Source organism: Chrysemys picta, chromosome 5 (genome assembly GCF_011386835.1).
Source record: "Chrysemys picta bellii isolate R12L10 chromosome 5, ASM1138683v2, whole genome shotgun sequence".
In the NCBI taxonomy this organism is placed as follows: domain Eukaryota; kingdom Metazoa; phylum Chordata; order Testudines; family Emydidae; genus Chrysemys; species Chrysemys picta.
The window spans coordinates 92,802,941-92,875,029 of NC_088795.1; the positions used below are offsets into that span (position 1 = coordinate 92,802,941).

Genomic DNA, 72,089 nt, shown 5'->3' on the forward strand with positions numbered 1-72,089 from the left:
TGTTTAAACAGGAGACCTGATCCTGCTTCAATTTGAGACAGTGGCAAAGCTTGCATTGAATTCAAGAGGTGTAGAATTGTGTCTGTAGATGGATTTTATTCAAGATGTAACATGCTTCTCAAATCTCAATATAGATTGTTTATGGACTGTTATGAATATGAAGGCACCTGATTTAAAAAAAAAAAGTATTTCCTTCAGCAGTACTGTTGACTTTTAAATGGCTCTCCTTGCGAGAGATTATAACTTCACTTGGGTTAACTACTTGTGAAGTGTCTGTAGTGAACAATTTTTGTATGCAGCCCTTCGGTCATTTTGGTGGAACACAAACACAGTTCCATCATCCAGCAGTACCTGTTCAAGTCACATGACTGACCTTGCCAAGAGGAACATTTGCTGCTGAGAACAGCTGAAACTGAACAGAATGAAAACCAGGCAGAATGAAGCTACCCATCTCATCAGGGGAGCAACTAGAATCCAAATACCTTCATTTCCCTGCGACTGCTAGTGTGGGAAAGTGATTGCTAATGAAGTCTGAAATCATGTCAGAGAAGTGGAAGATTCTCTCAGTCGGCTCATATCCTTGAAAGTATTCATTAGCAAACACTATTTACCTTCTATGGTGGCAGGCAAAGTTCCTTGTCTACACTGGTTCTTTTTACTCCCCTAGAGAACCAAATTCAAACATTGCTGTAAGACTGTATGTTAAAATTATAGCAAAGATGCAACAAGATTTATGAATTATCAAAGTATCAAAGGATGGAGAGTGAAACACTGCACAGCTAAGGTACAGAATTCCTGTGAAGACAAAAACCTGGAATCAGACTCAGATTTCTTTAGATTATTAGAAAGAAAACTTTTAACTGAGTGAGCCAAGGAGATTTTGAAGTTTAATGATGAAAGATGACTGAAATCAATCTCAACAATATAGAGAAAAACACTTTCAACAAGCCAAATGTGTTGTATAAATCATAAATTAGCCAAGCAATTCACACAAGATGACCTGGGACCAAGTTCACTGGTGTTGTATGTAGGCACAATTTTGTTGAGATAAATAGAATTGCTCTCACTTACACCAGGAGGGAATTTGGCCCCTTGGTTATGATGTGATGCTTAACCAATTGTTTTTTGGAGGGTTCCCCCCCCCCCTCAGATGTGAGCTAGATTAATCTTTTAGATTATGGTGTCTATTTCATGCATATTAGCAAAATTTTAAAAATGCTGAAAAAATGCATTTTTTAGCAAAATAACAAATGCTGGTGAAAGTATTAGCATTGTCAGTTAAATGTATACATGTGACTTAAAATATCACACATCAGGACTGGCCAAACATTTGAAATGATGTTGCCATGGGCTGTTGGCAAATGTAAGCATCTCATTTCCTTGCAAATCTACATGCATTTGAAAAAAAAATCATAATAATATTCTCAGGCAGTAGAACCACAAAGACACTAACTAAACAAAGTTACATTTCACTCCCATAGCAACTATACAAAACAACTAAACACTGCCCAGTCAGGCGGGACACTTATTACCTTCCTGACAAAGTGTATGTTAGTTGCCTTTATTTTAACAACATCCCCAGTTTTCTTCAGACTTCTCAAGCTTGGAACTTAAAAATAAGGTAAAATGTATATTTCACACTTCTGTTTGCACAGGTGGCAATACCACATCATCACTGCTTCTTTTTGATATGTTTAGGTCTTGTTTCAACACAGGGTGGGATTTTATCATTTGGGGAGTCTTTTATGATGTGGTAATGCAAAATACTTGTTAGAGAAAAACCTAGTCATCAGATGTTGAGCTAAATAATGAAATAAACCACTATGAACTTTTTGGATGCCTATTTACTTTCAGCTGAAGGAGATAGTTTGTGTGGAAAGATTGCAAAGTATCTAACTATTAAAGAGTAAATATCCAAACTAGTAGAGCTGGTTGGAAATTTTCTGATGTAAAAATATTTTATTGGAAAAAGCTAATTAATCAAAAGTGAAATATTTTGTGACACTGTGTTAATTTTGAGTAAATTTTGTTTTGAAAATTATGGACTGGAGCGTTCTGATAAGGTCAAAATATTCTGTTCTGACATTTTCGGAATGTAACATTTTTGTTTTCCATTGTGAAATTACTTTCCTTTAAAAATGTATAATAGAATTAATATAATATAAAATGTAGAAATTAGAATAAAACATGTTGATGTTATTAAAACAAAACATTCTGACCTTAATTTTTAAAATTTCATTTTGTGGGAAATTTTGACATTTTTGGTTTTCATTTCATTGAAATTGTGTTACTTTCCATGAAATAGAAAATCAGCTCAGCTCTACAAACTAGACATCACTTGCTTTAGCAATCAATCACCAGGAGAGAATGGATTTGCAGATCGGGACCAAATTCTGTTCTCAGTTACATCACTGTAAACCTGGACTAACTCCATACAAGCTTATACATTTGTACCAGGGTAAATGAGAGTAGATATTAGCACATGGTTTCTTACAAAACCTACAGGAAGCTTTAGGTCTGAAGAGTTTTAACTCGTATGTAATTATAAGTTACACTATGTGTAACATCTTAAGGACTGGAATAGATTTCAAACTGAAACTAGGAGTTAGCCCTGCAGTTTGAAAATGCAACTCAAGACTCAGAGTTTATACAGAACCTTACACTTAATTAAATCACTGGTTGAGTTAATGATTATACTTGGCTTTTATGCAGCATTTTTCAGCTTCAAAGTAGCCTACAAAGTAATTAATTAAATTAATGTACCATTTAAGCTGATCAAAACCATAGAAACCATATCATTTGTATTAAAAGCAACATGTCTTAATATATCTACAGCTAGTGCAGAATGTGGCTGCCTGTCAGTTAGCCAAGAGAGACATATTTCAGCAGTTCTTCAACAGCTTCATTGGTGTCCTATTCACTTCTGGATATAGTTAAAGGTGTTGATTGTGTTTCTATTTAGCACTATGTGACTTGATCCCTGGCTATCCAAGAAACAACCTCTCTTCCCTGGAATCTGCCATGGCAGTTGAGGTCAGCTGGGGAGTTTACACTAACAATCCCTTACTTTCTGAAGCCTGAATTCAGAATTCTGTATCCCCTGAAATAACCAATCACATCACAGGCATCTACATTGACATTTTAGATTGAGCTGGGCCATCTCATTTATTTGGTTTCTTTATATTTTTCAGTTCTAGATGTTTCTTTTTCTATTTTTAGATCTGCAAAAGTATTCTGAGGTCTTGTAAAGTGACGTTAATAGCAACCACTCTAATTCCTGCTAGATGAGTGACCCAGCCAGAGAGTTAGACCAACCACAACCACCAGATCATGCTGGAGTCCAAGCCGTCTATCAGAAGCTGGTCTTGTTGACAAAGCACAACCTAAAAGTAACTATCCTTTACAGCAAGGATTTTTTTTTTAAGTGTTTAAGCGCTGGTTGGCAATTCATTTGGTTACATAAAGGAGGTTCTCTCTGAACAAAACCACATGTCCACATTGCAGCCCTAAGCTTAGGGCTTCAACCAGCTCTGTAATAACATACGTTACACCCAGCCCTGCAGTATTTTACTCTAGAGTAAGCTGAAAGTTTTTAGTTGTTTCCACTGTAGATCACTGTACATTTGCAGTATTTTATCATCAGAGGCCATAGCCCAGTCCCAAACAGTCTTTGTAGCAGATGTCCCATGAGTCATGGGCCATTTTCCATGAGTTTCCACTCACGAGGGCCAAAGGTGCTGCCTGTTCTTAAGGGGAAAGATTTACTTATTCAGCCGGGGAGACCTTGCCCCGGTCATTTCAGGATCCTATCTTTGAAGCATAGGAGGAGGCCAGCCACACAGAGAAGCACACACCAGAATACAGTGCAGAGGCAACTAGATTGAAGTTAATCTTTAAAAGGTCTGGAGGCAGCTAGAGAAAAAAGAGGGGTTGTAGTGTCTGAGGAAAAAGTGATTTTTAAGAGGACCTGGAGAGTAGAGGCTGAAAGGTTAGAGAAAGCAGAAAAAGTCTGTGCAGGCTGGATGGGTGGGGAGCATCATCTTCTGATTATGGTCTATAACAGGAGTGGCCAACCTGTGGCTCCGGAGCCACATGCGGCTCTTCAGAAGTTAATATGCGGCTGCTTGTATAGGCACCGACTCCAGGGCTGGAGCTACAGGCGCCAACTTTCCGGTGTGCCGTGGGTGCTCACTGCTCAACTCCTGGCTCTGCCACAGGCCCTGCCCTTACTCCTGAGCCTGCCATGCCCTCGCTCCTCCCCCCGACCCCCAGAGCCTCCTGCATGCCATGAAACAGCTGATTGGGAGGTGTGGGGAAGGAGGGGGAGGCGCTGATCGGCGGGGCTACTGGTGAGTGGGAGGTGTTGGGAGTGGGGTGTGGGAGATGTTGGGGGGTTGCTGATGTATTACTGTGGCTCTTTGGCAATGAACACTGGTAAATTCCAGCTCCTTCTCAGGCTCAAGTTGGCCACCCTGATCTATAACCTCCTCCTCTCCAGCCTCCTTGACACCGACAGGGCATTCTGCCATCAACAGAAAACATCTGCTATGATCTTTCTTGCTCATTGTCCTGATTATGTCACCCCAGTCTTTGAATGCCTCCGCTAGCTCCTTCTCCACCACCTGAAGTTGAAGCTTCTTGTCATCACTTTCCCAGCCCCTCACACCTTTGCCCCTCACTACTTATCCACCTGGGTTTTTATTGAGTCACCTCTGCCCCCTTTTCTCTGCCATTGAATCTTGACTGCTAAGAGGATTGTTTTATGTGGCACAGACTACAGTCAACTGTGCCACCAATATCTGTACTCTTGTGTTTATTACCATGGTCCAGAGAAGACAGCAAACAAAAAAGATGACAGTTTTACTTGACAGCAATATTATACATGCATTTAGCTAGAAAAGTTAATGTGCATTCTCACTCAATTAGCTTCCACTGATGCAATTACAGAATGGCCCTGGATGAGGAAGGCCAATTGAAGTATCACAAGAGTAGGCAGCATCCCACAATCCCTCACTTCTGCAGGAGAACCTGGTCTATGTGCAAGTGGAAGAATGAAATAGACAAGCTTGGCTTCCTGTGTTAATTTAGTAGTGACTATATTGGGAAGAGATCCACCAAGAGCATACATTTCCCTATTACACTGGGTTAGTTGCTCGGTTTCTCCTGAGCTAACACCCATCCCTCACTCTGCAGTGACAGGGAGGATGAAACAAGCATTCCACTGCACACTATTTATTACATATGTGGTAATACATTTGTTTATCCAAACACATCTTATCCAAAAAGCACTACTATCTGAAAATGTGCTGCGTCCCCAGCCATGAATCATTTCCACTGAAAAGTTCCTCATTTATCAGAAATGTCATTAATCTGAATAAATTCTATGTACACATTCTATTTTAATCTACAGTTGTATATATGGTAGTTTATAAATTATTTAGGGATTCTTCAGGATGGAAAGTATTATCCAAGTGGAAGATATTATTGTTAAGGTAGTATTACCTTAGGCCAAGTGATTAGCCAATATTTGGGGACTTCCAGGTTGTTTCTGTGGGGAGGAGAAATCTAAAAGTCTGGTAATACAAGGGGAAAAGTAAATGGGGATTTTCAGATTACTGATATTTTTTCTTTTCAGATACCTTCTTTTCATAAATACAACACACCTTTCAGTGATGGGGATTTACAGCCTGCAAAGATAGTTGACCATTACCTGACAGGAAAAGAACTTTACAAAGAGATCAAAAAGTACTATGGACTGTCAGGAGTGGACTTAGTGAGGCAAATATATTCTGAGCATTTGCTAGAAGGTTAGTGGTACTGAAATTTGTTTCTAAGCACCATAGTCTAATCTTATACCAGAGGGGTAGCCGTGTTAGTCTGAATCTGTAAAAAGCAACAGAGGGTCCTGTGGCACCTTTGAGACTAACAGAGGTTAGTCTCAAAGGTGCCACAGGACCCTCTGTTGCTTTTTATAGTCTAATCTTGATTCCAAACAAAGTCAATGAGAAAGGATCAGGCCCAAAGTGAGGAATAATAGGCAATCCAACAGAGGAATTGTCCTATCAGATCAGACCACTGGTCCATCAAATCCAGCATACTGTTTCCTACAGTGGTCAGCTCACATGCTTCAGAGAGAATGGGTAAGAAACCCCATTATGTAGGGAAATTTCTTCCCAAACCTAGGCAGTTAATCGTTGCTGTATCCACAAGTACAGGTATAAACTCACTGGGCTATTCTTGTGGTAACTTCTGATCCATTATGTTTTCTACTTAGCTCATGCCCTTTTTAGAAGTTGTCTGTAGAATTTAATTTAAACAACAATCTTCAGTGGTCACCCTTAAAAGCATTCTGGTTTTGTTTTAGATAATGAGATGTTACCATGTTATTTACAGTATTGTCTTTAATATTATCTTACACAGTAGACAAGATTTCAACGGCAACCATTGTAACAACAACAAAATCAACTGAACGAGGACAAGATAATACATTACAATATTGCATAGCTTTTCCCTCTGAGGCTTTGTACAGTTCACTTAATCTTTCTATTTCACTTTCCATAGCTGTAAAATTAGAGCTATTAGCTAATTTATGGGGGTGTTCTGAGGAACAAATGGTTAATTTTTAGGAAGGGTTTGGAGGATGAGAAGTGCTAACTTCTGTTTTATGTTCTTCAGTTTTGCACTTATTCTCTATAGAGTTATAGTATCTGATTATGATCTCATCTGTGCTGATTTTACACCAGTGTAACTCCACTGACATCTCTACAGAGTTACGCCTGGTTTACACCTAAGAATGCAAGATCAGAATAAATTGTTTTGTCTTTTTCATATAAATGTGTAAACAAACCAATGGAGCCAGATCCTGCATTGTTTGTGCATAAAACAGTCCCAGCAAAATCAACAGGAGTTTTGCATGCACAAGGAATATAATAGCATCATGCCCACTACTAACTTGAAGTTACTTAGTATATATTTTCCCTTTAGGGAACCAGTCCAATGCAGCAGTTTCACTCCCTAGCCAGAGGATGATTGATAACATCTTGGCCAGGAGAAGTATTCAACGGCTTGAAAAGAAAAAACAAACGGTCAAAACGATCAAGTAATAACATTTCTGCTTTGGTCAAGCTTTCTGTAAAGTTACTTATGACACTTTATATTATTGATATCCCCATGATTAATTCTCTATGATCTCTACAGACATCTTATGTAACTTTGATATACTAGATATTATCTATTTAGCCTAGTCTTTTCTTGAAAGGATGAAAAGAAATTGAGTTTCCCTTTTTGCAAGCAAGCACCATTTTGGAGGCCCAAAGAGAAATTTTAAACTTTCCCCACATAGCAAGTAAGTATAGAAATGGATCACATGTTAATCAGAAAAAATAGTTTGATCCCATAATAAACTTGTGTAGTCTGTTACTGGCATCCTGATTGAGGAGCTCTGAAGTCATTTAAGACAAAGTTTCGCTGCTCTTAATCTAGTTTTTACCCTTTGAAATATTCTCTGAAGGGGCTAGAAGACTAACAGCAGATTCCGACAGTATGTGTATTGTGTGCACTTTTTCATTTTAATCTCTTCCATCAGAATGTTTCTATTTTTGTATTGTGGGAGCAATGGCTTTTGATTAATAGTACTCTTGTCACAAATACTACCAAAGTAAAACTATACAACAGTCTAGAAACAGGGGAAAATAAAACAACCCAACAACACTGAATCCATTTGACACAGTGGAAGTATTCAGTCAAAAATCTAAGAAGGAATCAGAATGCAACCTTTTAAGAAAATGTCATCTGTTTTGGTTTTCCAGAAAGCTGAATGAAGAAAAAGTGTGTTTGGAGAAAATGCTCCAGGAGTTACAATTAGAAAAGAAATCCTTTAGGCATGGTATGGTATCACTCAATTTACATGACTGTAACCAGGTGGAGCCAGCAGCAACAAGGGCCGGGTTCAGTATCTAGGGGTTCCTTTTCAACAATACAACACAAAACCGGCTTGAGTCCCCACCCAATGACCTGGAACAATTACACACCACCCTATAAGAGGCAATACTTCCCCTCTTGCAAGCACAGATTCTGAGTGTAGCAAAAACTTTTAATAAAAGGAGGGAAGTAACTCAGAATTAATTTGGGAAAACACTGCAGCTAGGTTAGTCTGCTACTCTGAAACCTTTCATTATGCAAGGCACTGCATTTAGCCGTATGGAGTGGAAATCCATCAACCTCATGAAAAAACTCGTACAGATACAGACAGACATCATCTTCCTTTCCAAATGCAAGCAGATGGACATCATACCAAAAGGACTAAAGGTAAAAAATCCATTACAATCTACATATCACACAGACTATGCTGAGAGACTGTGTCACACACTCTCAAAGAAACTGCGAAATCACCTGATCAGCATCCTATACAGCAAACAGGGAAAGATTAAGAATGAGCTCTCAGAACTGGATACTCTCATAAGAAAAATTTGTTAGTCTCTAAGGTGCCACAAGTCCTCCTGTTCTTCTTTTTACTGCAGCTAGGGTTCATAAACTCAAACCATGAGCAAAAGACCCACCCCCAAGTAAGTTGGGCAGTGTCCTTTTCCCCTCAGGTTCTTAAGTCCAGCAACCCAAAAGTCCCATTAACGTGCCCATCCCTTCTCTGTACCCCACTCACAGTTGCTGTCCTTGGCCAGTGCAGCCCCAGAGTTCAGAGGTTCATCTGCAGAGTTCACCTCCCATCCTATGTGGGGGGGGGGTCAGGAGGCACCTTACACGCTCTGCTGCTCGGGCATTCACTTGTCACCCCAATGGCCAATTGTCACGCCTCTGCGGGGCTCTGCTCTGGACCTCTCCACCAGCCTCCCTGCTGGCTCCTTGCCGCACCTCTCTGCCAGCCACCCTGCTAGCCGCTTGCCACGCCTCTCCACCAGCCACCCTGCTGACTGCTTGTTGTGCCTCTCCACAGCCACCCTGCTGGCTGCTCACCAAGATGTCTTCAGGACCCCCCCCCCCACACCAATTAACACAGCACTCAGTGATTTCAGCTGTTAGTGTGGGAGGCAGAGCCTCACTGCTGGTGCACACTGGGCTGTCTCTTGCAATAGAGACACTGTCCGAAAGTAGTTCTAGTACTTAGACATATGTATCAGCGATTTCAGCTCTGCAACATGTAACAATACTCTCAATCAAATCTAAATTAGCTCTTTTATTATGCCAAGAAGAAAGAAAGGATCAAATGGTGTCTAGGACCATTAAACAGAGCCTACCCTCTCTCAACTCATTGGGTTTTGGAACCCATGTCCCCTGCCTAGTGAGTGCCATGTAGTTGAGGGTGAGTTCCTCCATCGGAGTATGCCAGGTACAGTTCTGCTGCTATTGGTTCACACAACAAGGATAACAACCCTTTATTACTCCTGCCCCAATAATAAGGAGACTGGGGATCCAACACAAGCCACAAATGATCATTTGGGCAAGCAATCCCATCATGCTGAGCACCTAGGCAGGGTGGGTGTGTCCATGCAAATGAGATCAGCTTCTGAAGTCTTCTTCCACAGCTCACCACTAGATGTCAGGGGAGAGCTCATTCAGACTCTGCTTACGTTACATTTATATAGAGCCTTTAATACCAAATATGATTACCCTGATCTAGATTTCTGAGTTAATAGGTTCCTTCTGTTGTATATTCTGCCTAAGTTCAAAACTTTTTCTGATTGCATTTTGATGTGCTAATATATGAGCTCCCTATGGTCCTGCTCCTGCAAACATTTATGCAGGTTGTCACAGTCCCAGAGAAACTACACCTCTGACCTCTTCCTGGCCTCATTGAGAGCACCCCTACTTAGGCCTCTGGCCACCACCTTTCTCTGGGAGGGAACTCGCATCCCTCTTCCTGCAGATGGGGATTTAGGTTGCAATTCCTTCTCTTCTTCATAGTGATCACTTTAGTGGGTTACTTCAGCACTGTTATCTCCTAAGAGCTATGACAGGGAGATGAGTCACTAGCCAGCTTTCACAAAGCATAGTACATTTATTTAGGACAAAGCATTACAGAGAAAACATATCGTGAAAACAATAAACAGTTTAGATGCATGCCTTTCCCACCTGGTGTCACCCATCTTCCACGTGGAGAACCTGGTAGGTTTCAAAGTCCTTCACACCTTTCCAACAGGGTTTTGACCTTGTGGATAATGTCGTGTGTCAGTTCTTGCATCAAGTGAAGGTCACCACTCCTCTGTAGTAGGCTGCCCACTTTATACAATGCTCAGTTCTTTATCTGTTGGGTTTACTGAACCAAGTCAAAACCAGGGGCAGTACTCTGCAAACTTGTTAACCTATCTAAAGATTTGCAGTAATCACCCTTATTCCCCTGCATGGGCATGCAGCAGGACTCACAGCTGGGCCCACTCTGATTATACATTTAGTCAAAGTTATTGCAATCAAGTTGTTAGTTTGTGTAGGGACTGGATGGCTCCAGGGATTTGTAATGGGTTAGAGAGCTTTCAGCTCTAGACTGCCAGTTGAAATCAAGAGCTGGTCAATAGTTTCCACATGTTGCTATCATCTCATGGCTGTGTGATAGTCGGGATGAAATAATTTGGTAGTCACACTCCAATTTCCCAGTAGACAAGTTTATACCCTTCAGGAAATCCTACTAGAAGCGATACTAACTGTCAGGCTTGTTTGCTGCTTCATTAGAGAGGCCAAAGACTGAAGAGCCTAGAGAGAAATCCTCTTGCATTGCAGAAATGGTTCCTTTGGGGCAGGCCTGAAGCATATTTGTCAACAGGGAAATTTGGATAGCTGCATAGTGCTGTACCTGTTCTATGAGTAAAGAACATTAGCCTTAAGGGCTGTTAAATTGTCACCTTTCACAAATATTGACTTCAAATTATTTTTTGTAAATCTCATGGTTGAATTTTATTTTATTATTATTATTTACACAGAATGCTGTAGAGATCTTATAGTCTGTGATGTCCATGTTTATGAAATTTCTGGAAAATGTGTATGGTTAATGGATCCTGCACAAGATTAAGCCCCCTCTACTAATTTATGTTGTGCTTTTAGATTTCAAAGTGTCTCCTCGAGACATGGAAAATAAACGTACTCTACAGAATCGAATCCACGCTACAATGGAGTGTTTGCCTGAACTAGAGGCCAGAGTCCAGAACCTCAGGTAGCTTTCTACTTGATTTTCTCCACTGACGTAAAATAAGAATTGGGGCAAACATGCAGTATTTCTAAGACTACATCTCCATGGAAAGCGTTACTTTACTAAGAACTTCCCTAAAAGTTGTTATGAGGGTTTCTGATTAATTATTAATTCAAGTTCCAAATTTATGGCCCAATACTGTGCACAATGGCTATCTCTGTGCATAGACCTTGGATTGAAGTAAACAGCCCTTCCCCAAGTCAAGCGGCTACAGGATCCGGGCTTGGGGCCATTTCTTTGTTATATGTTGCCTCTTGAAGAAATATTCGCTGTAAGCCTTTGCTCCATTTCATTTGAGAAATAACTGATGTTTGCTATATTGTGCATCTGCCTTCAGACTCTCTGGATCTGTGATTTCACATCATATCTTAGTTTTACCATTTCACCTCATAGTCATGTCACAATTGACTTAGTAGCTTAGGATATGCACATATTTCTCAAAATGATAAATCTCAGTTGTATTCTTTATATTATAACACATAAAATATACACTAAGTCACAATGTGTGTAAGACTGTAAATATGTGAAAAATGATAACATCAAGGCGAGAGATGTGGTATATGGCAGTATAACCCTAATCCAACCCTAATCTTCTATGATTCTATAATGAGGAACTATGGAATGAAATTTACAAAGAAAAATTTAGGCTGAATATTAGGAAGTTACCTTGGCAATGAGAGAATTAAAGTCTCAGAGAGATGGATAGTGAAATATATCAATTAGGCCATAGAATACTAAAGATGGTCAGGAATTATTCAAACAAAACGGTTTGTCAAAACTGTAACTAGTCAAAACCAATCCTTTTCCATGAAAAATCTCTCTACTGGAAATATTTTTAAAAAGTTTCTAAATTGTTGAAACTTTCTGTTTCAATATTAAAAATTCTGGTTTTCCAGTTCAAAATGACTTTTTGTATAGAATTTGTAGCTAATTATAGAGGAAAAAAAGTCAAAATCAAAATGAAACATTTTGAAGTTATTGAAATGAAACATGTCAATTGACCTAGACCAATTTTTGAGGGTTGAGGAGAATCAAACCCCCCACCCCCAAATTTTGACTTTTTGTTCCAATTCAGGAAAATTTTCATACGACAAGAGAACCATTGTCCACCCAGCTCTGTAGAATAGCCTCCCAAAAGAAGCCCCATTGTTTGGGACTGGACAAAATGCTAGAAAATGTATTGTGGTGACACATCCTAATTGGCAGGGGAATGGGCTTCCAATAGCTGGTAATAGATATTTTAGCCAGAACAAGTTTTTGGTTCTAGAGGGCAATTGGTTCTTTATTTAAAAAGACAGAAAGGGCCATTTAACATGAGTAGCAAGAACTTTTTTTTTTTTTTAACCTTTTTGATTATGCAAAATAAGCTTAAACGATGATATGTTACTGTACAGAGAGGAGCTTCATAGAGAAGATGAGAAGAAGCTAAGGCCTTACATTGGAGAGTCTTTGTCAGTTGCTGCTGAGCCCGATCAGCTACAAGATATGAAAATGGTTTGTGCTTTGAATTTCTTATAACTTTTTTCATACTGTTAGAAAACCCAGCCTTTGATTCCATTTGAGAAACTGAGGCTTGGTCTACACTACCCCCCCTAATTCGAACTAAGGTACGCAACTTCAGCTACGTGAATAACGTAGCTGAAGTTCGAAGTACCTTAGTTCGAATTAGTTCGAACTTACCTTGGTCCACACTCGGCAGGCAGGCTCCCCCGTCGACTCCGCGGTACTCCTCTCGCCGAGCTGGACTGGACGCGATAAGTCGAACCCAGAAGTTCGATTTCCAGCCGTCGAACTAGCGGGTAAGTGTAGCCAAGGCCTAAGAATTAGAGTTGGTCCTGAACCAAAATATTCATCTGAGCACTCCTGAATTTTGGAAAAGTTCATATCCAGATCTAAATTTTGTGGCTTTAGCTAATCGTTAGTAAGGCTGTTGCATGTGTCTTTAAGCCAAAACTGTAGAATGAATCTAACTGAAGGCTCTTATTGGCCTTCTAGATCAAACTTAGAAAAGACAGCTTTTGTTTATCTACAAAATGGTGTTATAATGGGTAAATTTAGAAGAATAATTAAATCATATAACACAAGAGCCTCTGAATTAAAACGATGTTTTCTAACAATGTGGTTAGCAATTTTACAAATAAGAAATATCCTGTCTCTAAGGTTCAAGAACTACTTGGTGAAATGGTGGAAAATCTGATGGATGACTACATAATACATGTGCCTCAAGACGTGTATCCTTGCACTGTAGAATATTCTTTAGAGCTAATCAAAGTAATACTCGGCATTCTACTGTCACTTTCAAAATTTCAGCAGATTACTTTCAAAGCCTATTGTATGTCCAATTGTGTTTTAATGGTAGCTTCCCGCACTGTTTTGGTTTCCTCTGGATTGTACAATTGAATATCAATCAAATGAGAACAATAATTGTAGGAAAAACTGCAGACCTATCTATCCAATGCAACATATTTCCTTAGTGGGAGATAGACCAAAGTCAAAACCTAATTCACATTGTTAATGTATTTTCATCATCTCAGAGGTTGTTTTCAATGTTTCTTCCCCCCATCCAAGAGCCAGCTTGCCCTGGCTTTGTAATCTGAATTTCACAAAATCAAGAGATAAAATATATCTGGAAGTCTTGATGAGCACATGATGATTAAAGAAGGGCCCAAACCAGAACCTCAAATCCAAATACCCCCAAAATTACATTAGTCAGTTAGGCCCCTACATTCATGTGATGTTTATTTGACACAAGTGAACAGACATTGGGCCAAAACCACAGTACAACCCCACTGTCTTCAATGGTGCAAATGTGGGCCGAATTTATCTCATTGTGGTGCCGGAACTGGCTATGTGAGCTCATAACTGGGTATACGGCAGTAAACTGAAACACACAATGCAATCAGAATTTTTGGAACCTCAGCAAAACATGGCTTTTGGCAGGTTGTAAACGTTTTATCATTTCTGCCTGCTTATTCCATGACAACTTCCAGACAACCAGAGTGTGAAAAGGATAAACGAGTCAAGATACTTGAGGAAATGTCATTTGAAAGAGCAGTTCAGCTCATCATGGAGCAGTTGGTTTTGGAGGTCAGTATTTTTGGATCATTTTGTGCCTAGCTCTCACCTATCTTATGTAAGCAAAGCAGCTTGTCTTTTAGTCAAGAATCTGCTTATTGAAGGGCTCACCTTTGGTCCTGGGGATGGGGAGGGCTGAAGAGAGTTTAGTAGAAATCGGCATTAAACTTTCACAAAATATACAAAGCTCTCTTTCTGTTCTGAGACAGTATGTTTATTTTCCACTGCCATAAATGCATACACAAATAATTCCTTCTTAGTCTGACTCTTCTATTTTATTGGCCTGTATTTTTTCCCCCTGTTTCTTAAATTTCCAGTTTTCATTACTGTGGTATCTGAAAACCAAATACAGTAGTTAAACTGAAATTGATGTCTATTCTTTAACCCCTGGTTGTTTTATAACTATTTTCACATTACCAAGTATATCACAAGCCTATAAACTAACCACTACAAAGGTCTTCTGCAAGGGTCTCTTGTATGCACCTGTATAGAAACATACAAAGAAGCAAAACCTTTAGTTTTGACTGTGTATATTCAGTATAAACCTATGTTTTTACACGCTAGCACATTAGGTAGGTCACTTTCATTAGTTATCTTTTTAACAAAAGCAGCAGCTGTTGCAGGTTCTGCAACTAGAAGAAAAGCAGTGAGGGCCAAATCCTGAACCCCACATTAAACTCAAGTGAAGGGGATTAAGGCAACAGGGTTCCATGGCAGTTGGGCTGGATGTAATCCTTGGATTCAGACCATTGAGGTGCAGGGATGGTACCTCTAAAAGTACATTGCATTAGCATGTCTTCTTACAAGAACATCAATATTACATGTATTAATTCATTCCACCTCAGATCTGGGAGGTAGGTGAGTATTTGATAGATGGTGTTAGTGACGGACAGCAATAGAACCCAGAACTCCTATATTCCAGAACTATTTATTTTTAAACTATTTCTTTATTTAGAAAGTTTTAACAGGCTTAGAAATCCTAGTCACATAAATATTATAGAGAAGAGTGAACTTTTGTACAGAGAAACATTATACAGTAATATAATCATTGGATCTTCCTATTTCACAGTATTACCATGTTAAACAGAGAGCATCTTTACACTGCCCACATCATTTCTAGTGATTTTATTAAATTACCAAGACTATGGACCTGATCTTGCTCCCACTGAAGCCAATGACAAACTTTCAATTGATTTCAGTGGGAGCAGCATTGAGTTCAAGACACTAACAAAAATGTGAGCTTCACCAAAATGCTGGTTTGGTTTAAAATATTATAGAATCACAAGTTAACATGCAATTATAGTCAGAAAGGCAATTCTTTAGAAAATATTTTGGATTCTATATTTATTCTATCTCAATTATTTTCATGTCAAATTTTGCAGAGTTTAAAAGTCAAAAGATTATTTTTTCTTAAGTGCAAACTCAACCTTGGATCTTTTTTGTCTCTTGCAAATGAAACCTGACTGCAGACAATTCCTTGTTTATTCTAGTGATGACTTGATAATAGAATGAAAGCTATTAAACTAAAGGATATCTTTTTAGATTCTCATTGTATCTCAGTTGAGTGCAGGCAAAATCAAATAGTTTTTCAAGGAAAATTGAGTGAGGGAAATAAAAGAGTGTCTTAATAGTATAGGTAAGAGAAGTTTTAATCTCTGCAATGAAATAATTATGTTGGAAGCCTATAAGAAGATATAATATTTTGTGCCAGCACTTTCATTATAAACTCCTAAAATCAGAAGTGTATAGCCTGAACACAAACTAAAACGCTTTTGTTGAAACTTGCTATAGAAAATCTCAACCAAGATTAAATGTTTAACAAACATTGGCAGTGTCATCTAGTGGTTAGAGTAAGGAATTGGTAAAGCCCTACCAAATGTGCGGCCGTAAAAGTATACAAAAGAACACAGCATTTCTCAAACTGGGGATCACAACCCGAAAGGAGGTTGCAAGCCTATTGTAGGGGGGTTGCGGTATTGCCACCCTTACTTCTGCGCTGCCTTCAGAACTGGGTGCCCGGCTGCCCAGCTCTGAAGGCAGCGCAGAAGTAAGGGCAGCTTGGTATGATCACATCCATAAATTTGCTATTTATGCCATGACCAACCCACGAAAAATGTATGATTTCTCCACGACTTAAGTAGACCTCTAGGAATTAGGAGTCGAGACTTCAGTTCTATTCCCAGAACTGAGACTGAGTTACTGTGTGCTATAAAGCTGATCACTTAAGTGCCTTGTGTCTCCATTTTCTATCTGTAAAATGAGAACCAAATGCTTAAGTGCCTTTGTAAAGTGCTTTGAGATCCTCAGATGAAAGGCTTTGTGTAAAGTGTCAAGTATTATTGTTATATCATCAAAATGTACTGGTGCTCTAGCAAAACAGAACCTCACTTGGTTTCCAATACCTGTACTGGCTCTGGAGTAGTAAGAACTTATTTTTGTCCATCAAGTAAGCAGCAAAGACACAGGGAACAATATACAGTATGTATTGAAGCATAAGCTTCCATGGGTGAATACCCACTTCGTCAGATGCGTCTGACAAAGTGGGTATTCACTCATGAAAGCTTATGCTCCAACACGTCTGTTAGTCTATAAGGTGCCACAGGACTCTTTGTTGCTTTTTACAGATCCAGACTAACACAGCTACCCCTCTGATACATAACATACAGTATGTTGATTATGAGACTATTCCTCTTACCAAGTTGGTTTTCAGGTCATAACTATATTTTACATAAAATAAAATAGTTTAATATAAATGTGTATATTGTTGAGAGGGACATCTCATTGTTTAAAAAAGGTTAAAATTGTGGCTGAACTTGGATTAAACCTGTCTTTGTACAATCCAGGAAGGACACTGCAAAATGAATGAATAAATAAAAATAGTTATAAAAATTATTCAGTTTGCTTAAGTCTGAATGCTGTATTAGGAAGATTGCTGTTAGCAGTGATAGTTGAGATGATGTCAGTACATGCACCCTCTTATTTTATCATTAGTATATTTTTTCATACAATCCTAAATGTTGCTGTCCTACGAAAATACACAGCACTGTCATCTATGCTGTTGTAGCACCCATAGTGCAAACATGGCCTCTGTTTGTTGGCAATTCTGTATATGTATCCTGGTTTTTCTGTCAGACACATCTTATGGCATGTACAGTAATAGCTTAATGCAGTATCTTGTTAAAAATAACTTTGTTTCATTCCGACGCACAAGCATTGCATTCACATACCATAGGTATTACCAGGTAATAACGTTTTGGCTTTTAAAATACTGTTTCTGAGTTTGTCATCCCACTCCAAAGCATGTAATTCTTCTGGATAAATATGTTTCTGATTTGTGATGGTATCCCTGGTGACAGTTGCTATAGTGCTTCCCAGGATTTCATTTCTGCTCATTCTTCAAAAGTAAATCTTTGGATATCTCTGTGGGAGGCTCTGAGTTCCACTAACCTCAGATTTTATTGACTTTACTATTCTGCCCCCACTCAGGAATAATCTTCCTATATATGTCATTATCATCTCTTTCATCTTGTTGCCATCTAGTTTATCCAAAATGCTTTTACCATAACAGTCTCTCTCTCTCCTGATCTAGGACCATATCACATGCCCGTTCAAATTCCTTTACTGGTCCCTGCTTGCTTTATCTCATGTTCAGGCTACTCTCCCTTAAAACACCATAAGGCCTTTCCAGTCAAGTCCCACCAAATACTGAATTTGAAATTTATTTAATCGATATTAAATAAAACATTTAAAAATACCAAGTAACCAACCAACAAAAAATGTGATATTAATTTCCTCAAGTGATCTGCTCTATGCCCCCTGCAACACCAGTTCACCGCTCACTGTGTATACAGATGGCAAGCAGGTGCTTGGGGCGGCCACTCCGGAGAGGGGCGGCAGGTCTAGCTATTCGGCGGCAATTCGGCGGACGGTCCCTCACTCCCGCTCGGAGCAAAGGACCTTCCGCCGAATTGCCACTGCAGATCGCAATCTCGGCTTTTTTCATTTTTTTTTTCTGGCTGCTTGGGGCGGCCAAAACCCTGGAGCCGGCCCTGTTCCCAACCCTCTTTACCTTTTCCTACTCAACAAGGTCTTTTCTAATTTTTGTTGTTGTGCTCTTGATCTAACTCCTGCAGCCCAATTGCTGATGGAACTACTGGTATAAGGTCTAACCACACAGAGCCAAGTCTGCCACACTTACTCATGTTGAGTATGAATAGTACCTTGCCCCATGACTTAGTCCCACTGAAATTAAAGTTGCAGAATCACTGCAACCGTGGCAGAATCTGGCCATAAGAGTTTGTAGGATCAGAGTCATGTTAACTCTCTAATCTATATAAAATGCCAATTACCAGCATTTTAGGGCCAGGACAGGATTCCTCTACTCACAGTGAATATACCATACTCCACAGAGTAGTCTTTTTATCTGAGTGTAATAGTCAATGCACCCCTGGTGCGCTATATAAATTATCCTCTTGTTCAGGGCAAGGTTTGAATATTTGAAGTGATTGAAAAAGAGACAAAAATTATTCCCATAATTTCACAACTGAATTTCTGAAACTGTTTAACCAAGAGCAAAGAACAAATCTACAGTACTATGAAAAAAGGGGCAGAGAAAGAACATTAAGGTTGGGATAGAAGTTAATGAAGATGAGGAAACTCTCAGTCATGGTTGGGCACAGCAGGAGAAGCCTATATGTGGAAAAGCTACGCAATAACAGTTTACAACTACTTTTGGGAAAGACACTGACTTTAGGCACAGCCCTGAGCAAGGGTGGTGCACAAATTGCACCACTTTAGGAGCAGCCCTGGGAGGCATTGTGCCTCAACTGATTCACTATATCTCCCCTGGTTCCTCCTTTCTCAAGGGAGGCAAGATGAAACAGCAGTGGGGTTTACTGCTGGTATCTATACCAGCATGCTTAGGTGTGTTGCCCAGCAACTACAGACGTTGCCTATTTCCCACCACCTCATCCACCTGCTTAAGTGGTGGATGGTGCTAGCTATCTGAATTGAGAGCCCCTGTCATTGTAATTTAAACTGAGACTATCTGTCAACCACTGCACCAAACAACTTTTCAGAACATTATTCAAAATATATATCAGTAGAGAGGCAAAAAGGAATTGGGTAAAACTGTCTGTTTTAAAATTTTCTAGGAATGGGTGTATTTTTAGGCTTGCAGACCAAAAATTAGAGACAGGCTTATGCTAACTCCCTGTTCTGAACCCCTGAAGCTTTATGGTCAGGGTGGTATGGGATTCAGGATCCAGATGTGAATCTTGAGGCATTGGCCTACCTAGATGAAAAAAAATGGAAACCAAGCAATCAGGCGCATGTTTATCAATAAGTTTCTGCCTAGGTTACAGTTTGAATCAAAAGGGAAAACATTGTGTTAGCAATCCTTTCCTAATTAAACCACTCCGTATTTATTTTATTTCAAGCCAAAATAGAACTTCTCGCATAACTGGCTTCTTCTTTTATTTTGTATTTCTACCTCAATATAAACTCCTGTCATCCAAGAGGAAATTTCCAGAGAAGCTAAAGTCAACATTTATAAACATATTGTAGCAGATTTATTTTAAGACCAATTATATAATGTGTGTCTCTTGGAAACACCCAATAAAGATTTATAAATACTTTAAAAGAGGTTTTAAGTGCTAATGAAATAAATGGACCCGGGGCACTAGAAAGAGCCAGACATGGTACAGACAGGCGCCATGTAACCTTCCTCACATAGTTCTACCAATGCTCCTAAAACCTGACCTGCAACAACTCTTCTTTTCCAGTGATAGGACTCATGTGATTCAAGATCACCAGGGAGATTGTTTGCAACCTACACACCAGCTTTGAAATGTCTAGATTCCAAGCATGGTCCAAGCAGTGAGTGAGGAAGATTATTACATTAGCTGCAACATTTTTGATACACTGGAGGGGTACGCGGTGGATAGGGCAAGTAAAGATAGAGGAGAGGATACAGAGACAAGAGCACAATGTACGGACAGGCTAGGTGGCTGTTAAAGATGACTGTTAAGGTTGGTATTCTGGAGTGAGAACAGAAAGATTAGAATATGATGATAGGAGCAGTTGAAGAGAAAGACCATCTAATTTGTGCTACAATTTCACTGACTATCAAGGCAGCAGATGGCAGGGTTAAAAAATAGATGGCAAAATCAGTTCATTGACAAAAGTGATCAAATGGCAATAATCAACGTATAAAGTGGTTAAACACAATACAAGATAAATGGCAGATCAGTCATATGGAGGAGGATCAGTTAATATGGCAGAATCAGTTACACAGCAAGAAATAATCAGATTCAAGATCAGTCAGTCAGCTGATAAAGGTCTCAAATGAAAAATCAATCAGTTATATCTCTAAATCAGGTAAGTGGCAAATGTAAGGGCAGAATTATTTACGTATCTATAAAATCAATAAATCAGTCAAATGGTAAAATCCTTTTAACTGCTCAGGTTGTTGCTCACTTCCAGAATCATCACAAAATATTTATTGTGAGACACAACGCAGCAATTTTTGTGGTTTTACAGCCACTCACTCATGTGTAGTAGGGTTCATTTGTTTTTTAAATGCTATGTAACAACTCAAATGGGAACCAAGTCCCAGACCCTCAAAAGCATCTAGGTACTAAATCCCCACTGAAATCAATGGGAATTAGGTGCTTAAATACCTTTGAGGATCTGGGGCCAAAGGACTGGCACTTGGCTTTGCAAGACCCTCAACTAAACTATGTGCATGAAGCTCAGATAGATTCCTCTACCCAATACATCTGAGGATTGGGTGAGAGTTTCCCAGCAGAGCAGGTTGGGGATGTAGATATTGCTATTTTGTTGTGTCAGAGAGAGGGGGGAAAAGGATTTGAGTTCCAGTGCTCCTGAAAAAGAAGCCTGAGTATATGACAGCGCAACTGTCTGGACTAATCTTCTGAGAGAGAGAGAGAGAGAGAGCTTCTTTGTAGAAACCCTTCTCTCATTGACTTCTGTTGTTGTTGTTAATGGAATTGTACATTCTTTTGAAGATGAAATAATTTTAGTCTTCCTGTTTTTTTCTTTTTTACCTCCCTGTTTCATTCACAATGTAAGTTAATTAAAAGCATATTTGAGTCGATAAAAGCTCTTTTATGTAACATGTTAAAAAGAAACATCCAGTATAGCCTAAGTAATTTAAAGTTGGAGAAACTGAGGGTTGTGTATTTATCTTTCCTAGTGTTGCAAAGTTTCACTATTAATGTGGCTGGTTTTAAATGACTATCAAGGTATCCTGATAGCATAAATTTCACCCAGTGTTTTAAATTCTTTCTTTAAGAAAGAGCCATTTGTCTTTTGGCCTCTGCTCCCATTGAAATTCACTTTTTTCCACGTGATAGCAGACAGTTGGGTTTTTTTGAGCTACTGGTATTTTTCTCTTAAAATCCTTGGTACAGCAGGGGTTCCACAGCTTCACTGTTCTTGGGATTCTTCCCCATCCAAGTCTGTTCTGAATTGTTTCTTTTGAACTTCTGTGTGTAGCCCGATTATATTGTCTGTGTTGAAAGTAGTTATCCTTGCTGATCTTATCTTAAACCATTTAACATTTTCATATACTTCAATTAAATCCTCCTTGAAACCCACCCCTTTACATTCTTTCTCTAGGTGGTATAAATGAAAGGTCTTTCATTTACCCGCCTTGCTCCTTCCCTCTAATCCAGACTATCCTTCTTGGTATGTTTTCCACTGGAATGTGTTGGGTTTTATTAAACAAGGTCAACAATACTTTTGTTGTTGTTTTCAGTTTAATGTGGTTTTGCAGGAATAATAAGTTTTGCCTTTTCACAGAGTTTAGAAAGAAAGTTTTAACTGTTTTGACCTGGCAGCAAGGAAGCACTGTTGTTCTGATACCTTATTTTAACTAACCTAGAAGACAAATAGTTTCTGTTTCAAAACCCCAAATGTATACTGCCCCAGAAGGGAGTTGGTGCTTTATTAGAGACAGATGGAAATTTCATTGGAAAGTCTGCAGGTCAAACCTTTTTGATAAATAACAAAGAGTTAGAATCAGAAATTAAATGAGGAATGGCTCTATGGGGAAAGTAATTCACTTCCAGAGAGTTGTGTTTAATTTAGAGATGGGCTCAAGGGACAAAATTCTGATTCAAGCCCAGATTTAAAATACCCCCCAGTTTGAGATGTTCGGATTGGTGTGATGGTGCAATCCAATGTTAACATAAGAGGGCATTTTAAAATTCAGGTCCTTGCCTCTACTAGAGCTATGCCAATTTACACCAGCAGCAGAGAATCTGGTCGAAGAAGCCAATTGACCTACGCCAGTTTACATCAGCTGAAGAGCTGAGCCCAACAAAGTTAATAAAGCTGCACTGATGAACAGCAGCTGAGGATCTAGCCCATTTTGGCTCAGAGAAAGAAAATCAAAAACCCTCAAAAAATAATGAAAAAGGGGAGTATCCTAAGTTGCTTCGGTGTGCAAAACTCCCAGTGACTCCAGTACAGCATCTCAGGAGCAGACCTCTGACCAATCAAAATCTTGCTCTAGCTGTGCTGGGAAATGATAATACCTGTTTTTCCCATTTACTACTTGAACCCTTATTTTATATTTGTTCTTAAAACAGTGGACAAGATAAGGAGACATTGCAATTAAAAACTAAAATAAGTGCATTAGAAATTCATTGATATTTGCTTTTTTCTTGTAACAAGTACTGAACAATTATGGTTTTTTTTAAAATAAGAAAGAAAGATTAAAGCTTCACCTGGAATCAGAAGCAGAACATTTCTCGGAGTTCAGAGTTCAATCAAGGTCAGAGCTACATTGAGTCGGAAGGGGAAAATGACTGCCCTCTGCATACACATGCAGAAGCCACACTTCCTGCTAAAGCCATTATCTGATCAGAGATTACTAAATTATTAACCAACTCAATCATAGGAAGGAGATTGTTAAAAGCTGTGAATGCTACTTTGTGGATGGCAAAGTTGAGGCAGTCATTATAAAGGTAGGACTTTGTACTGAGGATCAAATTTCATAAAAGCCTAGCTGGCACTTGCTAACAAGAGACCAATAGCCTAACCAGGCTATTTTTAACTATTGATTTGTGTCCTAAAAGCCTAAATTCTGGCCAAGGATCCTTCAGATGTCCCAACACCTTTCATATCTCCGCACATACTATAATGGATTAACCATCCATCAGGGTGTTCTCCACTGATACTTCATGTCCTTAGATTGCCTGCTTCCTGCCATCCATCCCCACCCTTCACCTGTAAATATACTGCATCACTCTCTTCCATTCTTCAGATTAAAATGGGCAATTTTTAGCCCTCAAAAGTATGTTTTTAAGAGTTAATTTAGTTCTATCTATTCAGAAGAAGTTACTTACCAGCCAGGTGGTTCTTTGAGAATCACCTCTGTGCATGCACAGTTGCAGGAGACATTGCTAGGGGGCAACTCGTAGCAGTGGGAATTCACGCAGGCCCCCAAAGAACACCTGTTCTCTTCTTATACTATGTCCTTATGTCACTGTGGATCCCCACAGAAATGGCAGAATGCGAAATCAGCCACCAACCTAGATCTTTAGCAGGGTTAGAGCTGGTCAGAACATAGAATTTCCAACATTTCAAATTTTGCTCTCATTTCAAATTCAAACAAAAACAAAAAAAAATCCTGTGAAATGAAAATATGTTAAAAATTAGTTTTTGGTCAATTGGCATGTTTTGTTTTGATAATAATCTAAACTTTTTGTTCCTCTTTTGACTTTTGAAAATAATTTTAAAATGTTTTTAAATTAAAAAAAATGTTTTTAAAAGTTGTTTTGAAATGAGAAATCAAAATGTTCCATATGAAAAATGTCAAACCAGAATGTTTCAGCATTATTAAAAACACTTTGCTTTCATTTTTTTTCAAAAGGAAATTTATGTGAAATAGCCGGGCTTCCACAAACATTTCAATTTGGACAAAATGGCATTTTCTGATGTCAGAAAATTTCCAAGCAGCTCTAAGAATGATACTGATGATGGGCTATGACTTGTGTGCACCTATTCCATTTTTTTGTATTCAGGTGACATGGACGTCTGTACACTCCACTTTATATGGAGAGATGACTGGCATAAAGAGGCTCCCAGGAGGCTAAGCCTGCCACACCATTACTTGATTTTTCTGTTTCTAAATGTCTGTTTTGTAGGCAGTTCTTGCCTAAGTCTACCAACAGTCCAAACTATTTCACTGTTCCAGAATGAGACCTTCTAGGGGAAAGCACACACTTCCCACCCTCTTTAAAGTGGTGGCTGCCATGCAGAGAGTCCAGCTAGAATGTCAGTATGGGTGATCAGAATGAGAAGAAAAACAATCCACATACCATGCAGCACTTGTAACAGGTTTAATTCATGCTGGGTGATTAATACTGTCTGGGGATTAGACCCGTCACACATAACTTGACAATTTTGTTTTGTTTTATGCCTGGAAATTTTTAGAATAAATGACATTCCACCTCACCCTCTGCTCCCCTTTCAGCACTATTCTGTCAAACTGCTTTCAAGTGGTTTATTTTAGACTTCTAGGAACATTTTGTAGAGTTGAAAGGCATTTTGTAACATACTGTATAAACAAAGAAATTTCTCAAAAAAGATCTACAAGAGGTATATTCCAAATAATTTCATTCGTTTGTATTGCTTGGTATTGTTAAAAAAGTATGTTTTAGATTAAAGGGTACATTGAGAAAAATTAGATAAACTAGCAAATATAATAGCAAAAATTAAGGCCCCAATTCAGCTAAGCATTTGAGTGCATGTTAACTTCAAGTATCTAAATAGTTCCACTGAGATCCATAGGAATTTTGCTGGAGTACAGACTTCAAGATTAGACATCTTTGTAAACTTAAAATTTCATAAAAATCCAGCTGTTTGGGGGTTAAGAAAAAGAAATATACATGTTAATCCCAATCTCATCCTTCTTTCTTATACAGTGAAACCTCTACAAGTCATCATGGTTATTAGGCACTTTTCTGTTTTAGTTGACCGCATCAGCGTATCCCAAATTTTTCTGCGTACAATTCTGTTTCACATCTAATAGAAGGACATCTCCTTTAAGCACATTTTAGTCTGAGTAGTTGTTTAAGACAGGTTTCATTGTATTTTGTGTTCATAGGTAGCTGGACTAGGGACTTCTTCATGAAAGTTTTAAAAAATGATAGTTAAATGAGTCTTTTGTTGTATTTTAAAAAGGGGTTTTGTGTGTGTGTGTGTGTGTGTGTGTGTGTGTAAAACTGTTTTATAAATAAAGCTGTTATAAATGAAAAAAAAAAAAAAAAGGAAAGTGGCCCAGACCCTCAGCTTCATCCAAAGAATGCACAGAGCAATTTAAGAGAAGGATGAGGAGCAATGGTGGCTTCTGCAAGCCTTTCATTAGACACGTCATTTAGAGACTAGTAATTAAGAGTATTGTGTTCCAGGTAACGTTTGAGATGGCAAAGCAGCTGGGTCAGGAGACATTCACTGACAAGAGCCTAACGTGGACTTTAGGTTTTGACATAATCTTCAGAGCCACAGAAGTAAGCAATAAAGATCAGAAGTAAATTTACTTCATAGAATACAATATGTCATGTGTTTTATGTTATGGCATGTATATAATACTAGCACTGTTCACTTTTTCTAGAGAATGTATGTACCATATCTTAGGTATTTCTAGATGATATCTAGAATTCACTCATATAACTTTACTTTTTCAAAGAGTTGTAGAAGCTTTACATAAACGGCACTTTTTGGGTTGGGGGGAAGGGTAAGGGATATATGTTTTATTGAAACTGTACAGTGGTGTATATGACTGACAATTCAGGATACAGTCAGATATAGTGTATCAAGCTATTTTATTCTGAAGAATTAACTTTTTGTGGTAAGTGGCCTCAGGCATCAATCTTAGTCTTATCATGAACTGGCTTTTCAATTAATATTACCTAATGGACCCCGGATCCTTGAGGCAGTGACTAGAGGTACTAGACAGTGTTCAGTTTGGTCACAGTTTGTTCTTTTAATCCTTCATTACAGCTCTCATTCCATCCTACAACAAAGCTTTATGGGGCCTGATTGCTAGGTCACAAGATTAGCTTTTAGAAACCACTGTATTGTACTTACCTGTCTTCCTGGTAATTTGGGAGACTTGAATTAATATTATGAGTCACATTATTATTCTGACCACTTGTAGCTGCCACAAATAGGCATAATTTTACCATCCTATACCCCCCAAAAAGTGAGTATGTTTTTGTACTTTCTACTACACCCCGGTTCTCAGGTGACTTCATATGCCTGGATATCCATTCCCTCACACCATGTGTAGGACTTTGCCAGACCTGTTGTCCCTGTCATATTCTATGTGATCTGATGGTAGAAGTGCCCTCCATCTGCTCATCAAAGTCTATCATTTGCCTTTGGTACTTTCCTGTACTGAGCCATGAAGCACAGAATGAAATGTCCCAGCTGTAGGAAATGCTCATTTGAGAATTAACAGATAATGGGAAGCAACCACTGGAAAGGAAAACAAAGCTGCATTTTTCACCCCACTCATTGATTTTGTGCAGACCTGGATAGATGAACTGTTAGAGAAGAACTTTAATCCCCCCCATACATTTCTTTCACTCTGCTTTCAGCGACCACCATGCTCTGTTTTTCCTATGCCATTTAAAAATGCGTCTTTGGCAGCTTGTCAGAGACAGCCCATGTGTTCTAGAAAGCTGCTGCTGTGTTGTTCAAAAGGGTAGTAAACAGTTGTGTAAAAGCAGGTTCTTCGACACATAATGTTACATGAAGAATATAAAATGGGGCCAACTCTGCTGAGCACTGCCAACTTGAGCATTGGCCAACACTCATCGCAGATTCATTCAATCACAAAGACCTTCACATCAGAATTGCAAAAAAAGGGTCAGTTCTCTCTCTCTCTTTGTTTATTCATCTCTGAGTGAATGAGTGTTTCATGTATGAAACTCTCCACACTTTGAGAACGGTATGTCTACAAGGCAAAAGTATAATTATCCATGGGGTAGGTAGACTAAGGTAAACGCCAGCTCCAGGTGCTCTGCTTTTGTGCTTATATTGGTGTGTGCTGGGAATGAATGAGTCTCTGTTTAAATGTTGCAACACGGGTGTCATGTTCTGGTTTTCTCTTTCATAATTAATTCCATGTTAAGCTGTTCCCCATCTCTCTATCATTACTAAGTGCTGTCTTTGATGTTACTGGTCCCTGGGAAGTAATTTGGATTCTGCTTCCCTCCCCCGACCCTCCCTCCTACCCTATATGTTGAGCTTATCACCTTACTAATGCTCAGAATTGCTTGCATCCCCACAGAGAGCCCTATGATTATTCATTCTAATTTATACATTTTTCTGAAATGGTTCTTAAATTAAATCTTTTTACTTTATCCAAAAAACAAGATCTGATTTTTATACGCCCTCTTTTTTATAGTTTGGAGATTCGAAACCTTATCTGCATAACAGAACTGTTCAAATAACTATTTTAGATTTAAAAAAAATTAAATAGGAAGAAATCAAATATGCAAAAGGAAAATTAGTGGAACTTTTATAGTAAAGGTTGATAATGCATAAGAAATAAATACAGTCCTATCCAAAGTGTAAGTGATTAATCTGAGAATAATTTTGGAACACTAGAATGACTAACCTTCATGGTTGTAAATGTGAAAGGATGGGCAATAAGCAGTGTTATTTTTCTCATTAGGAAGCAAGTAACACCAAGAAACAGAGAGAGAAAAATCAAGATGATGTTCAAACCCATTTTATCCTACAACAAATCAAAGTCCGAGATCACCACAGGTACACAGCAATGTAAAATGAGAAAAAAAATTGGTTATTACAGGGCATTCATAGGTAATGCCTATGAATTTCCATGGTGAGAATTAGTGTTTTGCTTTGGCATGTGGAGAGAATCCACTAATGTACACATTTTGTTTTCCTCCTTAATTAACAGGAAAGAAATGTGGAAACACACACTGGAGGAACATGCTAAGGATACAAATGTGCAGAGAATTGGCTATATTGATGATGGGTTGGCATAACTTTAACACGTTTATCTATAATGGCCCAATTCTACTCCCGTTGAAGTCAGTAAGTATTTTCCTTTGCCTTTACTGGGAATAGGATCATGCCATAAATTAATTAGTTAATGCCAAAATGCTATCTTAAAGACAGTAATTTCATATTAAATACATATGAATGTTCAGTGGTACCCAAAATATTGCCTGAAGCATCTAAATAATCTTTAAAAGTCATTCATATACCTACATTAAATTTATTCTATTATTCATTTTCATTCATGACTCAGAGCTTGATGGAAGGATCTTTCAAAAATCGTATGGGGACAGGCTTGCTTCGTAGCAGTCAGCACAGACACAAGATTGATTCTACCTTACTAACCAGCTATCTGTTCCCCTCACATTATATGTGCATTCCAAACCCTGGCCCAGATCCTGCAAACACTTATGCATGTGCTTAATTTTGCTCACAAGCAGTTCTGTTAATTTCAGTAGGACTACACACACGCATAACGTTACTCATATGCTTAAGTGTTTACAATAATGGGCCTTTTTCTCTCTCTAAGAAAAATAAAGTGGACCATGCTCTCTTACTACAATGGATGCATTAGGATGTTTTATAACTGATGTAAAGACAATGAACTGGCCAGGAGCTTTCTAGACAACTGTAAAATATTTAGTCTTTTTTTTTTTTGGAGTCCAGACATTTCCTGTGCTTCAACCCAAAGCATAACCCAAGGTACAGTGAATGATTTCCAGACAAATAGCAAAAGTAAACTTCCAGTGAAAAGCAACAGAAAACTGGCCTAACTAAAGTAACAGATATAGGAAATGAACACATTTTCTTTACATACAAAGGTAGCAGAATCTTCATAAGCCAAAGAAGAGGACATGTTAGAAACTTCTGGGCCAAGCAGGTAATTCATTTACTAGGTTCCAGCTATAGTAGCTAAATTAAAATCTGCAAGACAGAGATTTTCAAACTAGAGTGCTCTGGTGTAGAAGATCCTGCTGTTGGCGCAACACAGCATTAGGTATTTCAGAAACCTCTCACCTGGGGATGATTTTAGGAAAGCTGCCAACTCCTATGGGCTCAAAGGTGGGAAATGCAGACAGTCCAATATTAGAACGAGGCCCATGTAAATGACATCTGAATAGTGGCTCCCTGTTGTCATGGTGTTGTTTTTTTCAGGTCAGTGATGGACAAAGTGCGCTGCCACTGGGTTCAGACTTGGCTTTAAGCGTCTATTTGAGTCATCTATCTGAATCCTATGGCAGTGCACCTAGTCATATGAAAAAATACACCTATCTGATCCCTACTTCCTTTCCTCATAGGAGATTCAGTCCTGCAGTTTTGTCATTGAAATCAATGGGAGCAGAACTGGACCTGGAGCAGTAGGCATTATAAAGGCAGCATTTCCTAACAGTTACTGCATGATGCATCTGACATACCTCAGTTTTTCAACAGAGAGCCACTATTCAGACCTCATAGAACAGGAAATGGTAATTGTGCTGTGTCTTTTGTGAGACATGTTTTTAACGGTGACTGCTGAATGGTGCACAGTATCCCTGTACATATGCTTTTAACAACTATTAAACTTCTTGATGACAACATTTATTGATCCAGTCCATAGTTTTTCTTCTGTGTTATGCAAAGGGCCAGAATGTAATTTATTGCGATATCAGCACTTAATGGGGAAGGTGACTATGCTACCATGGAGGCAGCTTTATCCCACTTTCCATGCTAGGTGTCCCTTTCACAAACCAACCTGATGGGACCCAGAAGTAGTTAAATTAAAATCTGCAACAAAAGGCTTAAAAGCTAAAGTACAATGCATTCCCGTTTTATTGTAAGAGGACACTTTTACAGGCAGCCAGGCAGACTCATATCAGCCTCCTTCCTGACACTGCAGAGTGGTAAGGTCTGCTGTTAGCAGCGATATTATCATCAACCGGTGGGACCAGGAGAGAGGCATGTTTCAGTTCAACCCCATTTCTACTATATTAATTCAAAAATACATATCTTAAGTCAAGACATCTTTGGACTGACCAAACATTAGTAGACTTGGTTAGTTCTGCAGCTGTGAACACTATGTAAGTGCATCATTTCAGAGAAATCCTTCAGCTTTAATCTACAACAGATGTTGTGGCAAGAGAGGCCATGTCAGTCCAGTCTAAAAACATGAATAAAAAAGTAATTATTTCCCTCTGTGCATTTTGCATTTTGCAATTTCATTTCATTTGAAAATTTTTACTGTATTTATTGGTTGTCTCCCTTAATGTCTAGTATGGGGTCCCCAGTGATCGTGGTCATTGAAGCATTTTTTCCCATTGCTAATGGTTCTGTGCCTCAAGGAAATGCGGTGGCGACTAGTGGTGGTTGGGATTTGAAGAATTACCCTCTTCTTTCATCATGTGGGTGGAGGAAAAACAGTGGCATTTGCAATGGAAACATACCATTGCTGTTCAACTAGTGCTTTGTTAAGCAAGACAGCAAAAGCATCTGGTTCTCCAGAGACCACTGTTGTTCAAACCCTGGAAAATGGTGCTGATTGAGAAGCTTATAAAATAGAGAGGAATGAAGTCAAATTACAAAGAGAAGCAACAGAAAAGCAAAATATGACATCAAGTAGTAATTAGGTAAGGCCAACTACAAACATACAAACCAACCTTAATCATGAATAGTCCATAATAGTGCAACCTAAACTGAATATTGGGAACTCTTTCCTGTCAGTGAGATCTGTTAGTCTGTGGAAGACTCCAGGGGAGTGATTATGTTAGACATTTAAATCCAGGCTAGCCAAAGTAATAGAAAATATATTGTAGGATATAATCCTGGAGTGGTAAAGGTTGGATTGAATACCCGGAGCAGGCCTGTTTCATCTCTAATACCTTTGAACCATGCCAAGTGTACCTAAGGAGACTATAATTTCATTGAGGGATTCTGATGACATTTATGATGCACCAATGTACTCAAGAGAGTCCTCTTTTAGGCTTGTTACTGCCTAGTTTTGATTACGTACAGTACATACTGCAATGTGAAGGGTAGAGCTTGGTGAAGAGAAGAAAAGAGTCAGGTATCAAAGTCAGGGATGAAAGAGAATGGGGAGATGTCCGCTAGGTGGCGGTAGTTAGCAACATGGAGGGAGAGGGGAGAACCATGTGTAATGAAACATTGTTCCAAAGAGAAGAACAAATGAGGACTGTCTGGAAGTGGCATGAGTGGAAGCCACGGCAAGGAGTGTGTGAGGAGAGGCACCAGGAGAGAGAACAGCTCAAAGGCAGTGCCAGAGAAGGAGCCAGGTTTCAGTGAGCCCCTAGCAATGGAGAACAGAGGAGATGGAGGACCTGGATGCTAGAAATGGGATAAGCATTCCAGAGGGATCAGGAGAAAGGGAGGGACAAGGCTGGTAAAGAAAGGCAAGGGCTGGAGGGAGGGTGAAAGGCTATGTTGGAGAAGGTTGAGAGAGATGATGGAGGGAGGGCTGGGGTGGAGGTGGGATGCAGATCTGTGGGGAAGTAAGGGAATGAAAAAGAGGGGGAGAGAGAACAGGTTATAAAGGTGGTGAGACCAGTATAAAAGAGAGGCTAAAAGAAGTGAAGCTGGAAAAGAAAACACTAAAACCCAGAATTGGTTCAGTGAGAATCAAGGGTGAGTATTTGCAGGTTATGCAGGATTTGCAGGATTTGCAGAAAATCAATTAACAAGTCTAGTTTGTAAGAGCTTTGGGAAAGGATCATGTCTATGTGTTTATACAATGCATAGCTCAATGGGGCACTTGGGCACTACTATAATAGAAATACATCACTAATCAGATAAGGAGTCAAATTAAGGGGTAAATACATGTTTGAGGACAAATGCTACTGTCACGTTCTCTCTCAGCTTAGAATAAATTTCATCTCAGCATAAATATTTAGCTTGAAAGTGTCCTTGTGGTCCGTGTTGTTCAGTGCAGGTTTTCTAGAGCATGTATTATTGTTTATAATGCTGGGATATCTGCAAAGAAATTAAAACATTGCTCATTTCCACACTCAGATACTTATTTAAATCAAAGTGGAAAATCCTTAGCATTGAACAGGAACGTGAGGGTTGTCATGTTGTAATAGACAAGACACTGTTTATCTAGTCTGGCTTGCCTCTAGTTGTGGCCATACTTAACATTTAAAGGGAAAGTGAACCTGAATCATACATCTGTTCAGCTGAGCAGCAAAAAATTCCAGCAAGGAGGGAAGGCACCTCTCTGACCTCAGCTATAGGAATGCAATATGTGTTTGATGTTATAATAGCTACACACACTTTATGGATTACAAGGAAGCCATTGTCAGTGAGAATCAAAAAACATGAAGTTCATCTACAAGAAAATGGAACCTGTTCTACTTTCTACACAAGATTTTTATTCTAGATTTAATTCTTTGTATTGACATTTACCCTTAACGCTTATATGTATTGGGTGCATAGAATGTAGAGTATGGGACAGTATAACGGAGGCTATAGCTCTGAATGTCAATGTATATGAGATACAGCATGATGTATGGAATGGAAGATATCAAGAATTGAGGTTGCTCGGGTACTGTAAGTCTGAATTTTTAAATTTTCTAACCTTTGGGCTTTTAAAAAAAACAATCTTAATGTAGGATTTTCTGGTTTCCCCAATAACTATTTCATGGAAATGACCATGTCCAACTAAGAAAAAATAGTGGGCCAAATTATTCTCCAGTGCTATTCGTATAGCTATGGTTACACCAAGGATGAATGTAGTACTTAAGTTCTTCTTACAAACTTGCCAGTTTAACTCCAACCTAAATCTTGTCTGGAAATATTTTCTAGTTAGCTGCCCTTTTAGTAAAAACCTATCAATGCCCCAAGTTTGACCCATTTTTTAAACATCTGTTTGCAATTGCAAATTCAATGCAATTTTAATGTTTTTTTCCCAAAAAAACCCAAACGAGTCAGAGCTATTTTTTCTTCCTGGTTAGTGCCTGCAGCCTTGCAGTTGTGACAAGCCCCAAATATTTCCTTCTGGGGCGGTGGGGGGTCGGGAAGGAAATCACCCAAACCTATATTAGCTATGGGGGAAAATAGCACCACAAAAGGAGAAGACTTGAATCTCTCTTTATTTTCAAGGTATGACGCACAGACTTAGGCCCTGGTCCTTCAAGCTGATTTATGCTGGCAGACTCCTGCTCCCACAAGGATCAGGATCAAGGCCTTAGTACAGCATGAAACATACACTGTCTCCTAGACTATATTTACTGGCCACAGATTGTCTTCTCTGCTTCTGCTGTTACCGTTTTCATATAGTCCTTAAAGATACAACTTTATCCATGTTTATAACCTTAAAAAATTCTGTAATTATCTCCCTTTCCCCATACACAATACCTTTTCATGCCACTGTTATGTCACCAGTAACTGCTGTATGTATGTAGTATATTGTAACTTCAACTGCAGTGCTACTTTAAGGATTTCTTAGATTATCACAAAGGCATAGCCAACCAGATGCTGTTGATTCAGAAAAGATGATAACATTATAGAAGCCCTGTTCTGAACTCCTTACTCAGACAGCTCTTCCATTGAAATCAGATAGTGAAAGCTATCTGAGTAATTACAGAATAAGGAATGTTGAACAACTATCAAGTGCAGCAGACGTGAAGTTTGAGGACAGAGTGTTTACCAACAGGATGTCCTAAAATTTGCTATGATATTATTTTTTTGTTTTTAGAGTATGGTAGAAACATTGGAACAAATAATGTTCGTCAAAAGAGTTAGACAATGGAGTGAGCAGTAATTTCGGAGAAAAATGAAGATGGAATTTAAAGCAAATTTTTTCTTTTCTTTGGGAACAATCATGATTTCTACAAGATTATGAGGTCAGATAAACAGCAAAGTGAAAAATCACAAGAAAATTGGCCAGTGATTCAAGGAGCACTGAGGATGTGCATTAGAAGATAACACTCAGATATGAATCAAGAGCTCTAATCGTTAACTATTTAGTGTTGTCGTCATTTTAAAAATGTAAAACATATTTCCAAGTGGATTCACTGTTTCATGTAGACAGTGTGGATGGGCTTTTCAAAAAGGCTAAACACTCACCTTACTGACTGCAACAGGAGCAGAGTCTGGTCAATGCTGAACGCTTTTGAAAGTCCCACTCTGTGTGTTTGTGTTTATAAAGCAGAAGTGGGAGAGGAAGAATTGTCTAGTGATTAGAGCAGGGCACTAAGAACCAGAAGTCCTGGATTTGAGTCTCGGCTTTGCCACTAAATCAGTGTGTGACCTTGGGCAAGACACTTAACCTCTCAATGCCACAGTAGAACTGTGTACTATAATACTTGCCTACAGGACAGGTGTGTCTGTAAAGTGCATTGAACTATTTGCTATAAGAGCAAAAAGTTGTATAGAGGGTTTTTGAACGATGAACTGAAATTATTGTACTACTTAATAAACAATTTTACTTTTTCTTTAGCACTGTTTTGTGTTTACAGTAGGGATTTTTTGTTTATTAAATGGTATAGTTCACTACTACAAATACTACAAATATTTATTAAATGCTATAGTTCACTACTACAAATATGTACTCCCTTTTGTCCAAAACAGTCTGAAACTGATCCCATTGCCATTGTCTTCAACGGGAAGAAGATTAGACCCTTTACTGTCACAGTGACAGGTTTCAGAGTAGCAGCCGTGTTAGTCTGTATCCACAAAAAGAACAGGAGTACTTGTGGCACCTTAGAGACTAACAAATCTATTAGAGCATAAGCTTTCGTGGGCTACAGCCCACTTCTTCGGATGCATAGAATGGAACATATATTGAGGATATATATATATATACACACACATACAGAGAGCATGAACAGGTGGGAGTTGTCTTACCAACTCTGAGAGGCCAATTAAGTAAGTGAAAAAAAACTTTTGAAGTGATAATCAAGCTAGCCCAGTACAGACAGTTTGATAAGAAGTGTGAGAATACTTACAAGGGGAGATAGATTCAATGTTTGTAATGGCTCAGCCATTCCCAGTCCTTATTCAATCCTAAATTGATTGTATCTAGTTTGCATATCAATTCCAGCTCAGCAGTCTCTCGTTGGAGTCTGTTTTTGAAGTTTTTCTGTTATAAGATAGCCACCCGCAGGTCTGTCATTGAATGACCAGACAGGTTAAAGTGTTCTCCCAATGGTTTTTGAGTATTATGATTCCTGATGTCAGATTTGTGTCCATTAATTCTTTTGCGTAGAGACTGTCCGGTTTGGCCAATGTACATGGCAGAAGGGCATTGTTGGCGCCATCTCAACCCACACCTGGATTCCCCCACACTAAGCCCCTCCACACAAGGATCCTGCCTTGCTGAGCCTGCCTGCCCACACCTGGTGCACCTGGCACAGAGGGGCAGGGCCCTGGGTTGTTCTGGGGCAAGCCCGGTTCTTGTCTTGTGTCAGGGTTGGGTGCTGCCTCACTGCTGAGTCCATGTTTGGGCGGGGATTGCACAGTGATCTCCCACCTCTATGCAGCCAGTGGCCTGTGCTCCCCAATGACATGGTGGAGCCTCCACATTAATTTGACAAATAAAATTTGCAGAATTTTGCAGAATTTTAAAATATTGTGTGCAGAATTCTTGATTTTTTGGTGCAGAATGCCCTCAGGTGTAACTCTAATGACACGTGATAACAGTGTGATAGACCTCAATGATGAAGTGGAGGTTTTGCCATACTGTGGCTGCTACTTGGGATTCCTCCTCTGCAGAGTTTGTTCTTCAGAAGCTTTTAAAAGCTTTGTGTTAGATTTAGTGTCTAGGAAACGGATCTTCAGCAGGTGTAAACTGTCATAGCTCCATTGACTTCAGAGAAGTGATGACAGTTTACACTACCTTAAGATCTGCTCCTAGATATTTACTATAGAAACAAGAAGACTCTTTCAGTCAGATTTTGTCATTTTTCAAGTAGTTCAGTGATGGAACTGTAAAACCCTGACAAGGTCACTTAAAAACAAAAACATTTTCCTTGTTTTGTTTGCAAAAGTTTAAGAACTCTGTTCTCTACAGCCCTCCAGGCACAACATGATCATTCAGCAAGTTCAGTACTTGGATATATCATGTGAAAATTGTTTGAATATAAAAATAATCTCTTCTGCCTGCAGCAGAAGCCAGCCAAGGACAGGTATATCCAATTTTACCTCTGTTTCCTTTGCAAATCTAAACTGAGCCAGGGAACACCAGAGGAACTGTAATTATTTTGTTGCATTATTAAAACAAAACATACAGAAAAATTGCTAACATTTCAGTGTCACCTGTGTGAGTCCTCAGAAGAAAACCAACCATCTTGATCATGCTGAGAGTTTAATGTAAATTAAAACGATCACCTGTTTCAGAGATCACTAACTTTTGCTGCTTTATTAAATGAGCCAACACATTTCCATATGTTTCTCTTATTAGTAACTGAAGTTGTTTGCCTGGTAACAATTATCTCAAAGATTTTTCTTAAAAATAGATTATCATAAGGACTATAGCTTACAACTTACATGATTTTCATTTGTTCGCCTCTATTTAAAGACTTTACCGTATTTACTTGTGGAGTTGTTTTATGGCCTGGTCTTACAAACTACTGAGTGGACTACATGCTCATCTCAAAAACTGGCACAAAAGTAAAACCACTGGGTCTGATTCTCATGAAGAGCAAATTCCCTTTACACCATTCTAGCAATGCAAAGGGGCAGTAGCGTAAATGAGAATCAAGTCCATTGTTTGGACAAACTGTGGTAGCACAACACTCTACACTGAAAAAAGCAGAGCAACACCTCAGGTTTAATAATGGAATAAATCAGAAGTAGTGGGTCAAATTCTCTGTTGGAGTAAATTGCAAAGGTCCTCAAGCAAAAATGACGATGTGAAGAGCTGATCTTTCAAATATAAAAAAACCAAACAGAACATTATAAAATAAATTTGAGCCAATTCTTTGAAGCAAGAAAAAAACCAATAAAAGACAAAAATAAATGCTATGGTGTATTTGCTTGGCTGTTCACCTTTTAACATTCATGTACTGAGTAACAACAGCTCTATGCCTGCCAATAATAAAATCTTCATAAGAACAAAAAGGATAAGAATTAAGCTTGGAGATTCTTGCATTGTTTATTTGAAGTGGTCATAGACATACAGCAAAGCAAACCAAACCAGAAGGCTCTTTTGCCATGTAATTATGAAGACAGTAAGGAAGCAAGGCCAGGTCACTATAATTTGCCTCTGCTATTTACAATTATGCATTGGTGTAATGTCAAGGTAAATTTAGCTGCAGTAATCGGCTGTACATATTGCATTATATAAACAATCCAGCAGCTTCTTGTTTCTGTGTTTAATTAAGAGAGTCCCTCTGTGCTTTAAAATTAAATACTCAAATAATCAACAATGATTTGTATGTCAGTGTTTCTACAGTTTACTCCTGAGAGAATTCTGTGCCAAACAATTAAAAATTCTGCACAACATTTTTTTAAAATTTTGCAAAATTTTATTTGTCAATAAATAAATGTGGAGGTTTCCGCACGGCATTGGGGAGCACGAGCCACTGGCTACATGGAGGTGGAAAATCATCCTGCAGCACTTTCCGCACTCCCACCCCCCCTCCCAGGCCAGAATCTCAGCAGTGAGGACCCTGACACAGTGCAAGAGCCCTGCCACTCCACGCCAGGCAAGCTCAGCCCAACAGGATCCAAGTGTGGAGGGGCTCAGTGTGGGGGGGGCTCCAGGTATGGGGTAAGAGGGTTTGGTGTGAGGCAATCTGGGTGCAGGCAGCTCAGTGGGGGTCTGTGTGCAGGGGGGATCTGGATACACAGGATCTCATTGTGGTGGGGGATCTGGGTGTAGGGGCAATGGGACTCTGCAGGGGGGGTCCAGGTAAAGGTGGTTGCGGCTCAGGAGAAAGTGTCTGGGTGTGGTGGGCTGTGGCTCAGCAGGGTGGTCCAGGTGCAAGGGGGTGAGGCTCGGTAGGGGGTCTGGGTGCAGGGGGGGTCTGGATGAAGGGGGGTGAGGCTCAGTGGGGTGGGGATTCCAGTGCAGGGGGTCTGGTGGTGGGGGTTCTGGGTGCAGGCAGGGGTTGGATAGGGGACCCCCTCCCTCCATGGCTGAGGAAAGCGGGCAGGGGGAGCACCGAGCTTCTTGCAGCCGGGGGAGGTTTCTGGAGGTGGGTCTGATTCAGATGCAGCCACTCCTTTCAGGGGAAGAGGAAGTCCCCTCCTCTTGCTCCCCCAGCCCAGCCAGAACTAGCAGCTGAGCCCCATGCAGGATAGGAACCACAGGCCTGGACTTCCCTAGCCCCACCCCACCCCCTGCAATGATTTACCTCTCCACTGGTTGCTCCAAGTGCCCGAAATGGTGCTCCTGCACTGCTGGGGAGGGGCACATCACCGCTCTTGCGGCTTCCCTTTGCTTTCTCATCAGAAAGTCATTTTTCTGCAGGGAAGCAAATAAATCTGTGGGGGACATGAATTCTGTGCATGCAGCAGTAGCACAGAATTCCCCTAGATGTAACAGTTGACCTCCTTATGGTAATACAGTCTCTTCTGAGCCATGGATGATTGTGCTAAAAATACATATACTGCATATGCCATTTATTGGTTTAAGCTCATGGACTGATGGTTATCACTAAGACCAATGTTTACAGTCCAGTGTTTCATTCCAGTTCCCTTAATCAAAGCTGATCTCAGAAGAGCAGCTACAATGAAAGAAATGGAGAGTTTAGGACTATTTTGGATTGCATATGATGCAATTTTAAATTTTGTATATGTCACTTTGATATGAATGTGGCAGCATTAGAAATGCAGCTGAATAGATAAAAGAGACAAATAATTGTGTCAACATTTACAGAATGCTGGGTGGCCCTTCAATAAAGCCAGCTCAAAGCGAAGATGCAGCATTCAAAAGAAGGTTCCATGCACACATGTAAAGTGTCTCATGAATTCCCTTAGGGTTTTTTCAGTGCCAAGCTTTGCACAAATTTTACACCCATCTGGTTACCGAGGAGAGGGAGGGAGCAGATAACTAAAGTGAAGTCAATCGTGGTCATCAAACACTCATCACTTTCCCTGCGTGAGAATGTGCCCTTTTTAAAAAAAAAATTAAAGAAAGTTTTAGTGAAATCCCCATATTTTACTGCTTGAACTTTGCCTGGTGGGAATGGGGAATTTCCACACAGGTGCTAGCTGCACACTCGATTTGGCAAAATTTCTCCTTTCTGTTGCACTTGCATAAAACAAGGGCAACTCCAATGCAATCAGCAGAAACACACCAGCATAAAATGGGTGTACGGAGTAGAGAATCAGGCTTTCACTTCTGAACAGATTTAAGGCCTACATACCACCCACATAATGTCCGGGGCCAAACGTTGACCCTCTGTGTGAAGTCTGAGTAAATGAGCTTTGAAAAGGAGATCTTTACAGGCTCAGAAGGGGGAAAGAATCCTCCGTACACGGATGCCTCTACAGTCCTCCATATGGAGGTTTTTGATTAAGGATCTCTGTAGTCACGAGCCCACTAGTCGCTCCCTAGTATATTACTATCTCTAGCCCCTCCTTTGTGGTGCCATGGAGCAAACCGTCACAGAGCACTTCTCTGCAGCACAGAATAGTGCAGAGTTTTCTGTGTATCCTCTCCACAGCAGCAGAATTGCTGTCCTTATGCACTCATCCGAGGTGGATTCAGATTTTCCCCAGAGTTCTGTTGGAAGGTGATGCTATGCTTTTCCCAAGGAAAGGCATCCAGAAATATTTTTAATACTAGTATTATAATCTCCCTAACCTCACTCGGCCATCCGAAGTAAACAAGTAACTATACAACAAAAGAAAACCTTCTGTGCCAACTCACAGTTCTGAGTGCAATTAAAGGGTTTGTATAGGAGCAATCTCCAAAGGAGTGGGAATAGGCAGGGACCTAGCACAGAAGCAGGCTTTTACACCAGCAGGCCAAAAACCAAAATAAATGTCAATCTCAGTAGATGCTTGTAGTTTTTCTTGCAGTCTAGCTGTAGAAAAAACTCCATCTGCAGCATTTGTAATTCACAACTAAAGATCAACTACACATTTTGGTCCCATTTTAGAAACTTGTTAAGGTTTTGGTGCGTAGGGTGCAAACCTGAGGTAATTCTTGACAACTGAGGCCCAGATACTCAACAGGTATTTAGGCACTTTTAACTCCTATTAATTTCAATAGAAGTTAGATGCCTAAATACCTTTGAGGATGTGGGCCCAATGGCTCAATCTTGCAAGGTGCTGAGGCAGAGGTGAAGAACAATTAGCATCTTAAAGGGTCAAGCCCAAAATCTCCTAAGTCTATGACAAATCAGACCTGTGAAAATTTGATTACACAGCAATAAATACTCCCAAATTTTCGATTCATTGGGGATAGCAAGCCCTGTCAGTACAGTATGTTGTAAGTGGAGAGAAAGATGAACTTCGCTAATGGTGCGCTAGCCCCATCAATACTTAGGCCCTCATCCAGGAAAGCATTTAAGCATATGCATAACTTTAAACTCTTTTAGATAGTTCCTTTGACACAAATGGGTTTACTCACATTTAAAGTTATGCACATGCTTGAGTGCTTCGGAGGCCATGCAGAGCAAGTATGGTGAGAATTTGTTCAAATACCCCACAAGGGTGTGTGGAAAGGTCTTCGTCCTGCAACGTACTACAAATGGCTATCCTGGATGAATTAAGTAGTCCAGGGGCCTCAAAGTTCAACCTGCAAAGTCATACATAACATGTGGCCTGTATAAGTTGGCCCTTTGTTTGTAATTGCAGAAACATTATTGCCTGAAGTTGTTGGTTGCTAGTGAACTCAAACAAGAAGCAATTTATTAGTTTTTTAGCCAGACTTAAGTATAAGCAAATAGTATGATTGCATGCCTTGTTTTCCCTCTCCCCCCTTCCCTAACACTGTAGGTAAGCTTATAATTTCAACTTGCCCTGGGGCTCTTGGGTGATTGCCAATGTATAGTCTTCATTGTCAGGAAGTTTTAAATGCCTCATGATAAATTTCTGAATTTTGTTATGAAAGGGGAAGGCCAAAATGCATTCCAGAAGGTAGCCTAAAGTAAAAATTGTGGCGCCACCTGTAGATTACAGGAGATATTAAACTAGCAGAACTATTTTTCCTTTCTAGTGTGTATGTTAACTGTGAAAAAAATATTGAACAACATGTTCAGAACTATTTTGGTGGTCTTTTAAAATATTTAAAAAACACCGCCCTGTAGATTTTACATGTAGTTATTTTATGCTATTTGGTCATTTGGGCCAAATTACAGTTCAAATAGTACGTTCTAATCCATAAGCATACTTAAAGATCATTCTAAGTAAAAGCAAATCTAAGCCTTTGTTCAGGGCCGGCTCCAGGGTTTTGGCCACCCCAAGCAGCCAAACAAAAACAAAACAAAAAAAGCTGCAATCGCGATCTGCGGCGGCAATTCAGCGGGAGGTCCTTCGCTCCAAGCAGGAATGAGGGACCTTCCACCAAATTGCCGCCAAACAGCTGGACGTGCCGCCCCTCTCCGGAGTGGCCGCCCCAAGTACTTGCTTGGTAAGCTGGTGCCTGGAGCCGGCCCTGCCTTTGTTACTGCTGTTTGAAAAATCCCCATGGAAACTGTATAAAACTAGCTTTCTGACATGCTTTGTATTGCTTAAATAATAAGTGGATGTGAACTTAATTTGGATATTTTTATGGTTAACTATGGTACAGCAAGTCCCTTGGAACATGCCATAATGGAGTTAATTGCTATACTTATTGTGTCTAAGATACAAATTAATACTAGCTTTGCTGAGAAAGGCGGAAAGGAGGCATAACTTTTAAAGCACAAGTTGATGATCAAGTTTATTTATATCTCAACCCATTGTAAAGTTTTAAAATTTGAACACAACATTTGGTATGTAAACTGGTGCATTATTTCATACAGATTTGGCTGAATCCAATTAAATCAATGTAGTCACACTATGAGTGAATTTGGCTCACTAACTTCTGGGCTGAGGCATGCTTTCCTGAAGGCCCTGTGCCTATTTAATATTCAACATTCTGATAATAGCCAAAGGGACATAGCCATCATTATAAGTTGGATCAAACTGTAACACAGGTGACACCTTCTCCCTTCCCCCTCCCCCACAAGTTCCCTGAGATAACTCAGGTAAGTAGAACTATACAACTTTGCTTGGTATAGAGTCTTTCACATAAACAATCCCAAGATATTTTATGGAGTTAAATACTGTAACGTTAAATGCTGTTGATACACAGTGAAGTCAGGTAAGCAATGATTATGCCTGTGAAATTAAGGTAGCAGCACTCTCTTATTTATACACACTTACATTCAAGAATTAACTTTTAACAACAATTCCTCCCTTGTAAATTTAACTCAATTACCTGGTCTTTTTCCAGGCTTAATTCTCTCACTAACCATCTACTTCAACAGGAGCTCTGTTTAAACAAGATCTGGCCCCTAGAGAGGACATGGATTTGATGTAGCCATGAATCTGCTCCTTGAGTACAGTCTTTTTTGTTACAATGTCTCCACACAGTACAAGCTCTTCACAATCTTTATTACAAGCAATTCAACAGCCTTCCCCTTTCCATAATATTCCGTGGCTATTACCATTTAAAAAAACAAACAAAACTGTTAGGGCTTGTTTCCTTGTAACAGACGGCACTGATCCTCTATTGACCCAACCTCTTAGGAAGTGTAAGGTACCCTGCTGGAAAATGCTAATTGATTCCGGATTCCTCACTGTGGCAGGTGTGGCTTGTTAACCCCATCCTGGATATGATATAAGGGAGATAGGCATGGCTCTGGAGGCAGAGGGAAGAGTCCTACAAGAACAAACAGGCCTGGGGAAAAAGCTTTGGTTAGAATTCAAGTTTTACATTGTTTTGTTTTTGAGTGTAGTTATGTAACCAAAAAACCCTACATTCATAAGTTGTACTTTTTCAATAAAGAGATTGCACTACAGTACTTGTATGAGGTGAATCAAAAAATACTATTTCTTTTATCATTTTAGAGCACAAATATTAGTACTAAAAATAATATAAAGTGAGCACTGTACACTTTGTATTCTGTGTTGTAACTGAAATCAATACATTTGAAAATGTAGAAAAACATCCAAAAATATTTAATACGTTTCACATGGTATTCTATTGCTTAACTACAATTAAAACTGTGATTAATTGCAATTAATTTTTTTAAGTTAATCGCATGACTTAACTGCGATCAATTAACAGCCCTAAAAATTATCTTTAAAAGTAGCTAGATGAAAGCTTGGTGTAATGGACTGTAAGAAGATTTGAGGTTTTTGTGTGGATTTTGTGGCATAGGCATTTGAGACTGCCCAGATAAGATTTGTTTCCATAAATGACAAAGAGAGACCTTCCTCTTCCCTGGATGGTGATTAATGGCTAGTCTTCATGGAGATCCTTTTCAGTTTCTTTTGTCCCAGTTAGACATAATACAAGTATACAAGGCCAAGAAAATCTAGAATTGTCTTTACTAGAGATGGTCCAGACCTGAACAGCCCCAAAATTTAGATCCAGATCCAAATTTTATAGCTAGCTCTTCTTTCTATTATGGGCTGAACTTAAATCCAGACCAAACATCAGCTAAAGTTTGGGGAAGCATGGGTCTATCTGAACTCTGTGGCCAGGGGTCAAAGTCTAGTCTTTTCCCCTCATCATGACGAGACTCTGTTCTGATTGACTGCTCTCTTCTGAGAAATTCTTAATTCTATTACCCCAAAATAAATACACAGAATCTCATCTTACTCCTTAGCCTCTCTCCTGACCCATTCACGATGTGCCTTTTACTGATGTTTCTTTTTTTATTTCATTTGAGATGGTTTTCTGCTTATTTTACATTTGAGCACAGTTTCAGATGCCTCAAAGAAAAACATTTTCACACTCCTTCCTAAAACATGGTGGAAAACAGGTTTTTCCATGGATAACAGTAAACTTAAGGAGCTCCTCCCCACAGCTGATGCTGATTCCTGTTTGTGGAGAGGAGACTGGCTCAAAACATGCCCCAGTCAGTGTTGTGTTTGGCAGCGAGAAAGCAAGGGAGAGAGGTGACAAATCCCTCCTATTCCCAACCAGCCAGGCGTAGAACAATATACACTTTATGCTTTCAAGCATCCTGTTCTAAACTCTGTCTCATTTTACCTATATGTAGTTTATCAGCTAATAAGTACACATTAGACTGTAATAACTGGATAATTTATTTGGGGCCTTATAAACAGAGTTTTGACTTCAGTAGGAACAGGATCAGACTCCTTTTTTGGAACCTGTCAGGATTGTCTTTTGTCACTCTAAAATTTTAACAGTGTTACAGACTGGCCCACTACTGAAGTGTATGGTCACAGATCTGTTGCAAGTTGACTCAGTCACTGGCTTCCACATGCTTCCAAGCCACATGGGCAGAATCTAGTCACTGTTTCTAGTTCTGGGACTATAGGACACATTTCCAGACTCAGATCTTCTGAGACCCCTTTTTTGGGATGTGGGACATCACCAACTAGCCATCCTGCACCCCATAAATCAGTGTCAGACCTCCCTAGCCATCCCAGTCACTTACACATGGTCCCTCACTGCTCCATCTAGGCTCAGGGCTCTCTTGGCTTATTAGTTTAACTTCTTTGGGAACAATGTGGCAGAAAAAGCAAGGACCATTTGCTTAGCAAAGAATTTCGTAACCCCCATGACTTCACTTTTAAAGCACTTGAGAGTTACAGATGTGTGAAAATAACAAAAGTCCTGAGACGCTACCCCCCTCCCCCCAGTCTGATCTCACTGCTGCTGTGAGCCTGAAGTTTGTCAGCATTTCTGGCTGGACAGATTCCCTCCTACGCTCTGTCTCCTGCACATCCTTCTGACATATAGGATGTGGCCCCTTGCACAGAGCAGAACTGCACTCTTTAATTGGGCCTCGGGCTATGTAAACATTACAGCTTACATTGGTATAAGTTATGTCGCATAGGGTGCGAATAAGCCACCCTCTCAGTGACGTAAGTTACACCAACCTATGTGCTGGTGTGGACAGCACTATGTTGATGGGAGAGCGTCTCCTGCCAACTTGGCTACAGCCTCTTGTGTAGTAATGAAGTCGATGGGAGATGCAGCTGCACCACTGTAAGCTCTGTAGTGTAGCCATAACTCAGTCTCTGTGCCGTGTGCTCGCACTGAGAAACCTCCAGATCCACCATTCATGCTTTTCCCCCTACCTCCCGCAGTGTAGGAAAATCACTGATTGTCTATCAATTGCTGGCCACTCCCATGAAACAAAGTCAATGGCCTTCGACTGCAGTCTTTGGGCTGGTCCACACTAACCCCCCCACTTCGAACTAAGATACGCAACTTCAGCTACGTGAATAACATAGCTGAAGTCGAAGTATCTTAGTTCAAACTTACCGCGGGTCTACACGTGGCAGGCAGGCTCCCCCTTCGACCCCGCGTACTCCTCCTGTGGAGCAGGGGTACGGCATCGATGGCGAGCACTTCCGGGATCGATCCCAGAAGATCGATTGCTTACTGCCAGACCCGGAGGTAAGTATAGACGTACCCTTTATGGCTCTCAGTGAGGCAAGTGGAATTCATTTACCGCTGGTACAGCGCCCCCTCCTCCCCCCGGGGGCACATGACCTCCTCACATGACCCTCCATGTTTCTCCACCCCACCCTCAGCCTGAGGCCCCCATGCTCTCCCCGTCCCCTCCCCATGATCCACCCCCCTTACCTGGGGAGGGGGGGCTCTGTCCTTCTGCTGCTGGACACTTTGGTACCACAGCAGCAAAAGGAGCGGAATCACCCCCAGCCCTTCCACGCAGGGTCTCCTCCATCTGTATAGGAGCCAGCCCCACAGAGAACAGCCCTGGGGGCGGTACAGCAGCCACACCAGAGGAGCTGCTGGCGCGGGGACTGCTAAAGTTCTGCTCCTTTCCTGGCTGCGGTTCCTGGGAAAGGAGCAGAAACATCAGCAGCTCCTCCGGCAACTGTACTGCCCCCAGTCCTGCCCCCACCCCCAGCCCTGTCCACTGGTGGGGCTGCTGTTGGGAGCTGGAGAGATGCAGCTCAGTGGAAGGGCAGAGCTGGGGTTCTGCTCCTTTTCCCACTGGGAGGGGCAGTGAGGAAAGGAGCAGAATGCCAGCAGCTCCTCCAGCAGCTGTACTGCTCCAGCCTTGCCCCCCCAGCCCAGTCCCCCCGTGGGGCTGCTGTACAGAGGGAGGAGACCCTGTGTAGAAGGGCTGGGGGCAGTATAGCTGCACAGGAGGAGTTGCCAGTGTGGGGCTATCCAGTGGCCCCATGTTCTGCTCCTCCTCTTTCTGGTACACCGTACCAGCTATAAATATCTTGCTGGTACGGTGTACCGGACCGTACTACCCTACTTGCATTGCTGTCAGTGATAGCCCTTCAGCCACATGTCAAAACACTGTTCCCCAGACAGGGCAACTGTCTGGAATTCTGTACAACTGGGCAAGTCCAGACTTGTGCAGTCATGGTGCCTAATTGCACACAAAGTACAATGGAGTCAATAATCTGATACTCTGACAGAGTGAGATGTGTCTGTAAGTGTAATACTGCTAGAAATGAGAAACTAGTAGCAGTGGCTTGATCTCATTATGCTAGGTATAAACACATTGTAAGAAACAGTTTCTGGCCTGAAGAGCCTAAGTCTAAACAGGCAAGGCAGACAAAGGGCTGTGAGAAGGGATACCACACAGAAGCAGGCTGACCAAATTTTTTTTTTATAAACAAAATTGTGTGGGGTTTTGTTGGGAAGGAACTAGAAAAATGGAAATGGGACACTGACAGGAGAGGAACAGAGAAGGCAGGTGGCGTGAGGCTGAAGTGAAGAGACTATGAGGGAGAAAATTGGACTGACTTGCATTGAATTGGATTGAAATGACTTATAGCACCTATGCTAGTCCAGGTCTGCATCTAGGGAGCAGAGCGACAATCTTTCAGTAAGGAACACATGAAGAGTGAGAGGGAATCACCAAATTCATTTTCACGCATGGTCTAAGGCAAGATGTGAACCCATCTCTCCAGAGGTGGAAGCTGTAAGCTATTGCACCACCCTATTGTTAGGTGTAGAAGCACATGATTAACTACAGCCAGGATAACTGTACACACATTCTAAACATTCAATTTTCAAAAGAGAAAAAAATGTTTTTAAAGGAATTAAATTTATTTTCCTCAGTCTGCTAAACTGGTTCCTGTTTTTAAGAGGGAACAAATGTTATCTGCCTGAAGGCTTTTGATGATTATTGAAATTCCAGGGATTTACATAAAACTTTCCCACATCTGTATTTTTGCCACCATCCAACTTTTTTTATTTTGAATGGAGCGCCTGTGTCCCTGTGCAGCAAAGTTTAAGTAAGAGCCACATTCTATTTCATGTCAGTAGCTCATTATTTAGCATAGTCTTGAATGACAGGATGATAGATACAGCATTGCTAACCCTTAGTGGTATCATCTCGATGTAGACAATACATAGACTAATAAAATACTCCAGTTCTATGCAACACACACAAAATGTGGCAATCCTCACAACCCTCTTCTTCCTAAACTAATTAGGATATTAAGTAAGCAACAGGTAATCTAATCAGGCAATGCTGATGTGCATTTAGGCAAGAATAAATAAAAATGGTAAAGTCTGAGGTGGTTGATCTATAGCAGGGGTAGGCAACCTATGGCACGTGTGCCAAAGGCGGCATGCAAGCTGATTTTCAGTGGCACTCACGCTGCCCGGGTCCTGGCCACCGGTCCGGGGGGCTCTGCATTTTAAATTAATTTACTTTACCTACAACAATAGTTTAGTTATATATTATAAAAAGAGACCTTCTAAAAACATTAAAATGTATTACTGGCACGCAAAACCTTAAATTAGAGTGAATAAATGAAGACTGGGCACACCCCTTATGAAAGGTTGCTGACCCCGATCTATAGTGTGTAAAATACAAAAAGGTAACCAAGGGCCATATGCTGCCAGTGTGTCATGTGCAGAATTTCTATTACAGTCAATGGAAGCTTCATGTAGGCCTGTCAATTAATCACAATTAACTCACACAATTAACTAAAAAAAAAATAATTGCGATTAATCGCAGTTTTAATTGCACTGTTAATAGAATACGAATTGAAATTTATTAAATATTTTTGGATGTTTTTCTACATTTTTAAATATATTGATTTCAATTACAACACAGAATATAAAGTAGACAGTGCTCACTTTATACTGTTATTTTATGTTTGCACTGTAAAAATATTTGCACTGTAAAAATGGCAAACAAAAGAAATAGTATTTTTCAATTCAGCACAGACAAGTACCTTTTTATGGTGAAAGTGCAATTTACAAATGTAGATTATTTTTGTTACACAACTGCACTCAAAACCAAAACAATGTAAAACTTTAGAACCTGTAAGTCCACTCAGTCCTACTTCTTGTTCAGTCAATTGCTAAGACAAACAAGTTTGTTTACATTTATGGGACATAATGCTGCCCGCTTCTTATTTACAATGTCACCTGAAAGTGAGAACAGGCGTTCGCATGGCATTTTTGTAGCCGGCATTGCAAGGTATTTAGGTGCCAGATATGCTAAATGTTCGTATGCCCCTTCATGTTTCGGCCACCATTCCAGAGGACATGCTTCCATGCTGATGATGCTCACTAAAAAAAATAATGCATTAATTAAATTTGTGACTGAACTCCTTGGGGAGTGTGTCTCCTGCTCTATTTTACCCGCATTCTGCCATATATTTCATGTTATGGCAGTCTCAGATGATGACCCAGCACACGTTATTCATTTTAAGAACACTTTCACTGCAGATTTGACAAAACACAAAGAAGGTACCAATGTGAGATTTCTAAAGATAGCCACAGCTCTCGACCCAAGGTTTAAGAATCTGAAGTGCCTTCCAAAATCTGAGAGGGACGAACAAAAAGAGCAACACTCCAACATGGAAACGATAGAACCCGAACCACCAAAAAAGAAAATCAGCCTTCTGCTGGTGGCATCTGACTCAGATGATGAAAATGAACATGTGTCGGTCCGCACTGCTTTGGACGGTTATCAAGCAGAACCCATTATCAGCATGGAAGCCTGTCCTCTGGAATGGTGGTTGAAGCATGAAGGGATCCATGAATCTTTAGTGTATCTGGCACGGAAAAATCTTGCGGCTGCAACAGTGCCATGAGAATGCCTGTTCTCACTTTCAGGTGACATTCAGGAAGCAGGCAGCATTATCTCCTACAATTATAAACAAACTTGTTTGAGTGATTGGCCGAACAAGAAGTAGGACTGAGTGGACTTGTATGCTCTAAAGTTTTACATTGTTTTATTTTCGAATGCAGGTTTTTTTGGTACATAATTCTACATTTGTAAGTTCAACTTTCATGATAAAGAGATTGCAATACAGTACTTGTATTAGGTGCATTGAAAAATACTATTACTTTTGTTTTTACAGTGCAAATATTTATCAAAAATAAATATAAGGTGAGCACTGTACACTGTGTATTCTCTGTTGTAAATGAAATGAATATATTTGAAAATGTAGAAAATATCCAAAACTATTTAAATAGATGGTATTCTATTATTAATAGTGCGATTAATTGCAATTGTTTTTAATTGCTTGACAGCCCTAGCTTTATGCAAAAATCAATGTCAAGGATTTGTTATTGTTATTATTACTATAGTAGTTTAAAGCACAAATGCAAGTATCAGAAAAATAGTTGTATAAAAACAGTTAATGTTGCAATGATCTATGTAAAATATATTAAGTAATAATCAGCCATTTTCCTCTCTTTGCACTCTGGTTGCAAAACGTGCACCTGATCTCTTCATATGGAAACATAGATGGAGTAGGATAATGAAATGAAACTGCAACAAGGGCCCTTGTGCTAGTGCTTTTCCTAACAAGTATCTCTTGTCTTATGCAGCCAGTTGAGTAAATCCAAGGTTTCTCTTGCACAACACACAGTGAAGTCAGCAACAGAGAGTCCTGTGGCACCTTTAAGACTAACAGATATATTGGAGCATAAGCTTTCGAGGGTGAATACCCACTTCGTCAGACGCATGTAATGGAAATTTCCAGAGGCAGGTATAAATATGCAGCCAAGAATCAGTCTGGAGATAACGAGGTTAGTTCAATCAGGGAGGGTGAGGTCCTCTGCTAGCAGTTGAGGTGTGAACACCCAGGGAGGAGAAACTGCTTTTGTAGTTGGCTAGCCATTCACGGTGAAGTCAGTGGAAGGAGAAGAATTATATCTTGTTATTTCTGAAAAAAGAGGAACAGCACAGACAATAGCTCAGAGGCATCTCTATCAGTCTATTTAAAGTTTCTCTACTCTCTTTAAGAGACCCCTTGTTGTAGCAGCACTGCCACCTACTGCCCAACGTATTAAGAAAACTCATTAACTTTTGTGGCTCTATCTTAACTTATAAGGCAGTTGCTTTTTCTCCTACTATATCCCCAGCACAATTTTGTTTAACCAAATCCACCTCTTCTAAGCAATCAATTTTTGCTGATAGTTTGTGTGGTCGCTGAAAGTAGGTTTCACAGTACCATTACTTTTTATAAATTTTGCACCAAATAATAAATACATAAAACAAAAGTTAGACTTTAGTCTTTCTTGATCTGCAAAATCTTCACTACAGTCATCTCACGTACCCTTTACAGTGTAATAACGGGTACCAAGTAAATGATATATTTGCAAATATGATCTGTCTTGATAAATACTTGGAATCTGAATACTTAAGCATGTCTCAGATCTGTGCCTGCATCAACTCCCATCCAAATTGATATCATCAATCCAAAATATAATATATCTGAATAATCAAACTCCAGAAAAAACACATTGACAGGCAATTAAAACTTTCAGTTTGTTGGAGAGTATAATAAAAAAAATATATCAAAGCACATCACCTTTCCTACAAACTATCTTATCCTAAAACTCCCTTACCTCTCTTGTATTTTAACTAGAATTTCTGTTATCTTTCGCTATTAACACTAATTTTCTGTAGGCTATCTGAAAGAAAGTCAACAATTAGCACGCAACAGATTTTTCCTGTTCGTAAGAAGAGGAGAGTTCTCCCGTATATGTCAATCATATCTCTGTCACTGCCATATCAAGTTGATTTTTTAGGGACAATCTGATTGATGAACAGTTGGTGATAGAGAAAAAGAAGCCATTTAATAGTCTGTTGAGGCAAAAAATATCAGCTTCTCCCACTCTGTGGGTATGAATCTGAAACACATGAATAAATACTTAAAGACTTTCTCTGTGCTCTTTGAAGTTTGCAATTCAGGATAGCAAGGCTTGCACTTCAGCTTTACATCTCAGATAGTCTAAGGTGGTCTCCTACAAGATGAGAATGTATAAAACACTCAGTTTCCATGGCAAAACAGTAGATTAGCAATGCGGGTGGCCATCATACTTTATTTCAATCATTTTAAACTTTCTTTATAGTGTACTTGTTTCAAGATGGCAAACCTTTGATTATAGCAATCCTGCTATGAAGCTGAGGATTATAGGTCAAGGCAATAAGCGATATTATTTTCAGACATTATTTTTAAAAAATGTTATCACATCTCCTGGGACCAGATATGACTCTCTCAATAGGAGGCCATGGCACATGAAAGAAATAAAACTGGAGAACAAGAGCTGGATTAGTTTACACTTGTTCTCATCTACGAGGGACGTCTATATCTTGAAATCCAGCATGAAATAATACATAATCAAACATCACTAGCCATGAGCCAAAGCAAGCTCTCTTGCATGCTAGTCATACACTGTGGTCCATTATGGGATTATAGATTTCACCTGTCTAAAGTGCATCAAAACTAAAAGGCTACTTTTTATTACGGATGGAAATGCCTGGGGTAGATCATCAGCTGGTTAAATGGTTAGAACTCGTTTGGAGCTATGACGACAACTTATACCAGTGGAGAATCTGCCTCTTGCTGTACAGTAGCTTACCATTTTACTTGAACTTTTTTCTTTTTTAATTAAAAAAAAAGTAATTACACTGAACTTATTGCTCATGAAAGCGACACAGGTAATGGCACAGGAAAATGAAGTTGTCTAATTAGCCACAGAAAAGGAACAGCAATGCACCTCAATCCTAACATAAAAAGACCACCTCTTGGGGTAAAGGAGATTTCATACCCATATCTTTACACTTATCCACCCCGGCCTATTTGCAGAGACTTGCCACAACAATGGTGCTAGATGCGCTAGTAATTTTTGTGACGTGGATTCTTATCCACTAAAAATTAGAGTTGAAAAAAAAGCCACACAAAAAAGCCACAAACTCCTTTTGCAATTGGCTTCTAAATATGAAAGAAAACATCAATCAAATGGTAACAATTTTCAGTTTCCAACCACCTGGGACAACATTTGAACCATTGACCAACTGGTTTAAAAAAAAAATCGCTATACAATTTATATTCTCCCATAATTTAGCAGAATGTCTGAGGTAATCATGACCTGTTTTCTACAGACTTGTAATCAAATTCAGGAAGTATACAAAACAGAACAAACAATTATTTTTCATCATGTATGTCACATAACACATTGGTTCTATTATCAGAGCTTGTCAAGCCGGGCTACTGGAGCTTGCTCAAGTAGGTAAATGTGGTGTCTGTTACCTTTTTCTTTCTCAAGTTACTTACTTTTGTTTCAGCTGAAGAATGTATATACTGCCTTCTAGGGACAGTAATACCAGTGTAAGTTAAGTGCTATGAAAAGCCATTTGGGTGAACATGATACATTTGAATCCTGAATTAAAAGGGTGCAAACTATCATATCTGAAAAATGCCTGAATCCCATTGAGTTTCATTGGATATTGGGCACCTAACTATCTTAGGTTCCTTTGAAAAATCTCAGACGTAATGTTCAAAAAAATTTATAAAGATCGTTCGGACTATAAAAGCTTCTAGCTCCAGCACTAAGGGATTAAGAGGAACAGATCAATGAAACATCAACACATTGTGCAACCCAGTTCTAAGTAAACTTCTTGTTATTGTGGAAGCAGAAAAAGAACTGACAGGAAGGAACTGTTATGCATTGCAGTTCCTTCCTGTCAGTTCTTTTTCTGCTTCCACATTACGTAAATATTTTTCACACAATCTGAAGCCTTTGTTAACATTTTAAATATGTCCTCAAAGGAACATTTATGCAATCCTGCAATTTATTTTAACCAGTACTGGATAAATAAGGGAACAAACCTCAATTTCCTATTTCAGCCACCAGCTTGTATTGGTTTTGCTGTTTACATAGCTGCTTGTATTTACTCCCTATAGTTGTTGGGGTTTTTTGTTTTTTTTAAAGTGTAGAATATTTTATTCCTGGATGTGATATAGGCATGCTGTTTGCCCACTAAATTATAAGATTTGCTTTTCAAGGGGACTTAGGATCTCTGAGCCTGATTCTGATTCTTGCAACCAGGCAAAATCCTATTGATGTGGAGTTATTTTTGATTTATAATAATAAGGGATCAGAATCAGGCTAAAAAATGTTAACTACAAAAAAATGAATACACTAATAATAATAATAAAAAAAATAACAAAACCTGTAACCCTTAAAGTCTTCCATGACTTTTCAAAGAAAATTGCTAATGGCTCAGATATCTCCTCAGTCAGCTCCTTGAGTATTCTAGGATGCATTTCATCAGGCCCTGGTGACTTGAAGACATCTAATTTGTCCAAGTAATTTTTAACTTGTTCTTTCTCTATTTTAGCCTCTTCTGATCCTACCTCATTTTCACTGGCATTCACTACATTAGACATCCAATCACCACCAACCTTCTTGGTGAAAACCGAAACAAAGAAGTCATTAAGCACCTCTACCATTTCCACATTTTCTGTGATTATTTCCCACCTCCACATTGAGTAACAGGCCTACCCTGTCCTTGGTCTTCCTCTTGCTTCTAATGTATTTGTAGAATGTTTTCTTGTTACCCTTTATGTCTCTAGCTAGTTTGATCTCATTTTGTGCCTTGGCATTTCTAATTTTGTATCTACATACTTGTGTTATTTGTTTATATTCATCCTTTGTAATTTGACCTAGTTTCCACTTTTTGTAGGATTATTTTTTTTTATTTTTAGATCATTGAAGATCTCCTGGTTAAGCCAGGGTTGTCTCTTGCCATACTTCCTATCTTTCCTATGCAGTGGGATAGTTTGCTCTTGTGCCCTTAATAATGTCTCTTTGAAAAACTGCCAACTGTCTATTGTTTTTCCCCTTAGACTTGCTTCCCAGGGGAACTTACCTACCAACTCCCTGAGTTTGCTAAAGTCTGCCTTCTTGAAATCCATTGTCTTTATTTTGCTGTTCTCCCTCCTACCATTCCTTAGAATCATGAACTCTATCATTTCATGATCACTTTCACCCAAGCTGCCTTCCACTTTCAAATTCCCAACCAGTTCCTCCCTATTTGTCAAAAATCAAATCTAGAACAGCCTCTCCCCTAGTAGCTCCACCTTCTGAAATAAAAAATTGTCTCCAATACATTCCAAGAACTTGTTGGATAATCTGTGCTTTCCTGTGTTATTTTCCCAACAGATGTCAGACTAGTTGAAGTCCCTCATCACCACCAAGTCCTGTGCTTTGGATGATTTTGTTAGTTGTTTAAAAAAAGCCTCATCCACCTCTTCTTTCTGGTTAGGTGGTCTGTAGTAGACCCCTATCATGACATCACCCTTGTTTTACCCCTTTTATCCTTACCCAGAGACTTCCAACAAGTCTGTCTCCTATTTCCATCTCAACCTCAGTCCAAGTGTCTACATTTTTAATATATAAGGCAACGCCTCCTTCCTTTTTTCCCCTGCCTGTTCCTCCCATTCTCTTATAGGCACGTGTTCTAAAAGTTAAATCCCAGGTCTCATTTTCCTCTGGGAGTGGCCTTTTTAGCTTTTATCCACACTGGATACAAGTTGCAACAAGCTAAACATTCTTATCTTTCTGAATATTCAACTTTCGAGTCCTATTGCATGCATACTGTGATACTGTGAGGTGTGACGGTGCCCCCATAAAGCTTTATGGAATATGCTTATGATTGTATATATGACTTAATTAGAATAGGTTTTATGCTACATATGCCATGTAACATATCTCTGTAAAGGTTATGATCTACTGAATCTATTAATCCCATTTGTATGCATGTATCATTTTTGTACTTGAAGTTAGGAATATTGGCTGTATACTTGCTTGATTTTAACTAGCTTAGTAGAGCATTTGGTCAGCTTCTTGAGAAAAGTGCAAATTAAGTGCCCAATCAAAAACCACTTAAGCCAACAATGAACTTGAGATGCCAATCCACATCTGAGTTTTCACAGGAATGTGGCTTGGCTGGTAAAAACTGAGTCATGCATGGATATGTAGCTCACCCATGTGACTCCAAAACTCCATCTTGGAGCTGGACTCTGCATAGGGGAGAGGAGGGGGTCTCCACCCACAAGAGAAAGTCTATTTAAACCCCCGGGAGACCCCTCCATTTTGTCTTCAGCTGGCTAAAGAGAGCCTCTCCACCTCCAAGGATACCTGAAAGAAACTGGAACAAAGGACAGTAACTACAGGGGGTGTGAGTGATTGCTGGACCCAGACTAGCAGGAGGCTAGTCTATAAAAGGAAGCTTACTGGAACTGGTGAGGTTTTATTTTTATTCAGTTTCTTAGACATAGACTTGCGCGTTCTATTTTATTTTACATGGTAATTCACTTTGTTCTGTGTTACTACTTGGAACCACTTAAATCCTACTTTCTGTATTTAATAAAATCACTTTTACTTATTAATTAACCCAGAGTATGCATTAATACTGGTGGGAGAAGCAAATAGCTGTGCATATCTCTATCAGTGTTATAGAGGGTGAACAATTTATGAGTTTACCCTGTATAAGCTTTATACAGGATAAAATGGATTTATTTGGGGTTTGTACCCCATTGGGAGTTGGGCATCTGAGTGTTAAAGACAGGAACACTTCTGTAAGTTGCTTTCAGTTAAGTCTGAAGCTTTGGGGGCATGTGGTTCAGACCCTGGGTCTGTGTTGGAGTAGACTGGCGTGTCTGGCTCAATAAGACAGGGTGCTGGAGTCCTAAGCTGCCAGGGCAGGAAGTAGTCTTGACACATCAGTTGGCAGTTCTCAAGGGGGTTTCTGTGATCCAACCCGTCACATGAGGAATGCAGAAAAAACCTCACTAGACCTCTACCAGTTTGGTCCAACTGGAAAAATTCCTTCCTGATCCCACAACAGGCAATCAGTCAGAGCTGCAATATCCTAAAAATACAGCTCCTGTGCTACACCTAAGGGGAAGGAGGGCAGGGGAGCTAGAAGGAGCACGAGGCTTTTGAAAAGCCCAGGATAGTTTAAATATGCAGGGTTTTGAGGAGTCGCATGCAAGAACCTATTGGCTAACCTGGTCCCACATCCCCAACCGATGAGAAGACAGCAGACCTGTGGTGGGGGCAGCACATTCTAGCCATGCTGTGTGTTTGTGTCTGTAGAAGGGCTCGTCTGAGGCTCGTCCCTCAGCAGGGCTGTGGGGTACCCCACCGCCTCGCAATAGTTCGCTATGGGCCCAGGGTCAGGGCGGGGCAGCAAACAAACAGTCAGGGGCTCAGGCCCTTAGGCAGGGGCTGAGCCAATAGTTCAATAGAAGCCCAGGCCCTGGGTCAGGGCGGGGCAGCAAATAAACAGTCAGGAGCTCAGGTTCTGAGCGTTTGGTGTGAGGGGGAGACTGCCACCCGTGAGTGGGGTGGCAGGGGAGACGCAGGCCCACCCACTCCACTGTGTCCCAGCCCGGGGCCCTAGCAGCAGCAGAAGACTCACTGCTATGTCAGTGGGGATCCTGACCGCAACACACTGACATTGGCTCTGGCAGTGCTGCGGCCGGACCAGGGTCGGCTGCCCCCGGGCTACTTCCGGACTCCCCCTCGTAAGATACATGGATTAGGGCAGTGTCCTCGGAGGTTTCCAACACCATCGGTTCCTCCGGGTAGCTAGTGAGGGGTAGACTCAGCTGCTCCTCAGGGTAGTTGGTGAGGGGTAGGCTTGGCTGCTCTTCGGGGTAGCTGGCGAGGGGTAGGCTTGGCTGCTCCTCCGGGTAGCGGGCACAGGGCAGGCCCAGCCAATCCTGTCGGCCACCTTGGGCTGCGGGGTTTTCCCAGTCATGGGCTAGGCTAGAGGCATTTGGGCTCTCCGGCGGCTGGCTTTCAAGTGAGCTCTGCAGTTGGGCTTTTCTACTTCCGGTCCCACACCGTGACCTCTGAGGGCAGGTGCAGGATCCACTGGCTCCGCCCACATTGGTGCTAGGGGAGGCTCGTCCCTCAGCGGGGCTATGGGGTATCCCACCGCCTCTCTACAGTGTCCCTCACCAACCACCATTTTCCAGGTACTGTGCTACATCCCCATCTGTTCAAGGTCCCCCTCGCCAGCCACTGACTGTGGGGGAGGGGACATTTAAAGCCTCATCTCTTCTTCTTCCCCCTCTTCATTAGTGCCACAAGAAGTTTGCCATGCCAGTAAGGGCTCTACTTATGTATGGCACAATGTCCTAAGTCAAGGGGAAAAGCATTAAGGGACAAAAACAGGCCTCTCCATTCAAACCTTGTCTACTCAAGCAAAGTTACCATGGTTGACCCATAGTCAATGTGTGTAAATCAGTCATCATTCTGAACACAATGGCCTTTCAGAACTTCATGGCAGCAGTGACCATAGCCACCAAACCCGCCAGATTCATAAACATGGCCCCCCTAGCACTTGAGGATCTCCATTAGCTATTAGCAGTATAGGGCCTGTGAAACACTGTTGAGCAGTTTTGATTCCATTCAGTAGAGAGCGGTGATGCACACTCACTCCAGCCAGTTCATTACAACATACACACAATTTTAATAGTGTTTGCTGAATAAAAGAAAAAAATACTTACCCCTAAAAGATTGCTTTCAAATATAAAAGTGGCAATGGAGACATTTCTGGATCATTTATCCAAGCTTCTCCAATCTCAGACTTTTTGATTCAGAGAAATGGGACCAGAATCCCCTGCTTTTTGCTTTGCAAACTAAAATCCCAACCTATTGGAACAGATATGGGACAAAGCTGTAACCATTTACCCAAACTACTCAAAATCTGGGCAGTTCAGGTAAATGGGTTCTGGATCCGATCAACACCTAGCATTGGTTATGCAGAACAACTACTGGTCTGCTCCATCTTGAATTTCAATGTGATATTAGCTTCCATTTGACCTCTCTTTGATCCAGTTTTAGCTCACTGTGTTGCCTCTATTTAAGGTATTGGTTAGGGTATGACTAAATGGTAATGTAATACAAGAGTAGAATATAACATCATCTGTTTTATATCTCCTGTGCTAAAATCTTCAGATCTTCTCAGGATAAAAGCTTATTCTAATTGCAAAGAAAGGCTTTCCTTTGAGAAAAATACTCAGTAATGTGTTATAGCCACAGCCTTAGAAATAAGATTCCACTGTTTTGCTGGAATTTTAATGGATGATTGGGTAACGTTCCAAACTACTGAGTATCCAGGAGCCAGTGTCATGCAATTTTAATTCAGCTGTACTGAATCTATAGTGAAATCTGTTGTATACTACGTTGAAATGTACTTATACTTGTGCATTAAGCAGCAATCAAATTGCCTCTGTATTGGAGTCTTGGAACACTTAGTACTAAAAACAGAATCCGAAACAACAAGACACCAATGTACAAAGAACAAATATTTTGAAAAAACCCTCTAAACATTCCCTGACTTCAGACTCATCATCTCTTGAAGGAAAAAGAAATCTAAACATAAATGATTGACAGTGGCCAAGTGAACGTAGCCGACAGCTGAAGTGTCCTAGATTTCATCTTCATTGGTCCCTTTTTTGACTTAAAATCAAAATCCATTTGTAAGTTATTGACCTAGTTTTGTCTACTGCTCTTCCAGAATGCAAATCATAGCAATAGCCTAGCATGCAGATGACGTACGACTTCAGCATTCTCAGAAACACACACTTATTTCCAGTCACTCATCAAAACACTAACGTTGCCCTCTGGTCAAGGTTAGCAGGATGAATCTGTAAGAGCAGTGTTTTAGCTTCACACACCATTAACCTAGAGTGCTTCAGGCTATACGTCATATGCTCGATGAACAGGCACTGACACACAGTCCTAATATATTTGTGTACCAGAATATATCAAGACCTAAGATGTGATTAATTTTCAGGAGCAAAAAAATGTTTTATGTGGGTGAGGGCAAGGGACAGAAAGTATGGGCCAACTACTCTAAAATTATGCAGTGTATAAATATCAACCATATGCACATCCAGTATGTTTGTTATCATAAATAACTGTCTCTTATACTTGTATTTTTGTGGAGAGAGGATGGGGTGAAGAGGAGACACATTAAGATAATTTTAATCAACTTTTCGAGTTCTTCTTTCTGAAATACAAATATATTTATTTACTATAAATGTGATACGTTTGTAAGGTGGTTTGTTTCATTTTTCATTTAAAAAGAAATTGTAAAAATAGTGTGTTTATAATGAGCCAGAAAAATGATGCCCAACGGCATTCATTTATGTGAGCACTTACAGTGCTAATCAACTCCAATACACTCTTACTGACTTTGTGAAGTTTATGGCACCAAAGATCCTAGTCAAGAAGTCTGAACATCAAGGCTCAACCAAGCACCCCTTGAGACTACTATGAATAACAACATATGCAGCAAAATTCTCCATCATTGATCTGCAGTCCTGATCTGTTATAGAATCTAACAAGATACAAGCTATATTTAAACTGGGGAGCCCACATGAGTTCTTTTCTAAACAAAGAGAAATTGCTGCTGCTTAATAACATTAGTATAGAAACAGTCCAAATAAGGATTTGCGAGTGCCACCTTACACTCAGGTAATGGATCAAGTTCATACCTTCACTGCTGCTTCTGTTTGGCTGGAGTTGGTTTTCTGAAAGGCAGATTTAATAAGATAGTAGTACATCTGTATAACTTGTAATGGCTGAAACCTGACAACCAAAACCAGAGCAATATAGTTTTAATTACAGTATAAGTCAACAGTTGGGAAGACACCAAAAAAATTATCTCACTGTCAGCTACATTCAATGGAAACAGGAAAGTGTATTTCTTTTCTTTTCTTTTTTTTTTTTTTTTTTTTTTGCAGATTCTCATAGAGCAAAAAAAAAAAAACGGATTTTCTTCAAAAACTTTACAAAGATATTCATCCATTGACTCATAGGAGTAAAGTTAGCAAGTACATGGATTCAATTGGATGACACATGGACATAAATTTAAGAGTTAGCAGGATCAAGGCCTAAGTGTGAAAACTTGAAATCGAAAAGGAGGAATATCCAATTACGAGACCAAACATAGGTCATTTTGCAGACTATATAAGCTTTTTTTTTTATATATACTTTTTCTATGTACATAAGCATCTATACTATGAACATCACCAGTGTATCTGAGCAACTGGCAAAGGGCCTACCCCAACCATTGATGTCAATGGAAATCATCGTCACTATGTGGTCTAGTTTCCTCTTTCCTTCCCCTTGGGCAGCTGGGGATTTAGGCCCCCCCCTCATCTTCCCCTCCCCCCGACCTTCTTCCCTTTGGTCTTATATTGTTTTTGATATTAAGTGAATGATATATTATTTGTATTGCAGTAGTGTCTAGGGGACCCAGCCACAGACCAGGACCCCATTGTGCTAGGTGCTGTACACATATAGAACAAGAAAAGAGTTCCTAAATCAAGCTTATAATTGGAGAGATTAGCTTCACGCAAACAACATGGTATATTATGAAAGCGACTCTTAGCAGTACGGGTTTCTCTGACTTTTTTTAGTCTGTTGAAGAGGAAGGTGGTGAGGTTTTGCCATTTGAAAAAGGCATATAAATGTACTCCTTATTCTGTACATCATGTTGCCTCATATATTACATATGGTCTATGAAGCAAGCCACAGGGCACAGTGCGGGCGTGTGATTTACACACCATGTAGCCTATCCAGATCATATGCATAGTTGTCGTCTTTCATTTTATTTATTACATTTTCACCTCCCCAGAAATACATATTTTCCTCCTTTCTGTATTATTTCTTTATATTACTATTTTAAGCGTGTTCTGCTCAATTTATTACCTATTTTAGAATACCATGCAAAGAATCAAACATTTTCAATTAAAGCAAAATGCAACCTATCAAAATTATGATTTTATAAACCAAGAGGAACCAAAACAGTACACTAACACTGGTTAGAAAATACCCCTTCTAGAATTTGTAATTTTTAAATGCAAGCTGCATAGGATGGTGACACTAATGAACTTGAGTGTCATCATAAAATAATTCAGAAGTTCATATTTCAGTTGTCAAATTTTCTTCTAGCAAACTGATTTTGGTTAGTAAAAGATTGCTTGTTTATTGGTGTTACACACCTGCATCTCCCATGGGATGATCACATGGAAACTCAGTTGAAACTACACTTGAAGACCAGAGGGGAGGCTACAATGATATTGGTATTGGGCTGACCCAGTTTATTCCTTTGCCATTCTAGCCCCACCCTACCGCCCATGTTGGATTTTCTGATGTTGGTGGTTCTGTGCTAAATTCTGCTATGGCTTTCACCCCTTCAGAGCCTAACATGCATCTGAGCTATATTTTCGAGAGATGGTAAAAAAATTTTCAGTGAAATAATGTTCCCAAAATATGAAGTTTTTGATTGAAAATGTTGTTTCTAATTAAAAAAAATAAACAAATAACATTTCTAAATGAAAAGAAAATCATTTTGATTTTATTTTTTTGTTTGGTTTTGATTTCCAGGTTTGGAATTTTTGGTGGGCTTTTTCCTTCCATCGCCCTCTCTTATTTACTTGTTTTCCCTTTTTCCAGTAGGAAAATGGCTATGGGAAAGGTAAAAATCAGAGACTGGGGGCGGGGGGGGGGGGGGGGCGGGGAGAGGGCACCAAACTTTAAAAAAGAAAAAAAAAATGGTCTCCATTGCAAGAATGTGCAAAAAGTAAAAAAAAAAAAAAAATGAGAGAGGAAAGCACTAGTTTATATCAGATTTTAAAATATACAAAATCATTTAAAACTGAGAGAAGGTGACACATTCTCTCACTTCTATATTTTAACTCTTTTCACACTTTTACAGTGGAAAAAAGTGAAAAATGTCTGAAACAATGTTTTCCCCTAATTTCTCTCTCTCTTTTTAAACTTTCCCCATCCCTTTATTTTTTCCAATAGAGCAAAGGAGGGAAAAGATTAAAAAAAAAAAAGAATAAAAAATAAATTTTAAAAAGGAAGCGAAACATAGGATGAACACTTGAAAATCCAAAACCTGAAAGTTTTCAGTTTTCAAAACTGCCCTGAAAGAAACATTTTAATTTATTCCACAATTTCCTGTGAAAAATAAAAGTACAGGAAAAAACTAATGCCCCAATCAGTTCTAATATTTTCTAATCTATCTTTTAGTTTAATAAGGGATTATCTTAGAATCATGGCTGGGCAGCAGTAGAGTCCTACACTTTGCAGTCCCACACTGCATCAGTGGAGTTATTTTATATAATCAGTCTTTAGGGTATGCTATAGTGGTTTAGGAATGTACGGTCCAGAGAATCTCCAAAATGAATGGCTGCCTCAGCACTGAATTGCAAACAATGTATTGCTTGCAATTCACACATAGCAGTGTTTGTAGTCATCAGCACTCAGCTCCAAGGTTATTTATAAATTCAAATCTGCCAGTACAAAGCAGAGGCGACTGCAGTGCATGACACAGGAGAAAAGATCACAGTACGTGATGTACAGTATAGGAAGAGAATACTGCTATCGTTGATATGGTATAGAATTTACAGAAAAATCATGGGCCAAGAGCTACACAGTTTATTCACTCTAATGGAGTTGCAGAGATGTAAATGAGATCTGATTTTGGCCCAGCATGTGGAGCAATTTACCTGGGAATGGACATCAGGCCAAAAACCATCCTCATTTATCCCTTATGCAACGTAAAGAGTAGTAACTGAGGGCAAAACTTGATGAATACCATATTATAGTGCTGAATCTGTGATGCTGAGTTCTGGAGAGCTTTCCCAAGCACCACCTTGATCATTTCCCTCATCCGCTGAGCTCACCTATCATCCATCTCCATCCTAACCCTGATCTGTATGTTCATCCTTAGATCGTGAACTCTTCTTGTCAACAAGGCGGGCAACTTGCACATTGTGGCACATAGCTCCCATAAATAAATACATAATTTCTATTGTAAATTATTGTTTGAGGAGTTTTCTATCTTAACAGTTTTACATGAAATTGGAATGAAACTTTTTATAAAAATTGTCAATCCAGATGCAAAATGTTTCCTGCTTCAGATATTGTAATTCATTAAGATATGTTTATAATGATAAAGCAGCAGAACTCCTGTCCCCATCTCTAAAACTATTATAAATGAGATTCAGAGACTCTCTTGACTAGCTCTAACAGACATTTCTAATGTACTCAACATTGCAGTAGCTAGGCACCATTTAAGATATTAAATTCAGAAGGACTAATTAATTTTTTTAGGAGAGCAGTTTTCAGGGAGAATGGGTTTCAATCTGACATTAACAGATTGCAGCAGAAAAATCACAAAACCAATTACATGACATAAATCAGTTTAACTCACTGTGAGACAGCATGTGGCTTTGCCAAAAGCCCTTTGTATGGCTTAGTGCACATTTTCCTCCCCGCGTTTCCCCCTTGTTTGGGAAAGGGGTTAGTAACTTTACTAGGACTCAATTTTCAGAGGTGCTGAGCATCTAAAGCTTCATTGGTCAACTTCTCTGACAATCAGGCCCCGAGTGTCTTGAGTTAGGGACTCAAAACTGGAGGCATTCAAAATTAGACAATTATTTTTTTGGCCTAAGTGACTTGCTCTAACCAACATAGTGAACAAGTGGCAGAATTAAAGCTAGAACCCGGGTCTCCTGCACAACAGCCCCGTGCCCTCACCATATCCAGGGGTCCCAGAAAAGTGAGGGTTTTTTCACATTCCATGAACTACAATAAGCAGAATGGGAGCAGCAGTTAAGGCTGCTGCTCTGACCGAAGTCTGAATTTTTTTGCTTTGGTGTGTATTAATTCTGACCTTTCACATATATTTAATGCAGATTTTAGCTTAATATATTGCCGCTTGGTAAGGACGTGCACAATAAGGGAGAGAACCTGAATTCGTTCAGAAGGCTAGTTCATGACACAAAGGGCTAGTTATTAAAATGCCTATTCCACATGTTTCCTAACTGAAAGGGAGGCCAGTCAAATTTCTGATTCACTTTGGAGTTAATTGCTTTAGGTAGGAAATCAATCACTGTTAAATTCCAGGTGGAGAAAAGCATTTTTGTAGCTGAGGCGAATAAGTCTATTTTGATGTGTGGGTGACATGTTCTGGTGATTTACCAAGCAGCAGATTCCGGCCTCAGGTGAGAAGACAAATTTCAGCAAGTAATCTATGCCCTGAACAGGGAGAGCAGGGAACATTCTGTAAGCAGTTAGTAGCATGGAGTGATATTATATTGTTATGCCTCAAGGCAGGGAAAGACTTCAGTTCTTCCATCTCACTAATGAGCGTGGAGGGTCTTTCACCATGCAGAGATACTTCAGTGAAAAGACAAGCATGGAAATCACTTGGTAAAACATTATTAAGGGGATAATTCAGTAAAAGGAAAATTATGGCAAGAAATATCTAGGTGTATTTTACATCCATTTTTGGAAAATATTAGAGTGGCTTAAAATCTAAGGAGCATTTTCCTAGGACCAAACACTGCCTTCAGAAATGTGCATGAAATTCTGAGTCACTAAGTTCCATTCTTAAATTTCTTCTTGTATCTTATTCAGAGGTATAAGAAACTCTGCCTATATATCACATTTATGAGACATATTCACCCATAAGCATCTAAAAAGATGAAATCACAGTTTTAGTTTGTTTTCCCCTTCATTTGTTAGCAGCCTAATGGAAAAGTAGCATTTAACTTTCCAGTGTTAATTTTGTACCCCGCAAACTTGAACATTTAAATTTCTATTAATACAATAGGTAAGGTGATGTGGGGCTTACTCAAATAATGGAAAAGATCATGCAAAAATAGTAAATGTGTGTGTGTGTGATCAGTTGATATACCTGACACATTGCATATTTGAGGCGGGGGGTGGAGGGGCATTTTATCTAACATCCATCTGAGTTCAAGCTCTTATTTGTTCTTGGTTTTTAACTTAAAAAAAAATCAGTGCATATTTCCTTTGTTTGCAGACTACTGCATAAAAATTCTAGCAACAGCTTTGTAAGATTGATTGTAACTTACATCACTGCTGGCATTCTAAATATATTCCTGAACAAGTCAAGGACAGTCTCCATTATATTAGAGAGACCCCCTATTTGTTATTTCTTGATAGATACATACAGTACCGTGTAAATGTCAAATACCTCTTGAAAGTGTACAGTAACTCTAAATATTTATTTTTTCACTTCACACTTCATTTATTTTCATCCCATATCTCGAGTGTCTCATCTACCCATCTAAGAGTTTTTCTATAGCCTATTCATCACAGCATCTAAGCAATGCTTAGTATCCAATACCTATCTCTTTATTTTAAAAAAGTTAGTTTTATGAAGAGTATGTTTTTGAGTAAAAAGGTGAAATACAGCCGCTTACACTTGGAACGCCTACCTGCATTCACCAAGCAACAAACCTCTCGGCATTCAACCTCTTTCTTAAAACTTGTCAGGGTCTCCGCTGCCTCCAGGCTCAGTGCCTACAAACCCAGTGAGGTCAGCTGTGCCCAATAAACCTTCACTAAGTAACTGAGCTCCCTGATTGGTCAGAAGAGACAACAGACCACCATTTAAGACTGGTAGCAAGAGCAGTATAGTGGCTGCTCAATGCATTCTAAGCTCATAGCTGCACCAGATCGCCTTCCAGTCCACTCCTTGCTCTGCTCCACCCCTTGCCTGCTCTGCTCTAGCCCCAACCCCAGCCCCAATCTACCTCTTGATTCCTATCTCCTAGCTCTGACCACTGACTTGTCTTCTGACCACACTTCTGGTTCTGCCCTCTGATTCTGCTCTAACCATTAGGCTAGTCTCCTGCTCCAGTCACTAGGTTGCATCCCCTACACTTCAGAGTGTGACATGCTCTTGTTCTGCAAAGCCATTACATGATAATCTACCAATTATAGATACATTTAAAAGTATACACAATATCCTAAAGCTAAAACTATCTCCACTGATGCTCCAAAGATTGGATTGTCACCATGTGTCTGCAGCGCATCGACATGGTCAGACTTTAGGCCTAATCCTGCTCCTAATAAGATCAATGACAAAACTGCCTTTGCTTGCAAGCTCTTTGGGACAGGGACAAGTGTTCTACTTTTTGTTGACACCAATATTGTAAATAGCACTGTGAGCGGTCCTTTGTGATTATTAATAGTTCTTGGATGCAGTAGAGTCTCTGAAACTGGTATTTCTTCAGAAAATGTAATGACCTCAGCATATCATCTTTGGAGCTCTGAAGACACTGGTGGCGAAGCTTAATAAAGTAAATTTCAACCAAGCACTATCTTTAACAAACAGCGAGATACGGAAACAGATCAAAGATTAATAGCATTGCATGTGGATGTATAAGAAATGAATTAAGATTTAGTGATGGATTCTTATGTATAAAGTCTAGAGACCAGATTCTGAAATCCCATTTAGTGTTTACTCCATTCTTCAGGCCCACTGAAGTCAATGGAAAGACTCCCATGGGCCTTGGAAAACCCCTTTATTTAAGCCAACTTCCATCACTTCAATAGGCATTTCCCCCCGAGTAAGAATGGAATAAAAACTAAAGGGCAGATACAGAGACCGTTAGTCATGTTGTTGTATAGTACTATTACAAGAATACTTCATGAGTGGACCAAGGTACTAATCAACATGTCTTAACGGACATATATTGATTTCAATGGCATCATTCATGGAGTAAGGTACTATGTAGCATGAGTGAGGATATCAGAATCTAGTATGAAGTACAGCATTTGTCCCCATAGACTAGAATCAATGTAAGCATGTGTATGGGCTTTTGCACGTGTAATGGTACAAAAAAATAGTCACTGTATATCACTGAAGTGTGCTCTGTCATGTTGAATCTCTAGCTTGTCACTTGTTCGTTCAAAGATGACATATGTCTTTAATAAAGCTCAAGTCTTGTACTTGCACATTTACTCAATTTTCAAGTTTAAAGGAATGTGAGATTAATGTGTTTTATCTGATTGCTGCAGTTTCAAAACCAAAGACCATCTCAGAAGGCTCAATATTGAACATCTGGTATCTGTCACATTAAAATAAAATAGATATGGATCAGACAATAAGCATTTGTTCACCATGAAGGCAGACAATATGATTTGGTATGCTGTTTTTCAAAGCAACTCAATGGTATTACCACACTTAATAGGAACATAAATAATATTTATTATCCACTTATTTCTAGTCCACATTTTCCAACTCCTTCTCAATAAAGTGCCAATGACATGTCTTAGAAAGAGACAGCAACTGTAGAGATAAAAGGTATACATTAAAAAAAATTCATACTAAAAGCCATCTTAGATTACATAAAATGAAAGACATTTTTAAATTGTACCGATTTTAAGGATTTGGGATGTTTGTTTACTTCTTGAATTTCACTCAGGCGCCATTTACACTTAGCGCTTTAGAGCTGGGGTGGGGAATCCAGGCTTGCATAGACATACTCACACTAGCTCTCATTGAACTAAAGCACTAAAAATAGTAGTAGAGCCAGGGTAGTATGTGCAGCTGCCCCAAGTTCATACCCACAAGAGGGGTTGTACCTGGGGCAGCCAGCCTACACTTCCTGTGCTACCACATCTACATTATTATTTTTAGCATGCTAGCTCATTGACAGCCAGTACATGTCTTTGTGAGCTAGCAATCACATCCCTAAATGCAAGCATAGACATCATTTAAATCTGCTTAATAAAACTAGAATGGCCAGAATATTGAACTCAGAGGCTTATGCACTAGTACAGTCTTATTATGTTGAAGTTTCCAGCACTGCTGGGAAATACAAAAAACAAATCAAAAGCTTTATTTTCAAAATATTATTTTAAAGAATGTAAGACACCATTCCAAATTTGATTTTGTATATTCTATTTCTTCTATTATGATCTATATAACATATTCCTTTAATCATCTGTTCCCTTAAAATGAAAGAAGATAGGCCTTTAGAAAGGATAGGGTCCAATTCTCCTCTCCATCATATTAATGTAAACCAGGAGTTAATTCATGGAGTTACACTGGTGTAAGTGAGATGACAATCAACTCCAATGCCTATAATATGCAGCTTATCTTGTGTTTTGCAAGTAAATAAATATTTGCTCAGTGCAAGAATTTATTTGAGCAAAAGAAGCTTAATCATGGGAAGAGTTGAAGTCATCTACTTCATTTACTAGTACCTTTCTCAAGTAAATGAAAAAGCACAAATTGCTGCTCTCTGCTTAAAAAAACAAACAAAACAAAACAAAAATCAAACAAACAAAAGCACCCCATTTATCGTAGGTGCTTTCTAGTATAAATGGCTTATGTGCCTCTAAGGGGAGGTGCTATTATCTATATATCATCACCAGCATGTTAGACACTTTAAAGATGGAAATAAAGACAAGGTCTCTGCTACGGAGTGGAGCAGAAACAAACTGGTGGTTTTAGTCCATTTATTAGTGGACAGGTATCCTCATCAGAAAAATTGTCATCCTAAATGAAAACTGCTGATTTTATTAGCAGTATGTCAGCCAAGAGGACAATGACTGAATGGGGGAATGGAGATTCACCCTTCAAACCTGTCACACTTCGAGACACAGGTGCTGGCTTCCTCTGGGCCCCGGGAGGGCTCAACCCCACGCCTCACCCCCACCCCACCCCTTCTTTCCCCAAGCCCCCACCCCTTCCGGCCCCACCTCCACCCCACCTCTTCCCATCCAGTTCTCCCCCAAGCGTGCCCCATCCCCGATTCTCCCCCGCCAGCGCCTCCTGCACACCATGGAACAGCTGATGGCGGCAGCGGTAGGAGCTGGGAGGGAAGGGGAGGAGTTGATTAGCAGGGCCACCAGTGGGCAGGAGATGCTGTGGGGGAGGGAAGAGCAGGCTGCCAGTGGATGCTCAGCAGCTACTAATTCTTTTCTGGGGAGCACCCACAGAGCTGGTGCCTGTGCTTAGAGATGATGCTTCCAAGTCAGGGTTAAGGCACATATAGACAGTACAACGTGGGGGAAATTGCATTGCTGCTTCCGGTGCTATGTGTGATCTGTAGCTAGATAAATAAAAGATGTCAGTTTTTATGAACCCTGTGACAAACTGTACAACCTTTCTTAACAGGGGAATTTGTTATTTAAAACCCTGGAACAGTGGCAGGCCTTCATCTCAGCTTTGCAGTGCCTGGATTGGATTTTCACAAACAAACATACATTTTCAGACATTTGCAAAGTAGTGTAGAAAGGTGATGCAATTCAGCAACTCTTGTGATTATATAAGAAAGCATTTGTTTGTAGGTAAAATAAAATGATACATTTTACTATAAGGTGAATGCTATCCATAGCTAATTTAGGATTTCTACAAGCTTTTCATCATGAGAACATTAAAAAAATGCCATGCGGTGTCTTTGCAACAGAGCTAAGTCTATATTCTTTGAGTTCAACATGGTTTCTTTTCCAGTGCAACTTCTTTTTGCTGAGATAATAGACACAATGAGCCAAAAACTCTCTCCACTGATTTAAACAGTTGCACCAGGGAAGAAATTGGCCTCAGGCCCACAGTTTATATAGTTCAGCCTGACAGATACAGAGCACTGAATGTACTGTAAGCATGCACAGGAATTTATGGACAATTTTTTTTAACTACTGCATTCTAATGTTTCTACTAGCAAAACTCAGAAAATGGAATTTGACCTTATTTATAAAATTGTCATCTTTGTCTCTTGCTGCCCTCTACTGTCACATGCATTGTCTACACTTACTGAACTTTAAACACTCAGTTAGAAATGAGCTCAGATCAGAAAACCTCAAGTGTGGGGGAAGTTTGGATCTGGATCCACATCCAGACTGACTGTGAGCAGCCTTCTATAATGTGCTGTGTCAGTCACCAAATCGAAATACTACTAAACTTCGGGGAAGCTGGGATTCAGATTCACTTGCAGGTACAACCTTTACTATTTGAGTCCATCCAAATAATCAGCAGATTCTAAAGCCAGCAAAATGGTTTGAAATGACAACTATTAGAAAATAGCTCTGAAGATTTTCCCGTGTCTGGGCATATATTACTTTTCTTGCTGAATACTTGGTTTTGCATGGGATGTGCAAGCACTGCTGTCTAGAGGCCTGATCCTGTGAGAGCTCATTAGGAATCGAGACCATTTAGGAACTCGCAGGGGGCATTCAGCACCTTGCAGGAATCCTTGCAGCAGGATTAAGTCTTGTGTTAGGAAGCTAATGTTTCTAAATTCTTCCAATACTATAAATCCAGTTATTTCTACCACACGAGTACAAAATGTTCAAGTAACTTTCTATTTTTCTTTGGCAAATATAATTATGTACAGACTGAAAACTGCACTCTTTCAGCATCCTAAACTCCTTGGATTAGTCATCTTTTGCTAAAATCAGGTTAGATAAAAATGAATTATTTAAAATTAAAAAAATCAGTTTATTTAAATCAGATTTTTATTTAAATTGAATACAGTTTTGTATGCAACCTATTTAAAATTAAATTTGAAATTATGGCAACCTATTGTAAGGATTAAATTTACTATAAACTCTTTAAAAATTAATTTTTTTAAAAAGTAATATTAAGCAGTACATGTTTACTACCAAGTTTTAAAGAAAAAGTAAAATCATTGAAGTCACTGGCTAAGCGCCTGGAATCAGCATTTGTTGAAGTGCTAAACTAGCTTTTGATAGCAATAGCATCTTCTGCAGCTGAGAAGAATTTTTTCTTCATTTCAGTTTATTCGAGTAGTTCAGTTCAATGACTAATTCATTCAGACTTAAAACACCAATTGGGAGTTAAATAAATGCAGGAAAGTTTGTTTTCCTCTTCCAACTATGAATAAAAATCAGTAATGAGAGGATGAGAACTACTAATTCTAAAATCTGAAAGGACATGGTGACCAAGTCATAAGTTTAAAAAAAAAAAAAAAAAGTCCTCATCAAGTAACTTAAAAGTGCATCATTTACCATTTTCTAACATAAAACAAAATATGAAAACTAAGAATCTCAATAAATGTAAGTTAAGCTATATAATTGCTTACATAAATGTATATTTATATAATATATATTCATGGTTAGTGGAAAAAAGCACCATATTTTTAGTTTAAAGGCTATATTTAATTGTAAGTCAACATGTTTTAATGGTTACCAACTAGTGAGAATCAACCTTTCTTTAGGAAAATAACCAAAATGTACAAATGCAAAACAAAATTAAAATTGATCATTTAAATCAAGGGTTTCAGCTTGATTTAAATCAAAGGGATTAAAATCATAGATTTTAATCAGCAATGTGCCCTGCTAAAAATATAAGGTTCAGGCAGTAACAGGAATTTATAGCCACAGGAAAATTGAAACAACTTCTGGTATTTATCAACGAATACTTGTGAAATGCAAGAATATAACTTCAGTACCTATTTATCTATTTAAACACCTAGTGATCAAATTCTGGGTTCTCCTTTCATATTTGTAACCATCTGCACCAGCAATCCTTCCCTGCATAGTGTGCCCCTTGGAGCCATACCCTAGCAGCATTCA

At 39.5% G+C, this 72,089-nt stretch overlaps 1 protein-coding gene across 5 annotated transcripts; it reads left to right on the top strand.

The window, feature by feature from the left end:
* The first annotated feature begins 1,494 nt into the window (after positions 1-1,494).
* LOC112058949 (uncharacterized) lies at positions 1,495-34,709 on the top strand. 5 transcript variants are annotated; one of them, XM_065596897.1, is made up of 13 exons: positions 1,495-1,621; positions 3,220-3,389; positions 5,636-5,807; positions 6,985-7,099; positions 7,809-7,885; positions 11,050-11,158; positions 12,589-12,688; positions 13,355-13,425; positions 14,185-14,281; positions 25,711-25,809; positions 27,984-28,078; positions 28,233-28,369; positions 34,017-34,709. In XM_065596897.1, the coding sequence occupies exons 2-12, from the start codon at positions 3,285-3,287 to the stop codon at positions 28,318-28,320; spliced, it is 1,128 nt and encodes a 375-aa protein (XP_065452969.1). In that variant the 5' UTR covers positions 1,495-1,621; positions 3,220-3,284; the 3' UTR covers positions 28,321-28,369; positions 34,017-34,709. The 5 variants fall into 5 exon arrangements, with proteins under 5 accessions (XP_065452969.1, XP_065452968.1, XP_042697820.2 ...); XM_065596896.1 differs by lacking the exon at positions 34,017-34,709 and adding an exon at positions 29,632-29,909; XM_042841886.2 differs by lacking the exon at positions 34,017-34,709 and having other exon boundaries at positions 28,233-29,909.
* The last annotated feature ends 37,380 nt before the right edge of the window (positions 34,710-72,089 follow it).

What these genes read in the sequence shown, in the direction of transcription:
- LOC112058949 (XM_065596897.1), top strand. Translation starts at nt 3,285, where the DNA reads ATGAGTGACCCAGCCAGAGAGTTAGACCAACCACAACCACCAGATCAT. An exon ending in TGACAAAGCACAACCTAAAA is followed by an intron (nt 3,390 to 5,635) that starts GTAACTATCCTT and finishes TTTTCTTTTCAG; the next exon opens with ATACCTTCTTTTCATAAATA. An exon ending in TTCTGAGCATTTGCTAGAAG is followed by an intron (nt 5,808 to 6,984) that starts GTTAGTGGTACT and finishes TTTTCCCTTTAG; the next exon opens with GGAACCAGTCCAATGCAGCA.